This window comes from Odocoileus virginianus, chromosome 1 (assembly GCF_023699985.2).
Source record: "Odocoileus virginianus isolate 20LAN1187 ecotype Illinois chromosome 1, Ovbor_1.2, whole genome shotgun sequence".
In the NCBI taxonomy this organism is placed as follows: domain Eukaryota; kingdom Metazoa; phylum Chordata; class Mammalia; order Artiodactyla; family Cervidae; genus Odocoileus; species Odocoileus virginianus.
The window spans coordinates 104,954,707-105,026,795 of record NC_069674.1 but is presented as its reverse complement, the minus strand read 5'-3'; positions in this window follow the sequence as shown (position 1 = coordinate 105,026,795).

The window sequence follows — 72,089 nt, the reverse complement described above, 5'->3', positions numbered from 1 at the left end:
ATAGAATTGTTACTTTTTTAGTTGTGATAGTATTTAACTTATATTTAAAATAGATCTCTTGTCTTTAGGAGAAGCATTCTTAGGTCATCATCAGATGACCTGACAAACTCTCTGGGATTTACTTCAAAATAATATGTGCGTGTGTGTGTGTGTGTGTGTGTGTGTGTGTGTGTACAGAAATTGAGCAACAGGAGAGGTAAGCTGAAACAAGATTAATCAAGAGTAAATAATTATACATCTTTGTGGTGTATTTCAGTATTCTCTCTACATTTTTATACGATGGAAATTTTCTACATTAAAAAGTTTGAAAACATGTCTAAAGCAGGATTTTTAAAATTATCTTTCAATGCTAAAGTGTAGCATGGGTTTTCCAATGGTGCCTTTCACTACTAGAAATGATCACCTCATGAATTTGAACCCAAACAGACCAATATTTGCCTGCTGTCCTCAAGTTTGAGGGTCCCGTTGTCAAATCATAGTTCAGTGAATGTGCAGGAGCTCTGCTGTGAGCCCTCATACACTTATTGAGAAACCAGATACCTTATTTTTAGAGTATTGAAATTGTCCCTGGGATGTTTTTGTCTTGTAAATTTTATGACAAAGTTCTCTTTATCTTTGATTTCCTCATATAACCAAGAGGACAGTTTGCCTTGCTGTTGTTCGGTTGTTGCTCTGTGATTCATGGACTGCAGCACACCAGGCTTCCCTGTCCTTCACTATCACCCAGAGTTTGCTCAAACTCACATCCATTGAGTCAGTGATGCCATCCAACTATATCATCCTTTGTCACCGCGTTCTCCTTTTGCCCTCAACCTTTCCCAGCATCAGGGTCTTTTCCGGTGAGTTGGCTCTTTGCATCAGGTGACCAAAGTATTGGAGTTTCAGCTTCAGCATCAGTCCTTCCAATGACTATTCAGGGTTGATATCCTTTTGGAGCAACTGGCTTGATCTCCTTGCTGTCCAAGGGACTCTCAAGAGTCTTCTCCAGCACCGCAGTTGAAAAGCATCAGTTCTTCGGTGCTCCACCTTCTTTATGGTTCAACTCTCACATCTTTACATGACTACTGGAAAAACTATAGCTTTGACTGTATGGACCTTTGTTAGCAAAATGATGTCTCTGCTTTTTAATACACTGTTAGGTTTGTCATAGTTTCTTTTGCAAGGAGCAAGCATCTTTTAATTCTGTTGCTGCAGTCATTATCCACAGTGATTTTTAAGCCCAAGAAATTAAAATCTGTCACTGTTTCCACTTTTTCACCATCTATTTGCCATGAGGTGACGGAACCAGATGCCATTATCTTAGTTTTTTTAATGTTGAGTTTTAAGCCAACTTTTTCACCCTCTTCTTTCACCCTCATCAAAAGGTTCTGTAGCTCCTCTTTGCTTTCTGCCATTAGAGTGGTATTATGTGAATATATGAGGTTATTGATATCCTCCCAGTAATCTTGATTCCAGCTTGCAATTCATCCAGCCCAGAATTTGGCATGATGTACTCTGCACAGAATTTAAAATAAGCAGGGTGACAATATACAGCCTCGACCTTTCCCAATTTTGAACCAGTTCATTGTTCCATGTCCAGTTCTAACTGTTTCTCCTTGACCTGCATACAGGTTTCCCAGGAGACAGGTAAGGTGGCCTGGTATTCACATCTGTTTAAGAATTGTCCATAGTTATTGAGATCCACCCAGTGAAAGGTTTTAGCATAGTCAATGAAGTAGAGATAGATGTTTTCTGGAATTCCCTTGGTTGTCGACAATTTGATTTCTGGTTCCTCTGCCTTTTCTAAATCCAGCTTGTACATCTGTAAGTTCTCAATTCACATGTACTTGAAGCCTAGTTTGAAGGATTTGCCTTATGTGAACTCAAAAATTTCAAGCTATCAAATACAAAGCCTTTTTGGGAGGTAAAGTCTCTGATAACTTTTAAATGAAATAAAGTGAACTTTCCTGAACCAAAGCTAAATAATTCACTGGTGCTGACATTTCTGAGTTATTTTTTCTTCTTTTAGTTATGTGCACCCATGTAGAATGAAGTAAAAGTGAAAAATGACTGTACTCATATATTCCAGGACAGATCCATTGAGGTTTTTCTAGGTATTTCTTTCTTCCATCTATAGACATTTTAGTAAGTGGAACAGATCCTCCCCTTGTGAAACACTATGTGATCCCACCAAAGTCACTTTGATTTTCAACCCGGTTTCATATAAAAATTTCAAACTGAAAAATACAATGGAAGAAATTATGTGCTTTGATAGAAATTGTGATGATACTTAGGTAGGAGAATGCATTATTATTCTTATAAATTGTTTTAGTGGAACTTCATATGTTAGTTATCTCAGTTTTTCTTTTTAATTTCAGTGTATCTTTAGAAAAGTGTTAGATATTAATATCATTTGTCCATGGTAGTTACTCAGTCATGTCCGACTCCTTGCAACCCCATGGACTGTAGCCTGCCAGGCTCCTCTGTCCATGGGATTCTCCAGGCAAGAATATTGAAATGGGTAGCCATTCCCTTCTCCAGGGGATCTTCATGACCCAGGGATTGAACTCACATCTCTTACATTGCTGGTAGATTTTTTTACAGTCTGAACCACAAGGAAAGCCCATTAACATCTTAGAGAAGGGAAACAGGTTCAGAGAATTTAATGAGTCATGAAAGGTCACTAAGATAATAAGAGAAGAGATCATAAAATGGTCTCTACCTTCTAAACCTGATGGTCTTCCTATGGCAACAATCATAGTAAATGGAGTCAATAAGCAAACTTCCCCAAAGAAGTGTATTTATTATGTTTCACTCATATGATTTTGCTATAATTCATTATGATATTTGGTCCTGAGTTACCTTCTCCAACCCTGATTTCCTTGCAAGCCACAAGAAAATAAACTACTTAAAAATCACTGACAAAGTAGCATCAGGAAAATGAATGAAAATGTTGAAAAACAAGCAGAAACTATGAGAACCAATTTTGTTAGGAATCTAAAAAACTGTCAAAAGTTGATGACAAGCAAGCAAATGATGAATTTAGGACAAGGCAATACAAAATGTTAGGAAAGCTGTGTGGCATTTTTCATGTTGGTCATGACCAACCTTCCCTGGCTTGGCAGCATGCTTGAAGATTTCAGCCCACATTCCCAAACAGTGCCCTAGTTCCAGAGCAGAATTTATTAACAAATTATAGCTTAAGTCTGCTCTGTCTTTCTTGGAGGCCCCCTGAGCATTGATACAAGGTGCTGCCTCTATTTTACCTAACTCTGAACCTTCACCCTGTTTCCACACCTTGCCCTATGCCTCCCTTCCATCTGGTTGTTCTTGAGTTATACTCCTTTATTTAAAAATCCTGGAAATCTGGTATGCAAAATGGTTCTCTGTATTCTGTTAGTTGCTCTAGCAAATTAATCAAACCCAAGGGGGAGTCCGGGAAATCTCCCATCTATAGGTGGTTGGTCAGAGGTATGGAGGAGAACTTGGACATGCAGCTTGTATCTGAAGCAGGGATGGGAGTGAGCAGTCTTGGGGGGCTGAGCCCTTGATCTATGGGATCTGACACTGTCTCTTCCAGCTTCACTCTTCATCTCTTTTCCTTCTGATGCTGCCATTCTGATGATGCATGTTTCAGGTGTTGTCCCAAAAGGCCCCTGAGATTTTCTTTATATATTTTACCTCCACTGTTCAGATTGGGTAAATTCTCTTATTGTATTCAAGTTTGCTGATTCTATCTTGTGATCTCCATGCTAATATTAAGCCCATAGATTTTTAAAATTTCTGTTATTGTAATTTTCACTTTATAATTTTCATTTGGTTCTTTTTTTTATAACTGCTATTTCTTTGTTGATATTATTATATTCAACAAAAACATATTTGGAAAATTTCTGTTATTTTTTTTCAAATATTTGTACCCTTTCTCCACTGAGCACTCAAATTACAAATATATCGGCTTCATGAATCATCTTTCTATGATGCTTTGTTGATTTTTTCAATTTTTTTCTTAATACGCTGCGTTATTTGAGATAGTTTATATTGTTTCAAGTTCACTGATCTTGAAGTTTCCTGTCTCTAATAATAGCTTTGCTGTCTGTACATTCTAACATCAAGTCATTTGTGCGTTAGTTTCAATGTATTGCTTTTTATTTTCATCATAGTTTACAGTTTTCTGTATTTTTATAGGCCTGATAATTATTTACTTTTTGGCAGATTCTGTGAATATTACCTTGTTGGATAGAATTTTTTTAATTCTATAAATATTATTAAACAATATTTTAGGATTCAGTCAATTACTTGAGATGGTTTAATTGTTTTGATGCTTGCTTTTAGAATACATTAGGAAAAACCAGAGCAGCATTTAGTTTCGGACTAACCCACCATTGGAATAGTAACCTGAGTAGCCAACCTAAAGATGTTGATGAAAACATGAACTAAGCCTCCTCGGGTTTTTCACTGGGCATTTTTCTTTGTAATCCATTCCTTTGGGGTTTTTCCTGGCCTTGGGTAGTTTTTCACACATTCTCCCTATTGTGAATGCAAACAAAATCTAGTTGTGTGTGAGCTCTGCAGATTTCCTCCTTGGAGCTTTAGGTGCTTCATCCCCAGACCTCAGGTAACCTCTTCATGTGCAAGCACTGATTAGTGCTCAGATGGAGATTTGAAAAAATCTCTTCAGGTCTCTGAAGACTCTATTTGCAACTTTATTCTTCCCAATTTTCTACTTTGGTAACTCCATTCACCCTAATCTCACCAGACCCTCTCTGCTTTCTCAATCTGAAGTCTGCAGCAGTCCTGGTCTCCCCTAGCTTGGGGTGGCCTGGGAACTCTCCAGATAGTAAACAAAGCCTGTCATTCTGTTTCTTTATCTATCATAAATCACTTGTTTTGCCTGATGTTTAATGCCCGACTCTGTCTGCATAATTCTTATAAATATTATCATTTCTGGTGAGAGAGTGACATCAGTCAATTATCATCATTGACAGAAGAACTTTATTCTCACGGTGTTTTCATAAATTGCATTCATCATTTTTTAATGTTGATATTGTTCCATGTGTGCCCAAAGAAGCTTCTTCTCGTTGCCACCAACGTCATGTTGTTAGATTTCTTGTTTTACAGCACTATAAAATAGCCTAGATTATTTAGTACACTCCTTTTTTTCTTTTGGTTGTGCCGTGCACTTTGTGGGAGCTTAGTTCCTTGACCAGGGATCAAACTGGTGCCCCTGCAGTGGAAGTGTGGTCTTAACCCCTGGGCTACCAGGGGAGTCCAGGCTAGCAGACTAGAGGAATATCAGATATTCCTCAAGCGCCACAAGTTTTGACTCAGAACTTCACTAGTTGTAAATGAAATCTCTTATTTTAATAACTGCTATCTTGAGAAATTCACTTAATTTATCTGAGTCTATATTTCTTTTTTAGTTAAGCCAAAATAATACCACCTATCTTTTGTGGTGTTATTGTTAGAAATAAATGAACTACTAAATAAAATGAGTCCCAAGATAAATTCTGATATTTAATACATACTTAAAACCTCTTATAATATTTTAACCTCTCCCCTGTCTCAGAGATAAGAATATGTCCATTATTATAGGAATTAATGTGGATCTTTGCCACTAGAGTTTAACTGTTCTATTTCATTAGTAATTATTTATAAAAACATTATCTTTAACTTACTTAAAAAGAAATTCTCAAGGACCTACATTTTATTCTTCCTTTTTTTTGAATTTAGATAAGTAGGTACGTGAAGAATGGTGTCTGCATTCACTAAACATAATGTACCATTCATCTTGGTGCCTGCTGGGTTATTAGTGCTGTGTCAATATATCAAACTCTCCCATCCATCTGCCCATCAGAATGTATTACACACTTCACAGCACTTGAGACAGAAAACCAATATCAAGTGACAGGGCATCAGTGCATCTTTAATGTCTGACATAATTCTTTCTCTGCCACTTAATTATGTTATCTTTTTTACCCCTTCCTTGGGGCTTAATTAAATGCAAAATAATTAATTATTCATATATAACCTATCAATTTTTTATTTCTTTGAATCTCAAATAATATTGAGCAAAATTTCTTCACTAAAAACAATTTTATGAGTAGAAAATTATTACTCTTTATGTCTGTACCTAGATAATTTGAATTTCTGTTTAACGCTCCAAAGAATGCTTAGATGAAAGGTAAAAGAAAGAAAGAAAGGAAGGAAGAAACAAAGACAAAAAATACTTGAAAGTAAAAACTTCACTGGTTTTAATTGACTAGATTCCAGTTTAATTCTTGGTGTGCTCAGTTATGTGACTCTTTCAGGATAACAGGAGGAATGCAGTACAGACAACAAAACAACAGGCTAGGTTGTATAGATGCTTTATAAATTATAACAATGTAGAAAAGGGTAAATTTCCTCTTTATGTCTCCCTCTATACTTACCTTTTCATCCCTAACTAAATACCAAATTTGATAAAATTCCAAATAGGTGGATAGTTACAGAATACTTGCAACATGGTGCCAAATTATGGTTGCCAGGTGTGTAGCAGTTATGGTTTTGGGGGGAAAACTGGGAAAATGACAGGGGCAGGATAGAACAAGGAAATGAGATGAGAGGGGATGAGAAGGCAGTAGTGAACAGTGACTACATACTGAAGAAGCACCAGCTAATGCATTATTTCTATAACCCCATAAGGTATGTTTTGTTGTTATGCCCATTTTAGAAATGAGAAGACGAGCAGAGAATCTCAAAACTAGACAAGGTGGAATAGAACTGTTTCTGCCTATATCTCCTCACAAATAAAAGTAATGGAAACAATGCAAGAGGAACCAAGAACTTGAAAGATGTTAACATTAAGTGTGTTGGGACCCTATAATTGGAAAAACAAAACAATAGTGGAGCATCTTATGTCCAACCCAAGAAAGTGAGCAAAACTGAGCATATCCTGGCCTAAACACACAAAAGTAGGTGATCCAGGGAGCTTCATTCCTATCCTGGGTCAAACAGGAGGTCCACTGATACAGGCCAGTCTGGCTTAACGTTGGGAAGGAAGATAGATCACGCACCCTGCCAAGAGGTAGCAAAGTGGAAATTTCCTTTTTCCTCAGGTGCCCCAGGTCCCCAGCAGCAGAGCAGTACCAATATGAGGGAAGGGCCCACCATCCCAGAAGGACTGGAAAACATGGCAACAGAAACTACTCAGAGTGAAATACAGAGTGAAAAACAATCGCATCAAGTGAACAGAGCAATATCAAACACTGAGACAGTTTAAGAGGACAATTGAGTTTGTAACTAGAGTTCCTAAAGGCGGACTTCAGATATTAGAAGAAATAATGGATGAAAAATTTCCAGATTTGTTGATACAAAAACTATAATTTCCAGAGGGAGGAAGTATTAGAAAATGACACCAAGTCACATGATAATCAAAGTGCTAAAAACATTGATAAAGGCAAAATTTTAAAGCTATCAGAGAAAATAGGTCACATTATCCTCGGATGTACAAGAATGACAATAAGAGTAGACTTCTTTGCACAATTCATTCAAGTCAAAGACAGTGGAACAACAACCTTAAAGCACTAAAAAGAAAATATACTCATGCTAGAATTCTATACCCAGTCACACATCTTTAGAAAAGGAATGCAAATCAAAGATTTTTCCAGACCTACAAAAGCTTAGATTTCATTACCAGCCACCTGTGCTAAAATAAATGTTACAAGAAATCCTAAAGAAAGAACAAAAAATATATATCACATAGAAAGGTGGATTTAAACAACAGAATAAATAACAGTAGGAATAGTAATTGTATGGATAGATATAAAAATATTTATGATTTTTTAAATTTCCTTACAATATAATCAATTATTTCTGTAAAAGGATAAAATATGAATGTATTTTGAGGTATATAACATATATGGAACTAAATCCAATGAAAAAGGTAGAGTTTTGGGAAGAAGAAAATGAAAATGAAAGTCACTCAATTGTGTCTGACTCTTTGTGACCCCAGGGACTATACAGATCATGGAATTCTCTAAGCCAGAATACTGGAGTGGGTAGCCTTTCTCATCTCCAGGGATCTTCCCAACCCAGGGATTGAACCCAGGTCTCCCATATTGCAGGAGGATTCTTTACCAGTTGAGCCACAAGGGAAACACAAGAATATTGAAGTGGGTAGCCTATCTCTTCTCCAGGGGATCTTCCCGACCCAGGAATTGAACCAGGGTTTCCTGAATTGCAGGCAGATTCTTACCAACTGAGCTATTAGGGAAGCCCTTGGGAAGGAGAAGCAAGAATATATGAATACTGCAATCAAATACTCTTGGGAAAGAGAAGCAAGAATATTTAATTGCACTATTCATATACTTCCCCAGTATATACTTCAGCAGCTTCCCTGGTGACTTAGCTGGTAAAGAATTCCCTTGCAATGAGGGAGACCTGGGTTCAATCCCTGGGTTGGGAAGATACCCTGGAGAAGGGAATGGCTACCTACTCCAGTATTCTGGCCTGGAGAATTCCATGGACTGTATAGTTAATGGGGTGGCAAAGAGTCGGACACGACTGAGTGACTTTCACTTGGGAAGGAGAAGATTTGTTTGCAATAATCATATGCAGCATATAAGGTAGCATAATATTGCTTGAAAGTAGACTGTGGTAAGCTAGACATGCATACCATAAACCCTAAAGCAACAGCTGAAACAAGAAGTAGCAAAGTAACATCCAGTAAGTAAAAAAATAAAAGTAGCGGGGGGGATGAAAATACAATCATAAAAGAAAGAAAGAAAAAGTACAAAGGCATAGTGGGAACGGATGGGAGAAATTATTTTTTTTTTAAAAAGCACAAATCAATAATCATATTGGATATATATGGTCTAAACACCAGATTAATAATCACACACTTGCAAATAAGATGAAATGTAAGATTCAGTAACATACTGCTTGCAGAAAGCATCAGATATAAAGACACAAGTAAGTTAAAATTAGAAATATTGAAAAATAAGTACCATTCAAACATTAATCAAAATAAGTGCAAAATTCCTACATTGATATAAGAGAAAGTCATTTTCAGAGAAAAGAATATTACAAAAAATAATGTGGATTGTTTATGAAAAAGGAGACCTACACTTAAATGTGTGCTCACTTAACTTCAGAGTTCAAAATACTTGAAATAAAATATGATAAAAAGGGTAATAAGACAGATAAATCTCCAACTGCGGTTGCATATTTCAACACTTTATAAATAATTATTAAGAAAAAAAAAAGAATGCAAAAGACTTGAACAAAACTATCAATCATCCTGACCTAGTTGACACTCATGCAACAATGTTCTCAAAAACACAATATTAAGTATTCTGTTAAAGATCACATGGAACATTTTCCAAGATACCACAAACTCCAGACCATAAAATCAAAATCTGCATTAGGGTTCTAATAAGGAACAGAACCAATAAGTTGTGTGTGTGAATGCAGGTGTGTGCACGTGTGTGTGTGTATGTATGTATGTGTGTTTATGTGTGTAGACAGTGAGTTTGAGACTGAGACTATAAGGAATTGGCTCAGTGGGCTGCACAGCAGATCTTCAGGTTGTAAATCCTGAGAAAATTAACAAGGAAACACAAACTTTAAATGATACAATAGACCAGTTAGACTTAATTGATATATATAGGATATTTCACCCCAAAACAATGAATTTCACCTTTTTCTCAAGTGTACATGGAAGCTTCTCCAGGATAGATCACATCCTGGGCCAGAAATCTAGCCTTGGTAAATTCAAAAATAATGAAATCATTCCAAGCATCTTTTCTGACCACAATGCAGCAAGATTAGATGTCAATTACAGGAGAAAAACTATTAGAAATTCCAAAATATGGAGGCTGAACAACACGCTGCTCAATAACCAACAAATCACAAAAGAAATCAAAATATGGATAGAAACTCATGAAAATGAAAACACAACAACCCAAAACCTATGGGACACTGTAAAAGCAGTGCTAAGGGGAAGGTCCATAGCAACACAGGCTTACCTCAAGAAACAAGAAAAAAGTCAAACAAATAACCTAACTCTACACTTAAAGCAACTAGAAAAGGAAGAAATGAAGAACCCCAGGGTTAGTAGAAGGAAAGAAATCTTAAAAATTAGGCCAGAAATGAATGCAAAAGAAACAAAAGAGACCATAGCAAAAACCAACAAAGCTAAAAGCTGGTTCTTTGAGAAGATAAATAAAATAGACAAACCATTAGCAAGACTCATCAAGAAATAAAGGGAGAGGAATCAAATCAACAAAATTAGAAATGAAAATGGAGAGATCACAACAGACAACACAGAAATACAAAGAATAATAAGAGACTACTATCAGCAATTATGTGCCAATAAAATAGACAACTTGGAAGAAATGGGCAAATCCTTAGAAAAGTGCAACTTTCCAAAACTGAACCAGGAAGAAGCAGAAAATCTTAACAGACCCATCACAAGCATGGAAATTGAAACTGTAATCAGAAATCTTCCAGCAAACAAAAGCCCAGGACCAGACGGCTTCACAGCTGAAATCTACCAAAAATTTAGAGAAGAGCTAACACCTATCCCTCTCAAACTCTTCCAGAAAATTGCGGAGGAAGGTAAATTTCCAAACTCATTCTATGAGGCCACCATCACCCTAATACCAAAACCAGACAAAGATACCACAAAAAAAGAAAACTACAGGCCAATATCACTGATGAACACAGATGCAAAAATCCTTAACAAAATTCTAGCAAACAGAATCCAAGAAAATATTTTAAAAAATCCTGAGAAAATGATGTTGCATTTCAAGTTCAAAGGCAGGCTGGAGACAGAATCCACAATTGTAGTGAAATGCTTATTATGTTCTATGAAACTAAGAATTCAACAAGAGACAATCTGGACAACCCCCAATATTTGGAAACTAAATAAAACATCAGGCAAAAAAAATGAATAAAAAAGAAAATTAGAAAAAATTTTGAACTAAATTAAAATGAAAATACAATATATCAAAAAGTGTGGGACACTGCTAAACCAGTGATAAGAAAAAAAATTATAACATTGAATCCTGCACTCGAGAATTAACAATTTTCTCAGTTACCAACAAAAGAAAGTAGAAAAATTCAGCAAAATTAGGCATCAGGTGAATAGCAGATGGGAAATAATAAAGGTCAGAGAAGAAATCAAACAGTCAACAGGTGAACAATAAAGGTAAGTAGGGTGAAAAGTTGGTTCTTTCTAAAGTTAAATAAAATAGATTTTTAAAAAAAGCCTACCCAGACATAACAATAAAAAAAAGAAGAGAGAACTTAGCATGAATGAAAGAGTTGGCGTTACTACAGATTTTCCAGATATTAAAAGTATTATAAATGAATACTCAAAAAAACACTTAAGAAACTCAGCAACTTAGTTGAACAAATGCCTTTAAAATACAAACTGCTAAGGCTCATTCAAGAAGAAATTGAACTCTTAGGAAAGACTTTATATAACTCATTTTGCAGTTAAAATTTTCCCATAAATTAAACTTCACACAAACATGGCTTTACTAGCGAATTATACAAAATATTTCAAGAAGAAATAATAAAACCAAAACTTTTCTAAAACTTAAAAAAAAAATGAATACTTTCAACTGTATTCCACAAGGCCAGTGTTACCCTAGTACAAAAATTGAAGAGGAAAAATTATAAGAATGAACTACAAATTATTAAGTCTCATGAAATACAGATGCAAAAATTGTTAACAAATGTATTAGAAAATCAAATCCAACTGAGTGGAATTATTCCTAGAATGCTAGGTATATTTAACATGTTTAAATCAAAGTAATTCACCACGTGAGTAACCTAAAAAGAAAAAAAAAAAAATGAACATCTAAAGAGTTAGAGAAAGAATTCGAGAAAATCCAACATCTACTCCTTGTTTTCCAAAACTTACTGAATGTAGAAATATAAGCACATTTCCTAAAGCTGATCTGTGAAATATACGGTGCACATCTGGCTGACCTCACCCTCGGGGCCGACGCTGGTCTCTGGTTAACCAGAGGACCGCGGGGTGAGGCGGCATGGGTCTTCCGCCCAGTGCACGGGCATCCGGTGGAGGCTGGGATGAAGGGCCTCCTTGGTGGCCCAGTGGTTAAGAGCCCGCCTACCAATGCAGGAGACCTAAGAGACCGGGGTTTGATCCCTGGGCTGGGAAGATTCCCTGGGGAAGTAAATGGCAACCCACTCCGGTATTCTTGCCTAGAAAATCCCATGGACAGAGGAGCCTGGCGAGCTACAGTCCCTGGGGTCACAAAGAGTCAGTCATGACTTAGTGACCATGTAATAATAACATTTTATTAATGATAAAAGACAGTGCATCACCCTTAAAATCACAAACATGAAAAAGATGTCAAGCCTAAATTTTTTTCCTTTCAACTTTATTATAATATAAACGACATACAAAACTGTATATATTTAAGATGTACAGCATAAGGAATTGACATATAAATCATGAAATGATTACTACAATAAATGAAGTGAAAATCCATCATCTTGTATAGCTACAAAATAAAAGATTTAAAATTTTGTTCTTATAATGAGAAGTCAAGATTTGTTATTTTAAAAACTTTCATATATAATGTACAGCAGTTTTAATTATATTTATTATGTTGTGCATTATACCTCTAGTACATATTTTTCTTTTCACATTTCATTCATTTATTATTATTATTATTATTATTTATTCATTTATTATTTATTCATTTCACTTTTTACATTTATGCTTACTTCATCAAATACAATCTCCCCACAACCCTGCATCTGGTAACCACAAATCTGATCTTTTTCTATGAGTATACCTTTTTGTTTTTGAACAATATTGACCTTCAATACTATGTGAGCTTCTAGTGCAGAATATAGTGATCCAATATTTCCATACATTTCAAAATTATCATCATGATAAGTCTAGTTACCATATGCCAATGTACAAAGATATTATGTAATTATTGGCTATCTTCCCCACAGTGTGCATTTCATATTCCCTTGACTTATTTATTTTGTAACTGGAAGTTTGTACCTCTTAGTCTTCTTCACCTGATTCTCTCATTCTTCCACCTCTTCCACTTATACAGCCATCTGTTTATCTTCTGTATCTACCTCTGTTTCTTATGTTTGCTTGTTTATTTTCCTTTTGGATTCCATATATAAATGAAATGTATCCACTACTTGCCTTTCTCTATCTGACTTATTTCACTTAACATGATGCTCTCTTGGTCTTCTGTGTTGTCACAAATAGCAATATTTCATTCTTCTTATAGCTGAGTAATACTCCACTGTGTATGTACCACATCTTGTCCATAATCTGCTGATGGACTCTTAGCTTGCTTTCATATCCTGGCTGTTTGAACTAGTGCAGCTACAAACATCGGGGTGCATCTATCTTTCCAAATGAGTATTTCTGTTATTTTTGGATCAGTACTCACAAATGGAATTGCTGGATGGTATGGTAGTTCTATTTGTAGCTTTTTGAGGAACATCCATAATGTTTTTCATAATGGCTGCAACAATTTACATTCCCACCAACAGTGCGTGAAGGGTCCCTTTCCTCCAAAACTTTGCCAGCAGTTGCTATTTGTTGTCTTTTTTATAATATCCATCCTGACAAATGCAAGGCAAGGTCTCATTGTGATTTTGATGTGCATTTTCCTGATGATTGATGATGTTGAGCATCTTTTCACATGCCTATTGGCCATCTGGATATCTTCTTTGGAAAAAAGGTTTTTGTCATAATTGAATGTTGAGTTTTGTCAAAAAACTTTTTCTACATCTATTGAGATTTTCATGATTTATATTCTGTAATTGGTTAATGTGGTGTATCACACTCATTGATTTGTGGATATTGAGACATCCTCACATCCCTGGGATAAATCTCATTTGACCATATTACATAAATCCATTTAATGTAGTGTTGAATTTTGTTTGCAAATATTTTGTTGAGGATTTTTGCACTTCTGTTCATCAGTGTTATTGTTCTGTACATTTTTGTTGTTGCTGCTGTATCTGTGTCTTGTTTTGGTGTCAGGTTAATGTTAGCTTTGCAGAATGAGTTTAGAAATTTCCCTCTTCTGCAATTTTTTGAAGTCATCTGAGATGTGTGGGTGTTAACTTTTCCTTAAATATTTGGTAAAATTCATGTGTGAAGCTGTCTGGTCCTGAACTTCTGTTTGTTGGAAGTTTTAAAATTTATGATTCATTTCCAGATAATTGGTCGTTCGTATTCTCTTTTCTCCAGATTCAATCTTGGAAGACTGCACATTCTAGGGATTTATTTCTTCTAGATTGTCCATTTCATTGATGTATAATTGTTTGCAGTGGGATCTTTTTCCTTTGTGTTTCTGTGGGGTCAGTTTTAGCTTACATTTTTTTTCATTTCCAGTTTTATTGATTTGGGCCCTCTCTTTTTCTTGATGAGTGTGGCTAAAGGTTTATCAATTACTTTAAATCTTTTCAATGACTAGCTTTTATTTTCACTTATCTCCCTATTGTTTTTTCAATGTTTATTTCATTTATTTCTACTTTTATCTTTATATCTTTCCTTCTACTAATGTTGGATTTTATTTGTCCTTCTTTTTCTGGTTCCATTAGGTACTTATACCTTAGTTAGATCATTTATTTAAGATTTTTTCTTATTTCCTGAGATAGACTTGTATTGCTATAAATTTCCTTCTTAGAACTGCTTTTGCTGTGTCCCAAAGATTCTGGATCATTATGTGCTTTTTTTTTTTTTTTTGGTCTTCAGGTATTTCTTGATTTCCTCTTTTTTTTTTCTCTCTCTCTTAACTGATCTATTTATTGCTCAGTAGCTTATTGTTTGGAGAAAGCAATGGCAACCCACTTCAGTACTCTTGCCTGGAAAATTCCATGGACAGAGGAGCCTGGTAGGCTGCAGTCCATCGGGTCACTAAGAGTCCAACACGACTGAGCGACTTCACTTTCACTTTTCACTTTCATACACTAGAGAAGGAAATGGCAACCCACTTCAGTGTTCTTGCCTGGAAAATCCCAGGGACAGGGGAGTCTGGTGGACTGTCGTCTATGGGGTCTCACAGAGTCGGACACAACTGAAGCAACTTAGCAGCAGCAGCTTATTATTTAGCCTCCATGTATTTGTGTATTTTTGCAGTGTTTCCCTTATACTTGATTTCTAGTATTATAGTGTTGTGGATAGAAAACATGCTTGATATGATTTCATTCTTCTTAAATTTAATGAGACCTTATTTTGCAGCCTAGCATGTCATCTACCCTGGAAACTGTTCCTCTTTTCTCCTGAAGTCTGTTCAACTTTGTACTGTAGATTCTACACAGTGATACAAGGAAAATAAAATAGACTTAGATTGGAACAGAAAAGAAAAACTCTCTATTCACATAGACATGACCATCAATGGAGAAAATGCAGCTAAGTTAACAGAAACACAATCAAAACAAATAAATTATTTTAGCAAGTTCTAATTGTATGTTATGAATTTGAATACTGCAAAATATCACTGAATTAAGTTTAAACAGTCATAAATAAAATGAAAGATATATTGTGGTTATAGATTTAAAAACTAACTTTTATTATGATATCGGTTTTCTCAAAATTGGTATATAAATTCAATCAATTATAGTCAAGTCCCCAGCAAGCTTCTTTGTAAAAACTCACAAGATTATTTTTTAAATTATATGGAAATTTAAAACTAATTAGATCAATAGCAGTTTTTAAAACTTTTTAACAGTTAAAAAAGTTATCTTTTTGATTTTAAGATTTATTATAAAGCTAAAATGATGAAGAGAGTATGGCATTCACATAAAGAGAAGCAATAGTTTAATGGAACAAAGAAGAGGATCTAAAATATACCCATACATAAATGGTCAGTTGATTTTCTAGAAAGATGCTGTGTCAAATTAATAAGTATAAAAGAGTGGTCAATGAATGGTCCTGTAACAGTTGAAAAGTATGTGTATGTGCTTAGTCATTAAGTTGTGTCTGACCCTTTGCAACCTTATGGAGCCTGCCAGGCTCCTCTGCCCATGGATTTCCCAGGCAAGAATACTGGAGTGGGTTGCCATTCCTTTCTCCCAGGGATCAAACCAGCATGTCTTGCATTGGCAGGTAGATTCTTTAATGCTGAGTCAATAGTTGAAAAGACATGGGTTAAAAATAAACTTTGAACCTTCTTGCACAATATATGCAAACATTAACTTAAAATTGATTATAGATATATGCATTAAAACTACAAAATTTCTGTGAGAAAATTTAAGAGAAACTCTTAATTATTTTGAATTTGATATGTAACATCAAAAGCGTAATTCAAAAAGAAAAAAAGTGGTTAATTCATTTCTATAGGTATGTTTAAGACATTTTCCCTGCATTCATCTACCTGCATTATTCATGAGAACGTTTATGGCCACAGATAGAGAACAACTTACTACAGGTCATGGTTGACAGTCAAAGATTACTTGTTTCAAAAACTAACACTACTCTTTCTTTCTGGAGGCCCAAGATGAGTAAAAGTCTACATCATTCATGGAGGAAGCCACCTTTCTGCAGGATTCCATGTCCCTCTGAACTCAAGTCAAGTGAAATTCTCAATTCTTACATGAAATTCTCAGTTCTTAACAACCTTCATTTTACTACCTACTGATAATAGATGATAGTGTTACCTAATGATGACACTCAGACCAAATTCAACACACCCTTTATCTCAGTACATTTCAGTTAACAAAAGATTCCCTGGACTTATGAGTTATTCATTGGACCCACTCTCTATTGTATTGACTCTATAGCCTTTTTTTCCCCTTATATTTGGCCCCTCGGCAAGGCCTGTCGAACTCCCCCACACAGGAATCTAACCTGTGTGCCTGCAGTGGAAATGTGGAGTCTTAACTGCTGGATCACCATGGAAGTCCTGTAATCTTTTTGGATGTTTCCTCAATCTCTGCTCATGTAAAAATGTTCCACTGGCTACTCTGAAACTCAAAGTGAATAACCAAGGGAATTTCCTGCAGCCTCAAACTCTGCTTTAAGGTTTTCCTTCACTTCTAGATTCAAGTGAAACTTCTCCCTATGTTAAGCATTTATTTTTCTTATCATAAAATGATTCTTTCTTGATCCAGCCTCTCATCAGTCACTATTTTTCTCATTTGCTTTCTAGCAAAATGTGTTGACGAATTTGTCTGTATTTTCTCCTCAATTTTTCTCCTCAAATTTTTACTTGCTCCAACTCTAACAGCTTTTGTCTTCATCACTCCACAGGTTGTGCTTTTATCACACAATCAAATAATATACATATTTTTTATACAGTGTCAATTCTTGGTCATCAGCATTGGAAAGATGTGGCCACTCCTATTTCCTAGAAACATTTTATTCATTTTTGAGGAAAATCATCATTTTGTCTTCTTTCCTGTTCTACCTTTTGGAGAGGTCCATCCTAGACTCTTTATCTTTTTCTGTTTCTTTATCTTCTTTAATTTATATTAATAATATCAATGCCTCTGGAATCAGTCCTTGAATTTCTCTTTGATTCCATCTACACTCGTTCCTTAGATGACCTTGTCTATTTATATGCTAATCCATCTACAATTTATATTTTCTGTTCTGAACTCTATCTCAAACTCTAGCTTCCCTAATCTTACTATCAGATCAATAGCTCCAGTGAAAGTCTGATAAGTCTCAAATCTGATATTCAAAAGATGTGTTACTGATGTTACCCTTTAACTTTCTCTATTGATGACAACTCCATCTCTACAGTTATTCAGTACAAATATTAATCCTGCTTTTTCTTTCTAGCATCATATCCAGACCATTGGGAAATCTAGTTGATCTCAAAGATGTAAAGAATCTAACCATTTAGGATTACCCATACACTTATCTGATCCAAGACACCTTAAAATCCCCTCACCACTTTTCTCTCTCTATTTCTCCCTTATGTCTAGTCATACCAGCTATCTTGCTGACCCCAGCCCATTTGGGGCATACTCTTCATCAAAGTGCACACCAACATCTAGGTGGAAAGTTCTACGTAAAGCTACAATTTTATTTTCCCCAATAATTGGCAAATATGAATATTATATAAACACTGTGCATTTGAAATCTGACTAATTAAATCTAAATCAGAAAAGAAAATCATAAACATCCAAGTTGAAAGAAAATGCAATCTTCATGGAATTCTAATTGCCTTGGGTTCTTTGTGCCTTCTTTAAGTACCTGCAGCAGCTGAAATACTATTATGTTGAATCATTTTATAAAAACACCTCATTTATCAGAGAGTATGTTCATTTGAACAAAGGGACTGTGTTTTTTCTTTTATTATTTCCCCAGAGCCTAGCTGAGTAATTGATTCATAGAAAGCACACAGCAAATATTTGTTGAACTGAATTATGTTTAATAAATATTGCCAATCAAACAAATAGAAAATGTTCTGCCAAGTAGCTGCTTGGCTGTTTGAACAAGTTTCAATATGGAGGATTCTGAAAGTTTTGAAAAGTTAACTTTGCAAACCCAATTATTTTTGAAAAGACTTTTTAATATTTTTATTTTTTACAGAATATAAACTATCTCCTCTAACACACTACAAAAGTAAAAGTAAGAACTTTATTTATTTATTTTTCATTTATTTTTATTAGTTGGAGGCTAATTACTTTACAATATTGTAGTGGTCTTTGCCATACATTGACATGAATCAGCCATGGATTTACATGTATTCCCCATCCCGATCCCCCCTCCCACCTCCCTCTCCACCAGATCCCTCTGGGTCTTCCCAGTGCACCAGGCCGGAGCACTTGTCTCATGCATCCAACCTGGGCTGGTGATCTGTTTCACCCTAGATAATATACATGCTTCCATGCTGTTCTCTCTAAACATCCCACCCTTGCCTTCTCCCACAGAGTCCAAACTTCTGTACATCTGTGTCTCTTTTACTTTATAAGGGGGTTGATTCAATTATATAAAGCCCAACTCTAGGTATAAACTTCAGTCTTTACAAAAAAAAAGTGCCAGCTCTAATATGTCAAATAAAAAAGGAGGGGGGAGGGGTAAGGCTATTGAACAGCTTTTGAATGTAAAAAGGGATTTTTTAGTGACCAATATTTGAATTGACAGCCATGTTTAAAAGTCTAAAATAAACTTCAAAGATCCAGGATCATCCTTCTCATACAAAATTTCAACAGAAAAATAAATACGTAATGATGAAAAAAGAATAATGTAACTGTAAATAAATCCACACATATATAGTCAATTCATTTACAAGAAAGAAGCCAAGAATATACAGTGGGGAGAGGACAGTCTCTACAGTACGTAGTGTTGAGAAAATTGGAAAGTCACAGTAAAAAAAAAGAAAAAAATGAGACGTCTATCATACCTAACATGTAAATTGATTCAAAATTAATTAAAGACTTAAATGTAAGACTTGAAATCACGAAACTCCTAGAAGAAAATACTGGTAGTAAGCTCTTTGACATATAGGTCTTAATGATGATTTTTTATAAAATCCTGACTCCAAAACCAAAAGCAGCAGAAGCAAAAATAAACAAACTGGACCACATAAAACTAAAAAACCTCTGCACAGCAAAGGAAACCATCATCAAAATGAAAAACAACCTACTGAATGAGAGAAAATGTTTGCAAATCATATATTCAGTAATGGGTTAATATTCAAAATACATAAATAAGTAATACAACTGAGCAACAATAAAAAGACAAATCACCTGAGTAAAAAATTGTCAGAGAATCTGGACAGACATTTCCCCAAAGATATAAAGATGGTCAATAGGTACATAAAAAGACGTTCAGCAAAACTAATTGTTAGGGAAATGCAAATCAAAACCATAATGAGATGCCACTTATTAGTACACAAATGTATATAAAACTTTAAAATTTAACAATAAAGAGATAAACCCTTTCTACATGAAAAAGGTAGATACGCAGAGGTCTCCTGATTTCAGAATTTATGACCTTCTACCTGTGCTTGATGATTTAGTGTGAAAATACAGAAAGAGTTTGTTGGTAGTTGCATTAGATGTATGAATGGAAACATTTGAACTGGGGGTTGGAATTCTCCCTTATCTTTTACAGCCCCCAGACCAGAGCATGTGCACTTTTATACCAGTCCCTCCTTGAAAGCTTCTCCTGCCGTCAAGCTACCACTCATCCTGGCTCTTATCTTGCAGAAATAATGCTTCTGTATATGCTGCTGCTGCTAAGTCGCTTCAGTTGTGTTCGACTGTGCGACCCCACAGACTGCGGCCCACCAGGCTCTCCGGTCCCTGAGATTCTCCAGGCAAGAACACTGGAGTGGGTTGCATGAAAGTGAAAAGTGAAAGTGATGTTGCTCAGTTGTGTTGGACTCTTAGCGACCCCATGGACTGCAGCCTACCAGGCTCCTCTGTCCCTGGGATTTTCCAGGCAAGAGTACTGGAGCGGGTTGCCATTGCCTTCTCCGCTGTATATGCTAGAACAGCCTAAATGAAAAGTAAGCCTTTTCCAGGTATTATCTTTCTTTATACATAACTATGATTTACTCGGGACTTCCTAGAAGGCTCGGTGGTAAAGAATTCACCTGCCAACGGAAGAGATGATGATTTGATTCCTGGGTTGGAAAGATCCCATGAAGAAGGAATTGGCAACCTCTCCAGTATTCTTGCCTAGAAAATTCTACGGATGGGGGCTACAGTCCATGGGGTCAGAAAGAGTCAGACACAACTGAGCACACTTGCAAGAGTATAATTTACTTCAAAGGGTTTTCCCCTCTTCTACCAAACTTGTGTTTTGCAAGTATTAAATATAGACAAAAATAATTTAGACCACTATTGTGTGACAGCATATTGTCGTATATTCTATATAACGTACCATTCCATTGTTGAATGTTGGATGACTCTTATCACCTACTACATGCAGCCCCACATTCGTGGCATGACTTATTAGGCTTTCTGAGATACTAAATAGCCTACCATATCTTTCACTTCCTTTTTTCCCAAACAAGTGTTATTTAACCTTTCGTGTTTTTGTGTTGATGTAGAAATGCCTTCCCCATTGACATTTTTCAAGTTCTTGAAGAAAGGTATTTTGTCTTGTTCATTCTCTTAGCCTAAGTGTTAGTTCATTGTCCCCATATAAGATGCACTCAGAAACTACTTGCTATGTTATTCATTCATGTTTGGATAAGAGAATATTCATTAGATAAATTCTCTATGTCATGCACCTGGCTTAAAATTGACTATGCAAGAAGATGGATAGGATATGATCGTTGATTCAACAAACACGGTTTAATACTTTTTGTTTGTTTATTTATTGTAATTAGAAAAACAGGAGATCTGTGATATATTTAAGAAGAATATATACAGAGTTTTAAAAGTAGTAACGTTGGGTCTGTGATGAAGGTTTCTGGAGGGAGGTGATGTCTAACATGATTTATATTAGTGGATTTCTGGAGACTTCGTCACCATCCAGCAAGAGTCACTTGTGCCCCTCTCCTTCCAACTACAGTGATGTCACTGGTAGATTGAAACAGCCATATAGGAAATATTTACACTATTGATAAGGAAAAACACTGTATGACACTAACTCCCCAGTCTACCTCCTTGTGAGAGGTTATGTCTCATTTGTACCCAAGGAATTTAATTCATAGAGGTGACTAAGTTTTGACATGAAGTCTAATGCCTTTGAAAGAAGATTTTTATGTCTTACAGTACCCAAGAGATCATGCTAGTCCATGTAGGATCTCAGGAAAAGCATCAGGTTTTGGTCAGGAGGCAAAAGGGGAAATCGCACTCTGTAGCCTTATTGGGATTTCCTTGAAGTTTATGGGGAAAAGGTAGCACTTCAAGTTTATGGAGAAAAGGTAGGACTTTGTTTGGACATGTTGGAGTTTAAAATACACTGTAGAAATCCCCACGATGAATATACAGTTGTTAGTGTGTCATTGTCTCAGGGTAAATTTTCTGCATTTTAGATACACACTCGTATCAAAGATAACACATGCATTGTGTATTCCATGCTACTGAATGTATTTACATAGAAAACATTATTGAGCTTCTCTTCCATTTATGTGTTTGGCAATAGAGGAGTTAACCTTGCAAACCAAAATAGGAAAGTCAGAGAACCATTTAGGTCTGCAAAGCAAGAATCTGCAAAGCCAAAACTAAGGGAGTTTGGCCTTGAAAAAAAGCCAAATACCTCCTGTATGGTGACACTTCAAACTCACAAGATAATGTATCATCTCATAAACTCATGTAAGATATCTCAGAAACTATTTAGCATGGTCAAAAAATTAGATAACAGAGTTATGATTTATTTAAATCATGCTATATATATACATATATATGTATATATCTTAATCTAACATATTCTTGAAAGTTAATTCACATGGAAATAAGGTTGCCATTTAAAAGCACAGCAATAAATGATATCATTCAAGTTTGTTAGGAAATGTAAAAACATATACTTTTTTTTCTAAGTGATATAATGGACTAAAACTAAGATAAAGGCAAAATTAAACCAAGGATACAGGGACAGGAAGGGTGTTAGGGAATGCTACAGAGAGGAGGTGTTATTTAAATTGATCTTGACCCAGGAACTCAATAAGCAGTGGGGTACACGTCCCATTCCTTGATCTGTTTAAGCCTTTTTCTCCAGCTATGAAATGGGTCTAATGACTTGTTGACCTAAAGCAAGTATATACCAGTTATTTCTTTAGCAAAAAAGATTTATCTAGGACCAAAAAAGAATTGCAATTTGGGACCTGCAACCATGGTGAACTACCTAAAGTTCCCAAAGGGAGGAAAGGAGAGCTTTATCATAGAGGAAACTGGAGAGAAGTCTCTAATAAACAAGAGTTCATGCATTTTCATTCACTGAGTTGATGCCAGGAAATTATTTTTTTTCTTTAGGTGGGGCTCTGTTACTGTTATATGGAGAGAAAGACCTGTCTTCTAACCTCTAGTCTTTATTTTAATTGAGGTTTCTGTTTCCTAACCTTTACATTTCCCTATTTTGACCAAAAATTTTTGGTGAAATTACCATTGATCAAGAGTCAAGTTGTCCAATTTCTGTGACTTCTTGTCCCTCAGTACCAGTAAGGACCTCTTTTGGGTAGAGTGTTCCATGCCAAACACACGAAAACATGCTTAACAATCACTTATTACTAGAGAAATGCAAATCAAAACCACAGTGAGCGATGAGCTCACAGAGGTCAGAATGGCCATCATCAACAAATCTACAAGCAATGAATGCTGGAGAGGATTGAAATGTAAGTTGTTACAGCCACTGTGGAGAACAGCATAGAAATTTATTTTTTTAAAGCTAGGAATAAAATTACGCTGTGTGTGTACTTACTCATGCAGTTGTGGCTGACTCTTTGCGGCCCTTTGGGCTGCAGCCCTTCAGGCTCCTCTGTCCATGGGATTTTTTCAGGCAAGAATGCTAGAGCAGGTTGTCATTTCCTCCTCCAAGGAATTTTTCCAACCCAGGGATTAAATCCATGTCTCCTGAGTCTCCTGCATTGCAGGCAGATTCTTTACCACTGAGCCATCAAGGAAGCCTAATCCGCCATATGACCCAGCAACTCCACTACTGGGCATATTCCATGAGAAAACCATAATTGAAAAAGACATGTACCCCAGTGTTCTTTGCAGCACTACTTACAATTGTCAAGACATGGAAGCAACCTAAATGCCTGTCAACAGATGAATGGATAAAGAAGTTGTGGTACATATATGCAATGAAATATTACTCAACCATAAAAAAGAACAAATTTGAGTCAGTTCTAGTGAGGTAGATGGACCTTGAGCCTGTTATACAGAGTGAAGGAGGTTAGAAAGAGGACAAATATCATACGTTGATACATGTATGTGGAATCTAGAAAAAAATGGTACTGATGAACTTATTTGTAAGGCAGGAAAAGGGACTCAACATAGAGTACAGACTTATGGACACGAAAGGGAAAAGAGAGGGTGGGAAAACAGAGTAGCATGGAAATACATACATTACCATGTGCAAACTAGAGGGCTCATGAGAAGCTGCCGTACAGCATGGGAAGCTCAGCCTAGCTCTGTGACAACCTAGAGGAGGGGGATGCAGTGAAAGGTGGAGGGAGGTTCAAGACAGAGGGACATGTGTACACCTATGGCCGATTCACATTGATATATGGCAGAAACCAACAAAGCATTGTAAAACAATTGTCCTCCAATTAAAACTAAATAAGTTTTTAAAAAAAGAAAAAAAAAAGTGCACAGATTGGGAAACTATTGAGGTTGCATTTGAGTAATGAGGAGTAGGAGGAAGATTGAGGTCTTTTTTTTATCTAACATACATCATTGCATTGGTGGTCATCTAGAGCCAAGTTTTGACAGACAAACTTTCTGCAGGCCCAAGATACTTGGGCAGTCAGATGTCATCTGCTTTAATTCTGGGAAATTTTAACTTTCAGATCACCGGATGACTGTTGTGCAGGTCCGCTTGCCAGACCTCAGTTGGTCCATCCGGCAGTATAACATTCCTGGAAGCACTCTTCCCTGGGTTGTACTTCAGACAAATGAGACAAGTGAGGTAGGCACTTTTTGTAGCTGTTAATGTTTCCCTGCCAATATTCATTCATGAAGGCTATCATTTTGTTAAGTGGATCAATGCCTAGTAAGGACCAAGCATTTTACTGGCTCTGATATACCTGAGTCTTTATTTAGTCCAAGCCAAAGTTTCTCCTGTTATCAAACCAACGTTTGTTGAATTTTCCATCTTGGTTTTTTGTTTGTGTTTTTTCCTGAGGCCAATCATTGGGCTTCTCTAAATCAGATTTTCTAGGTTATCAATTGGGGAAATCTCCTATTGGACCATGACAGAGGTTTGCTGCTGTTGGTTCCTTTAAGGGCAGCATTCCTTGCAGAAAGGTCAACAAGGTGATTTCTTTTAGTTTCCAGAGAGTCAAGTTGGGAGTATCCTGGAATGTTTTAAAAGCTAAAGTGGTAGGTAAAAGTATTGCATCCAATAATTCCTGGACATAGGTGCCATTTTAAAGTTTATTTCTGCTGGAAGTAAGAAAGACAAGTTGCTTCAGAAACACTATGAAATTGTAAACCACTGAAAATTTTATCTAGTAACAGTATGAATATTGATAGTTTTGTATTTGTCTAAAGTGCAAGCCTGTGTAAGAGGATATAATTCAGTCTGTTGGACTGAAGTAGCTGTAGGTAAATATGCTGCCTCAAATACATCAGAAGAAACTGAAATAGCATACCAAGCACAATATCTACCATTGCCACATTTTAAATAACAGCCATCAGTGAACAGTGAGAAGTGGGCATTACCCAAAGGAATTTCCTGCAGTTCTTCATCGGGAGTGAGGATATGGTGTCTCAGGGCCAAGCAGTAATGAGAGACATTGTCAGTCACGGAAGGGAGAAGAGAAGCTGGGTCATGTAAGTTACATGAGGAGCAGTTAACAAAAGGATTTCATTGGAGGTGAGTGGCTGACTGAAAAATGTTGAATGTGATGAGAACTCAGGAGCACTTCTACTGCCTAAGGTGCAAACATTGGTAAAGAGGAAAGTGAAAGTGTGCCTCTCAGTCGTGCCCAACATTTTTGTGACCCCATGGATTATACCCCTCCAGTGTCCTCTGTTCATGGGATTTTCCAAGCAAGATTATGGGAGTGGGTAGCCATTCCCTTCTCCAGGGGATCTTCCCAAATCAGGACTCAAACCCGGTCTCCCACATTGTGGGCAGTCTTTACTGTCTGAGCCGCCAAGAAGGCCCCATTAAAAGGCATCTCACAACCATTTTCTTAGTTGCCTTAACTGAAAGGGCAGTGGCTGTATTGGCTGTAAGGCAAGGTGGCAGAGTATCCCCAAGCCACAGGGTGCAGCGGTTGGCTATTATACTCTGTGCGTTAATGGTGGTTCCCCTGTTTTAGGCCAGGACTCCAAAGGCATTTCCTTCACATTCATACACAAAAAGACAAGATACCCAAGGGCAATTAGGTTCATCAAACTCTCTTTTACCACCTCAAAAGTTATGTTGTCTGATCATTTCCTTAATGTTGAGTCAGAGTTGTTGTTCCTTAGTAAAATATACTAAGGAGGTTTGGTCACAAGAGAGAAATTTGAAATCCAATTATGGTAATAAGCAATTATTTCAGGAACTCCTTCCAGTTGGAGATTAGTTTGGGGTTTGGGGAATCTTAGAATGCCAAGAAGTACATTTAGATTTAGGTGTAGCTCTTGTTCTGATCCCGGCTTCCCCAGTGGCTCAGCACTAGAGAATCTGCCTGCAAAGCAGGAGCTGCGGGTTCGATCCCTGGTCAGGGAAGACACCCTGGAGGAGGGTATGGCAGCCTACTCTAGCACTCTAGAATCCCACGGGCAGAGAAGCCTGGCAGGCTACAGTCCGTGGAGTCCCAGACTCAGATACTACTGGAGCAACTGGGCACACACGCAGGAGTGGGTATTAGCAGCATATAAGGAACCGTGTGTGTGCACTGTATGATACACTGCATGTATGATAACAATGTTGGTTATTGCCCAGAGTTCTAGAACAATCCTCTGCCCTCAACCCTTAAGTTTTCTCATTGGTAAAATAATAATATTACAGGGACTAGTACAAAGGACAGTGAGTGTTTGAGACTTGCAATATTCAATTACCAGCTTTATGCCTTGAAGGGCTTCTTTACTCTAGGATATTAATTTTAGAGAGAGGTTTTCAGGGATGCATTAGAATCTTGATTGGAGGTATGCTATAAATGTGTCCATATCAGCTGGTAATTTTGCCCAGAAGTAGAGGGTTAGCTGGTTCAATAGGGCCAAATTATCAGTATTTCCAGAAGCAGCTCTAGCATTTTCAAAGATGGAGCAAGGAGTAGATGTCAAAGTGTCGCTTAATTCACCTGGTTGTCTGTTTTGATGAACTACTGTCAAATCCTAGATTTATTTTCCTCTTATGGGAGAAGAAAGTTCTGGCATGATTCTTCTCTAAGACATCTCAGCCAACTAAATTGATGGAATGGGAGAACATACAAGAAAAGGATATACATTTCTCAAAGGACATAAACCAAAGGGAACAGGTTGGGAAACAAGAACCTCTTGAGGTTCATTACAAACCCCAACTGTTTCAACTGTTTTAGTCCTTGATGCTTTACAGTAGTGTGGTTGAGCAGTGGGGCTGAGAGTGTGGTTTCAGTGCCAGTTAGGACTGGAAGAGATTCAGCCCTCAACTGGAGAAATGTTTCTCTAAGCCAGTTAAGACAGAGGATTGGGAAGATTCTCTGTAGGTCCTTGGAGCTCCGTCATTGAGAATTGGAAGGAAGTTGGATAGATTGGTTATAAAACTGAAGGTTCCTGAAACTCTTAATATGTAACGATCTCTGTAATAAATAACAGAAACCAGAAGGCATTTGTTTTTGTTTGTTTTGTTTTGTTTGTTTGTTTTGTTTATTTGCTGGAGTTGAAGATTAAACATCTTATCATTCTTCCTTTGAGGTGACTCTTTTAAAGTGTGAGAGAGCTAGTTTATCAGATTAAATAATATGAAGTGCACAGTTTTCCATTCCACCCTGGTCCTTTTTGCTAAAAGGTAAAGGTTCCATCTCAGCTCATAAATGTAAGGCATAGTACGGGCCGAGGCAGAAAAGAAGGAGAGATGACGTCAATGGAGGTAGGTTACCTTTATTCAGGCAAGGAGACCAACAGTTGGCCTAACGACCAGGCTGAGCATGAGAGGGATCAGAGAGGCTTCATATTTGAAGGGAGGTTTGTGGAAGCAAGAAGGGAAATGTTAGTCAGGCGGGACGTTTTGGGTAATCTTTAGTTGAGATGGCATTTGTAGTTGAACAGGGGGTGGGAGGTTTGGGGCAGAGGATGGTAAGTCTCCTGGGCAGAGGGTGATAAATCCCAGGTAGATAGAACCAGCCCAGAGCTGGGAGGGACTTAAAGTTCGGTTTTGTTTTCCCCGAAGTTAGATGATTCAGCAAGGACCTTTGAGACCGTTGTTTTCTTTTCTAGGCCCAAAGATTCCTTCAATAAATAGGCAGAGAGTTAAGAGGTATACTAGTGAAGTTAGTATCTGAAGGAAGATCAAAATATTCTTTAAAAACAATCTGGAGTTAACTGTAATAGTCATAAGCAAGTTCATCAGATTTTTGTACAAATTTTGTTTCAACCAAAAGTCTTTGGAAAAGTTGTAGGGATTGTCTAATGAAATTGCCTAAGGATTTCCTGAGTCTGATCATAAGATAAATTCATAGTCTGATCTCTTGTAATTCTACAAACCTTTCAGGAATTTTACAATTAGCAGTTTTCATCTGATGCTGGGCCTTAGTTCAGTTCAGTTCAGCTCAGTCGCTCAGTTGTGTCTGACTCTTTGTGACTCCAAGAATCAGAGCACGCCAGGCCTCCCTGTCCATCACTAACTCCCGGAGTTTACTCAAACTCAAGTCCATCGAGTTGGTGATGTCATCCAACCATCTCATCCTCTGTCATCTCCTTCTCCTCCTGCCCCTAATCCCTCCCAGCATCAGGGTCTTTTCCAATGAGTCAACTCTTTGCATGAGGTGGCCAAAGTATTGGAGTTTCAGCTTCAGCATCAGTCCTTCCAATGAACACCCAGGACTGATCTCCTTTAGGATGGACTAGTTAGATCTCCTTGCAGTCCAAGGGACTCTCAAGAGTCTTCTCCAACACCACAGTTCAAAAGCATCAATTTTTCGGTGCTCAGCTTTCTTCACAGTCCAACGCTCACATCCATATATGACCAGTGGAAAAACCATAGCCTTGACTAGATGGACCTTTGTTGGCAAAGTAATGTCTCTACTTTTTAATATGCTATCTAGATTGGTCATAACTTCCCTTCCAAAGAGTAAGTGCCTTTTAATTTCATGGCTGCAATCACCATCTGCAGTGATTTTGGAGCCCAAAAAAATAAACTCTGACACTGCTTCCACTTTTTCCCCATCTATTTCCCATGAAGTGATGGGACCAGATATCATGATCTTAGTTTTCTGAATGTTGAGCTTTAAGCCAACTTTCTCACTCTCCTCTTTCACTTTCATTAACAGGCTCTTTAGTTCCTCTTCACTTTCTGCCATAAGGGTTGTGTCATCTGCATATCTGAGGTTATTGATATTTCTCCCAGCAATCTTGATTCCAGCTTGTGCTTCATCCAGCCCACCATTTCTCATGATGGACTCTGCATATAAGTTAAATAAGTAGGCTGACAATATACAGCCTTGATGTACTCCTTTTCCTATTTGGAACCAATCTGCTGTTCCATGTCCAGTTCTAACTATTGCTTCCTGACCTGCATATAGGTTTCTCAAGAGGTGGGTCAGGTAGTCTGGTATTCCCATCTCTTTCAGAATTTTCCACAGTTTATTGTGATCCACACAGTCAAAGGGTTTGGCATAGTCAATAAAGCAGAAATAGATGTTTTTCTGGAACTCTGTTGCTTTTTCGATGATCCAGTGGATGTTGGCAGTTTGATCTCTGGTTCCTCTGCCTTTTCTAAAACCAGCTTGAACATCTGGAAATTCTCAGTTCACGTGTTGCTGAAGCCTGGCTTGGAGAATTTTGAGCATTACTCTACTAGCATGTGAGATGAAGGCAATTGTGCAGTAGTTTGAGCATTCTTTGGGATTGCGTTTCTTAGGGAATGGAATGAAAACAGACCTTTTCCAGCCCTGTGGCCACTGTTGAGTTTTCCAAATTTGCTGGCATACTGAGTGCAGCACTTTCACATCATCATCTTTCAGGATTTGAAATAGCTCAACTGGAATTCCAGCACATCCACTAGCTTTGTTAGTAGTGATGCTTTCTAAGGCCCACCTGACTTTACATTCCAGTATGTCTGGCTCTAGGTGAGTGATCACACCATCGTGATTATCTGGGTCATGAAGATCTTTTTTGTATGGTTCTTCTGTGTATTCTTGCCACCTCTTCTTAATATCTTCTGTTTCGGTTAGGTCCATACCATTTCTGTCATTTATCTAGCCCATCTTTGCATGAAATGTTCCCTTGGTATCTCTAATTTTCTTGAAGAGATCTCTAGTCTTTCCCATTCTGTTGTTTTCCTCTATTTCTTTGCACTGATCGCTGAGGAAGGCTTTCTTATCCCTCCTTGCTTCCTGGCATTCATTAAAAAGCATATGAACTAGCTGATTAAGTCAGATAAACCAGGTTGATAGTTTGAATGACTATGTTATATTTCTTGGTAAATTTGTGAAGATATTTGGTTACTTAGGGATTTTTTTTTTACTATACCTCACAGTTAACCCTTAGTCCAGGGAATATAAGAAATTAAAGTTTCAGCCTCTGGTTAAGAAGACAATTTTAAAGGGCCAGGCTCTGACAGTTTCAAAGGAAAATAGGTGGGGAGAGTTTCAGAGAAAATGGGAAGTTTAGCAAGAGATTTGGTATGGGAAACTGAGGGTATAGGGGGATGTAGGTAGTATGAAGAAAAAGAAGAAAGATGGTGCTCTAGGCAGATCCTGAGATCTTTGAGCTGGGAAAAAGAGCAGAGAGCTTCATATACCATCCTATTATAACCCTGCAGGACCCTATGGGGCTTTCAGCCCTGCCCCATATCCTCTGATGTAGCTGCTGTCTGAAGTACCTGGATAATAGTATGTTAGGCGCATTTCCTGAGTTGTTTTACAGATGTAAAAAAACCCTCACCAAATGGAAGACTTTAACTACCTGATGACTCATGAGCACACAGCCCCAGGCCTCCTGGAGCTTAGGGGCTGAGAACCTTAACCCCTGTGACAAGCCCCTGCTACCTCACCATCAACCAGTCAGGGAGCTGTGCAAGAACTGATCAGACACCCTGCAACTCCCTCCCTCACCTAGCGTTTAAAGAGACTTTGCGAAACCATTTGGGGAGCTGGGGTTTTTTAGAGCTGCTTCAGCCCAGCAGACTGAATTCTACCCTCTTACACAGGTTTTCACTTTAGTCGAAGGCAAAACTATCAATATTCATACCGATACTAGATAAAATTATTTCCAAAGAGCCTGAATGAGAGCAATCAGTCCAGCTTGTCCCATGCCTGTGCCGTCAGGCAAGTGGCTTTCATCTCTTCACGCAATGACTGAGGCACCATGAAGGGAAGGGTGCAGGAGCAGCAAATGGAGGTGTACGTCGGCGTGGGAGCTGAGGTCATCCCCTGCTATTTCCAAAAGAATTTTCAAAGAAGTGAAGGGAATATGAATCAAATAATGGTCAAGGTATCTGGCAGAGCACATTCAAAGATCAGCTAAATTTAAGACATTTGTAGCAATTCACGAGAGAAGCACAGGGCATTTTCTTTCCCAAGTCTCCGAGAACAATTCTGTGTACCTTCTCCGCACTGTATTTCCTAGAGTCTAAGTGGGCTTCTACCGCAAGTGCTGGGGTTTGCGATCTACAAAATCTGCATATCACCTCCCCCTTCTTTTGATCACCTCTAATTCCACCTAGATGTTTCAGCTGGACAAGTCGTATGCAGAAGAGGAGGGCATTTTTACACAGCTTAACTAGAGTTTAAGTTTAAAACTTTAAGCTCCACTTGTTCTATTGTCACTCACAGGGTATGACAACCAAGTTGTCTGGGCTTCTGTCTATTGGGGGAAAGAAGGGTATAACATAGCTGAGGATGGCTAGTGTGGAATCCCAAGTTTCAAAAGAAGTTTACAGATGTCTTTCACGCCCTTGCTGATAATGACTCAGGAAGCAGTCAGGAGGGTAAAATCCCTTTCTGGTGACGACCTTATTCAATGATCAGTGACCCAAGTGCCTTTCTCTGAGGTGAGTGGACTAGGAGATTGGAGGGGAAAGGAGTGTCTAAATTTTTTGAGTTGATATTTTAGTGGGTCCTCCCAACATTCAATGATACCAGAAGCCTGTGAATGGCAGGGGTCAGCAGATGCCTGACTATCAGCTCATTCTCAAGTGACTTTCACAATGCCTATCACACTAGCATCACACTGCAGATGACCTGGAAAACTGACAACATGACAGATCAGTCTCAAGAGCACATTGATGTGACTGGAGTTAGCTGTTCAGACTTGTCAGGGAAGAAGAGATTTTTCTCTACCCTTCTAGGCTCTTCTGGTTGATCTAAGAATTAAATTGATATGACACACATTAACAGGAGACCAAAGCTTAGTCACATGTATACATGGGAAAGTCCAGGAAAACTGTCTAACTCAGCAAAGAGGTTGACGCTTTCACTTTAAACACCATCCTTGGCTAAAGACAAAAGAGGATGTTGGGGTAGTGGCTTGGGACTTCAAAGGGGAGGAAAGCAATTCACACGGAGCTGGAAAAGCAAAGATTTGGTAAACCGATGTTTGCTGGGCCAGGCAGAGACAATAGGACCCAGAGAGGAATTCTACCAAACAGACTGTGCTGGGTTCCTTCCCGTTTATACTATTGCTAGCTCTAGTTATAGATGAAGTTCTCTTGCTGGAAAAAGTCTTCTGTTTACATACTTTCAGCAGTTAGGGAGAAGGTCAAAGTTTCTTCCTGAGTCTTTTGGGCCTTGATAATTTTCAGCTTGAAATAATCCACATGGCAAAGAGAGATTGGGGGTGTCAAGTTCTGCTCCCCTGCAGATTGGAACAATAACATGTTAACTTGAAAAAGTGTCCACAGAGATGAGGCAGCACCAAGAGCCCTGAGAGGGGGCAAGAGTTGAGTGTGGTCAACTAGTCAGCAGTGGGTAAAGACGTGCCCTCTGCCATTCACTCTCTTATTGCAGAGTGAAGCAGTGTCATTCTCATGACCCACAGTCTGGTATGAGTGAGTAAGCACTGTATGACAGTTTTACAGACCTTTCTTGCAGCCAGATCTATGATGGGGCATGGGTTGCCATGTCCAGTGCAATGAGTCCAGGCTATAAGGGCGGAACCTGCCCAGTGTAGCTTGATCAGCAGATTTAGTCTCTTCAGAGATGAGTCCCTTTCTGTGAATACATACATGAGACAATCTTTATCAAAATAGATTAGAAATTTTCAAAAGCTAATTTTAAATTTATATGGATATGTAAAGAATCAAAATAGCCAAAAAATTAAGAAAATCTTGGGGTTATAAGTTTTGATATTGAAAAACTACCTAATTTCAAAATTTAAGTCAACAAGACAATGTGTGGTTTACATAGCTATAGATATATATCTCAATGGAACAGAAATTCAGGTCCAGAAATAAATCTTTAAATTAATGATCAATTCATTTTTGACAAAAATGCTAAAATGATATTTATAAAATATATTTTCAAAAAAACTGTACTGGGACCATTGAATGCATCTATCAGTAAAAAAAAAAAAAAAAAAAACAATAAAACAACTGAACAAACAAAATTCTTAAATCTTTATTTCATATATATATATATATATATATATATACACATATATATATATACCAAAATCAAACCAAAACAAGTCTAAACCTAAGTGATGAAAATATGAAACTTCCCAGAGAACAAAACAAGAGAAAATATTCATGATACTGGGAAAGGCAAAATGTTCTTAGATACAGCATCATAAAACATGATCCATAAAAGAATAATTAGACAAACTGAACTTCATCAAAATTAAAACTCTTTGCACTTCAAAACACATGGTTATGAAATGAAAAGTCAAGCCAGACACTGAGATAAAATGTTTGCAAATCATAGTTTTGATAATAGATTTGTACATAGAACATATATAAGGAACAGTTATGCAATGACAAGAAACCAAGAAGAAATTCACTCTTATAATATTGGCAAATATTCGAGAAGTCATTTCAACAAGGAAAATAGGACTCTTTAGTTACTTGGTAAGACATTGTTTCATTTCCACTTATTTGTAATTTTCCAACTTTACTTCTGTTGTTAATGTTTAATTTCATTCCATGGTAGTTAGACCATTTACTTTGAATGATTTCAATCCTTTTAAATTTATTGCAACTTGTTTTATGGCGTAACATATGTTCTATCATAGAAAATGTTCCTTGCACACTTGAGAAGTTATTGAGTGAATTGTTAGGTTGACTGCTTGATGGTTTTGTTCAAGTCTTGGTTGATTTTCTGCCTACTTATGCCATATATTTCAGAAATAGAGAATTGAAGTTTCCAACTATTATGGTACAGATGTATTTCTCTCTTTGATTTTATCTTTATTCTCCTGTGTGCTGGCATTCTTTTGTTAAGTACATACACATAATCACTATGTCTCTTAAAATATTGAATTTTTAATCATAATTATCATCCCTTTTTATCACTAGTGACATTTTAAAACAAATCTGTTTTATGTGGTATTAGTATAACCACTCTAACTTTCTTGTGGTTTCTGTTTGCAAAATGTAACGTATATATTCTTTTACTTTCAATCTTTTTATATTATTACATCTGAAGTATATTTCTTGCAGAAAGTATATAGATGGATCTTATGTTTTTAATAGTTTGGCAATTTTTGTTTTTTGATTGATTTACTTATTCCACTGACACTGTGTTATTCTTGACACCCTCAGAAGTACACATGCCATTTTATTTATTATTTTCTGTAAGTCTTGTGTCTTGAGTTGAAAATGCTCTCAGATTGGTCTTTTGCCTTCTCTCTGGTGCCCAGTTCATTGTTCTCCATGGCCCCTGGTCCTGTCCTCTGGGGTAGATAGCATTGCTACATCACATTCCTTGGTCACTTCCAAAATACAATGGAAAACATGCCTTATATTTTATATCTAAAACATTTTTTCAATCTGTTTCATGCTTGTAATAAGTTAGTATCCCAAAAGTATCTTCACAGTTGAAATAGTCTTATTTTAATTTAATCTAGGCTGGCTACCAGATTGTGTGTGTGTGTGTGTGTGTTTGTGTGTGTGTGGTATGCAAGTAATTCAGTTTTATCCCAGGAATAAAAGGATGGCTAAATTTTGGCAAGTCTGTAATGTAGTAATTAATTATATTAATTGATTAATGGAGAGGTATATATGATCATCTACCTACATTCATAAAAGTGTTTAAGATTAATAAATATTAATAAAACATGAACTTCTTCTGGTAGGAGGACAGTGCATGTTAACAAAGTAGGAACAGGAACCATTTTCGTAACTCAGCAATATGCAATTATTCACTGCACAAGTATTACTGAGCATGTACTGCATGTGAATTATTTCTTAAGGTTATGGGGATTATAGGAGAAAACAAAAACAAATTCTTGCTTTCATGAAGTTTGTACATATTTGTGAGAGAGCAAAAAATAGAAAACAAAGCAACAAACTAAATAAAATAATACAAATAATAAAGGATAATAAAAAAGGAGGATTTTATTTTTTAATGAAGCTCAGGTTCTTGATGTCTCATCACAGAAAAAACTCGGTAAAAGACAAAGTGATAGGTAAGAAGTGGATTTCTTTGGAGAAGGACAGACTCCACAGACAGAGAGTGTTACCATCTCAGAAGTCAAGAGCAGCCCCAGGGTATGGGGTGGTCACTTTTATAGGACTGGATAATTTCATAGACTAATGAGTAGGAGGAGCATTCCAGCTATTTTGGTGAGGGGCTGGTGTCCCCAGGAACTGAGCTGCTGCCCGCTTTACGGCTTTTCTGGTGGTCTTGAAACTGTCGCAGTGCTGGTGGGTGTATCATCTGGATGCCGGTGTCTTACAGTGAGCATATTTGTGTGTGTGTTAGTCACTCAGTCGTGTCTGACTCTTTGCAAGCCCCTGGGCTGTAGCCTGCCAGGATCCTCTGTCCATGGAATTTTCTAGGCAAGAAAACTGGAGTGGGTTGCCATTACCTTCTCCAGGGGATCTTCCCAACCCAGGGATCAAACCTGGATTTTCTGCATTGCAGGCAGATTCTTTACCATCTCAGTCACCAGGGAAGCCAAGGTTCAATGCCTGGGGGAAATTGACTTGTCCACCATCTTGGATCTATTTGGCTCTAATCAGTTTATGTCATGTCCTTGGGCTATGTTATTCTTTTCAAGGTTGTGCCATTCTCCCTTCCCTCCAGTTTCAGAAATATTGGAGTAAAGTGTAACATTATAATTTTCAAAAGGATGGTTTGAAGAGTCCTTACATTGAGTGTTTCTAGCAAAATATACCTTTAAAAATAATCAATAGAGTCATCAAGAGTATTCAGTACATTTTTGGGGAAAATATGCTTAGAAGTTGACCACTTTCCTTCTGTATAGCTAGAAGAGTAAAAAAAGAAATTGAGAATGACTGAGACAGAGAGAGAGGGAGAAGGGTATAGAGAGAACATTGCAGATTTTTAGAACTAATGAAAGAGTTGAACAAGACTATTGGATTCAAAGTTAATGTATGAAGTTCTGTTACTTTCAGTATATTCAAATATATGTGGAACTACAAATACAATCCATTTTACATTTTCAACACCACAAAAATGAAGAAACATATGTTTTAGTTAACATTCTCTGGCCCCCTCAAGCCCTCAACAACCACAATCTACCCTCTGAGTCTATATATTCCTTTGTTCTGGACATTTCAAATGAAGAGAATTGTATACTATGTAGTCTTCATAATTGACTTATTTCACTTATCACAATGTCTTCAAGGTTCATCCATGTGACAGCATTTATTAGAACTATATTTTTTAATATTCTATTGTTAGAATATACTTCATTTTGTTTATCAGCTAATGGACACTTGGATAATTTCCACTCCTTAGCTGTTATGAATAGTGCTGATATGAACATGCTCATATGAGTTTTTTGTGGACATATGCTTTCATTTCCCATGTGCATGTACCTAAGAGTGGAATTGATTGTGTCTCTGTTTCATAATTTAAGATACTTCCAGAGTATTTTCAAGGGTAGCTTCATCATTTTATATTCTCAGCAGCTATATATGAGTGCTCTGATTTCTCCATCATTGGGCTCTTTTTGGTATTTTCTGGAGCCACAGTACCAGAGCCTTTAAAATCTTCTAGTGTTCTTGTTTTTCCTTCTCCTGTTATTTTGCATTTTCCTAAGAATGCCTCCTCAATTTTTTCTTCCTCTGCATCATTTTCTTCTGTAACCTATCTGCAACTGTAATTGATCCCTCTTGGTGTGAAGGTCAAGTGTGGGCAGAAGCAGTGATATATACTCTTATGACTAAATTTCTATCTTTTAGTAGGTCTGTATCTTTAGGTTGGGTTCCTTAACTTTCCCCTGCCCCACTAGGTAAGACAGAAATACCAGAATTCCTCCTCCAGAAATAGAGAGATGCCTCCTTGGCAGATGAGATAAGTTTTTTCCACTGGAGAACATGACTTTGCTACAGACAACCCTCTGGACATATTTCAGAATGGTTACTTCCTCCTTCTTCTGTCAGAGACAAGAGGGGATTTGTTACTGTTTTTCTGGGTTCTCTGGAGGGTCAGAGGTAAAGAATTTGCCTGCAATGCAGGAGACACAGAATCAGTTCCCGGGTCGGGAAGAGTCCCTGGAGAAGGAAACGGCAATCATCCAGTCCAGTATTCTTGCCAGGGAAATTCCATGGACAGAGGAGCCTGGCGAGCTACAGTCCATGGGGTTGCAAAGAGTCAGACACAACAATTCTCTCTTCTTCCCTCCCCATGAGAACTTAACAGGTTCCTGAAGGTGAAGCCCACGAATACGTGGGGACCCTAGGGGTCTCTCTCTTCACACTCCTCCTCCAGTTCTTCTTCAAAACGATCATTTAATGTTCCCCCTAGTTTACAGTTCTAGCAACTTCTCCAGGTGAGCTGCTTGCTCTTGTCTGTAATCTCTGGGCTCACCTGTCTCTTCAAATTTCAAGGCAGAAATTTGTCCAACAACTTTTGAGGAAAGTCATTGATTTTCAGTTTATTTATCTTTTTCGTGTCAGGATGGGAGTAACATTTTCCAAACATTTTACACATCAGAACTGAAACTGCAACATTTTGAACAGCAAATTGGTTACTCTTTTGAAAGTCAATGTAAGCATACCATTGACCCCATCATTTCATATAAAAACTCATATGTGTGTCCTCAAAGTTCATGTATAAGAATTTTCAGTGAAGTACTGTCTAAAAATATAGAAAAATCTTAATTGACCCTTGACATAGGGATGAATATTTGATTTTTATTTATAACAATGGAGAATGAAGATGAATAAACTTGCTTTACATATATCAACATGAAAAGTGAAAGTGACAGTGTTATATCCACATGAATACATCTCAAAACATAACACTGATAGAAGCAAGTTGCCCATGTTACATACAGAATTATTTATGTAAGTTCTGTGATCGGTCCCTCAGTCATGTCTGACTCTTTGTGACCCAATGTACTGTAACCAGACAGACTCCTTTTGAGCATAGAATTTTTCAGGCAAGAATGCTGGAGTGGGTTGCCATGCTCCCCTCCACAGGATCTTCCTGACCCAGGGATCAAACCCATGTCTTTTGTGTACCCTGCATTACAGGTATATTCTTTACCACTAGCACTGCCTGGGAAGCCTGTTATGTCATTTGGATGTGTACAAAAGGATGATATGTAGTTTATTGTAAACAGAATGAAAACATTCAAGGACAAAGTAGAAAATGATTTCCAAACGGGCCTGTCTCAGGGATGCAATAAGAAGAAGGGGTGGCCAGAGGATCTGGCATATCTGAAAAGATGATAAATTTTGGAGATCTGAATCAAAATTAGCAAAATGTGCTAAGTGAACTAAGCCCGACACAAGAAGACAAATATTGTGTGAACTCACTAGCATGTGTAATCTAGAACAGTTGCACTAGGTGACACAGAGAATAGAAGGATGGTTGCCAGGGGCTTGTGGATGAGGAGATTAAGGAGAAGTTAGTTCAGGGTACAAACTATAACTTCACTATAACACAAAGTTCCAGACACCTAATGTGCAGAATGGTAAATATAGTTAATGTTTTGTGTACTTGATATTTGCTGAGAGAGTTGATTACAACTATTCACATCAAACACACCCACAAAAGATACCTGTGAGGTGAGGGACATATTAATTAGCTTGATTGTGAGAATCATTTCACAAGTATACTTATATCAAAATACAATGGTGTATACTTATATGCAACTTTTAAGTTTGTCAATCACACCTCAATTTAGCTGAGAGAATATGAGTGGGAACAAACTGAAGAGGATAAAGAAGAAACAAGATTGGTCATGAAGCTGGGTGACAGGTTTATGGGTGTCCATTGCACCATTCTCTCTCCTCTGTATGTGCTTAAAAATCTCTAAAGTAAAAAGGTTTTTAAAAAGCTTCAAAACGTAAAAACAAAGAAATTTCTATTTAAAGTGTTTCATATTCTTTTCTGTGTTGGATATGCTTCAAAATCTTTAGATTAAGCACATTTTTTTACTAGACAGAAAAAAGCAGAAGAGCTGCAAGGAAATTGGGGAAAGCATGGGGATAGGCAGAATGACAGCATCAGAGACTAACATTTATTAAACTCTCATGTTGCAGAAATTAAAATACACTTGCTCCTTGGAAGGAAAGCTATGATAAACCTCAGTCAGTTCAGTTGCTCAGTCATGTCCAACTCTTTGTGACCCCGTAGACTACAGCATGCCAGGCTTCCCTGTCCATCACCAATTCCCAGAGCTTGCTCAAACTCATGTCCATTGAGTTGGTAATGCCAATCATCTCATCCTCTGTCTTTCCTTTCTCCTCCTGCCTTCACTATTTCCCAGCATCAGGGTCTTTTTCAATGAGTCAGTTCTTCACATCAGGTGACCAAAATATTAGAGCTTCAGCTTCAGAATCAGCCCTTCCCTTTCAGGGCTGATTTCCTCCAGGATTGACTGATTTGATCACCTTGAAGCCCAAGGGACTTTCAAAAGTCTTCTCCAACACCACAGTTCAGAAGCACGAGTTCTTTGGTGCTCAGCTTTCTTACATTGGTAAGTCAAGACCGTGTATGAAAAAGCAGAAACATCATTTTGTCAACAAAGGTCTGTCTAGTCAAAGCTATTAGCTTCCAGTAGTCATGTACAGATTTGAGAGTCTAACCATAAAGAAGGCTGAGCACCAAAGACCTGATTATTTCAAATGTGGCACTGGAGAAGAATTGAGAGTCCCTTGTAGAGCAAGGAGATAAAACCTGTCAATTCTAAAGGAAATCAACCCTGAATACTCATGGGAGGGACTGATGCTGAAGCTGAAGTTCAAATACTTTGGCCATCTGATGTAAAGAGGCAACTCATTGGAAAAGACTCTGATGCTGGGAAAGCCTGAGGGCAAAAGGAGAAGGGGACAGCAGAGGACGAGACAGTTGTGCCAGGGGAGCGTGTAATTTCCTCGATTCTGTCTCACTACAGCAAAAATTTGAAGCAACAAACGGACCAGTGTTACAGCTTGGTTACAGCTCAGTTTAAACTGCAGACCAGTGTTAGAGCTTGGTTACAGCTCAGTATTATTTGCAAGCAAAGGAAAATACACCCTCGAGATGTGAGGGTGGGTCAACCCAAAAGAAGAAGAGAAGAGAAGAGAAGAGAAGAGAAGAGAAGAGAGAGGCTCAGCTTTGGCTTATCTTTTTATTTTTCTCCTCCTTCTGAGCCTGCTGTATGTAATTTGGGCTAACCAGGAAGGCTTTTGTTTCATCTGAGATTCTCACTCTGGTCCTCAGACCTTCCTTTGTTCTATTTTCACCAGCATTTTCCTTTCTTTGTCTTTTAGCCACTGCTATTTTGGACTCCTTTTTCCTATACTAACTACCTAACATTCCCCCCTCAAGAGATGGGAGGCCCAATTCTTTGGGAATGGTGGCATCAAGGTCTCTCTGGCTACTTCCTTCTGAGGTGGGACGGCAAGGGGCATTGGGCATCCCCCTCTTGCTAGTCTCAAGCCTCGGAGTCCTTATAGCAGTGTCCATCCAGGGGTGAGTGATATCTTCCATGGTTGGGTGTAGTTTTATACATCCTTTTTAAACTGGCACTACATGTTATAGCTTCTTGATAGGTGTATTGAGTGTCCTCTTCTGTTTTCTTCCATGGCTTGACTCATGAGTAGTGAATCCAGGAGTTGTGTCTTGATACCTTTACTGTTGTGGGGATAGAAAGTATTACAGGGTAGGGGCCCTTCCATGTGGACTGGAGTTAAGCCTTTGGGGACCCATCCTTCCAGACTTTATTAGGACTTGAGTCCCTGGAGCATATAGTGGTGGTTCTTTAGAATCTTTTGGGTCCTAGTTGACATCTCACAAGCATACATCCTGTTGGAATTGCCCAACAGCCATGGTGTAAGACCAGAGGGTCTGAGCATCTGGATCTAGGAAGATCTCCCATATAACATCTCATAAGGACTAAGACCAACCTGTTCATAAGAAGCAATACAGGTGCAGAGGAGAGCTATTGGTAAAGTCTCCTTCCAACATAGGGAGTTCTGCTGGGTTATCTTTTTTATCGCTGACTTTAAGAATTGGTTGTCTCTTTCTACTTTTCCTGAAGACTGAGGCCTCCAGGCACAATGGAGGTAGTAAGTAATGCCCAGTGCTTTAGAGATTCCCTTAAGTGACCTTAGAAGTAAATGATATCCCATTGTCACTTTGTAATGACCTGGGCTGATCAACTCTCAGAATGATTTCATGGAGCAATGTCTTGTTTTTTTGTTTTTTTACCACCCCCTCAGCCTTCTCAGTCTGCGTGGGAAAGCCTTCAGTCCTGTGAATGTGTCTATCATGACTAACAGGTATTTATACCCTTAAGAAACTGGCATCAGGGTGAAGCCCACCAGCCAGTCCTCTTCTGGGTAAGTCCCACATCTTTGGAAGGGCTGGGCCAGCTGGGATCTTCAAGCTCCTTGGGGGTCGTTTAATTGGCAAGTGGGACAAGAGGAGACCACTTGCCTTATAGTCGTCTGGAGGCCCGTTCCTCTGAAGGACTTTTCTAGTCATCTTCAGAGGGCCTTCTCCCCTGAGTGGTGGCATGGTAGGAGTTAGCCAACTTCCATTGGAGGTTCCAGGCAGAAAAAGGAGTCCCTCCTTTTGGAACCATATGATCTTGAAAGCCCTCACTCTCAGCTTTAAGAGTCTCACCTTCAGTACATGAAGGAGTTTCTGGGAAATTAGTCTGTGGGACTAGGGTGGCAACCCCATTAGGTCATTGGTTTGTAGTGCTGCTCTCTTAGCTGCCTGATCGGCTGCTTGGTTCCCTCCCGCCACTTATGTGTTCCCTTTTGGAGTCCTTTACAGTGGGAGACTGAAACCTCAGTGGGCAGATGGACTGCCTCCAAGAGCCTAAAGATTTGATCACCACATCTGATTGGGGACACTTTTGTGGTCAAATGGCCTCTTTCTTTCCAAATAGCAGCATGTACATGTAGCACCAGAAAGGCATACTTGGAGTCAGTGTAAATGGCTACTCTTTTTCCTTTTCCCAGTTCTAAAGCTCAAGTCAGGGCTATGAGCTCAGCTAATTGGGCTGAAGTACCTTGTGGCAAAGGTGTAGTTTCTATGGTCTCAAGACTGGATACTACTGCATATCTGGCTCTTCTTTTTCCATCCAAGACAAAGCTGTACCAGATTTCCATCAATGTACCAGATTTCCTCAGGATTGGTCAGAGGATCTTATGACAATCTCTCTTGGGGTTTTGTACAGTGGTCCAAAGTTTCTAGGCAAGAGTGAAAGGGGAGAGAGCCCTTGGGGGTAGGCAGGAGTGTAGCTGGGTTAAGAACCTCAAGGGGATATAGTCAGGCCCGGATTTTCCATCAGCACTACTTGATATCTGAGGATCCTTTGATCATACATCCATAAATGGCCTCTCCCATTCAGGAGTTGTTTCACTTGGTGGCTGGTAAAAATAGTTAGTTTGCCCCCAAAAGAGAGTTTTAAAGCATCTTCTATCAGGACTGCAATAGCTGCAAGATTTCGAAGGCAGGGAAGCCAGCCTCAGGCAGTTGGGGTGAGCCTCTTGGATAAGTAAGCTACAGGCTGGGGCTCATATCCCAACCTTTGAGTTAACAGTCCCAAGGCTATTCCCTCTCTTTCATGGACATAAAGTTGGAATGCTTTTTCTGGGTCTGGCAACCTCAAGGTGGGTGCTTGAGTTAAGGCTTCTTTTAGTGTAGCCTCTGTCTTCTTTTGAGGAGTTCCCCACATCAATGGGATTGAATCATCCCATCGCTTTAAGCTTTCATATAAGGGCTGGGCAATTAGAACATAGTTGGATATCCAGATTTTACAATACCTAGTTAGCCCCAGGAAAGCTCACAATTGTTTTCGAGTTGTGGTGGAGGGCAACAGGAGGATTCCTTGTACCCGATCAAAGCCTCCTGGACCCATGTATAATCTGAACTCCCAGGGAAGTGACCTTTGTCTCAACCATCCGTGCCTTAACACAGGAGACTTTATATCCCCTTTCTGACAAAAAGTTTAGAACCTGAACTGCATGTTATTGGGCATTTTTCCTCATCTGGAGAGCAGATTAGTAGATCACCTACATATTACAACATTTTCCCATTAGGTCCCAGGTCCAGATCTTGGAGATCACAGCTAAGATCCTGCCCAAACAGGTAGATGCTATCTCTGAACCCCTGAGGTAATACTGTGCAAGTCATCAGTTGGTGTTTTTCTACTGGAGCCTCCCACTTGAAGGGAAAATGATATTAGGATTCTTTAGCCAGTGGTATGCAAAAGACTGTATCTTTGAGATCCAGGACTGTAAACCAGTTGGCACTGGCCAGGATTTCTCGTAAGATTACATAGGGATTGAATACTGTGGGACAGAGGGAAATACAGCTTCATTTATGAGGGGGACTACAGCTTGAACCATTTGCCAGGTCCTGTCCTTTTTCATTACAGGGAGGATCAGGGTGTCACACATTGAATCGATGGGGACCAATAACCCATAGGCAAGTAATTTATTTATTAGAGGTTATATCCTTCCCCAAATCAGATTGATTATATTCTTTGCAGCCAAAGATGGAGAAACTTTATACAGTCAGCAAAAATAAGACCAGGAGTTGACTGTGGCTCAGATCATGAACTCCTTATTGCCAAATTCAGACTTAAACTAAAGAAAGTAGGGAAAACCACTAGACCATTCAGGTATGACCTAAATCACATCCCTTATGACTATACAGTGGAAGTGAGAAATAGATTTAAGGGACTAGATCTGATAGACAGAGAGCCTGATGAACTATGGACAGAGGTTCATGACATTGTACAGGAGACAGGGATCAAGACCATCCCCATGGAAAAGGAATGCAAAAAGGCAAAATGGTTGTCTGAAGAGGCCTTACAAATAGCTGTGAAAAGAAGAGAAGCAAAAAGCAAAGGAGAAAAGGAAAGATATTCCCATTTGAATGCAGAGTTCCAAAGAATACCAAGGAGAGATAAGGAAGCCTTCCTCAGCGATCAGGGCAAAGAAATAGAGGAAAACAACAGAATGGGAAAGACGAGCGATCTCTTCAAGAAAATTAGAGATATCAAGGGAACATTTCAGGCAAAGATGGGCTCTATAAAGGACGGAAATGGTATGGACCTAACAGAAGAAAAAGATATTAAGAAGAGGTGGCAAGAATACACAGAAGAACTGTACAAAAAAGATCTTCACAACCCAGAAAATCACGATAGGGTGATCACTCACCTAGAGCCAGACATCCTGGAATGTGAAGTCAAGCGGGCCTTAGAAAGCATCACTACTAACAAAGCTAGTGGATGTGATGGAATTCCAGTTGAGCTATTTCAATTCCTGAAAGATGATGATGTGAAAGTGCTGCACTCAATATGCCAGCAAATTTGGAAAATTCGGCAGTGGCCATAGGACTGGAAAACGTCAGTTTTCATTACAATCCCTAAGAAAGGCAATCCCAAAGAATGCTCAAACTACTGCACAATTGCACTCAACTCACACGCTAGTAAAGTAATGCTCAAACTTTTCCAAGCCAGGCTTCAGCAGTATGTGAACCGAGAATTCCAGATGTTCAAGCTGGTTTTCGAAAAGGCAGAGGAATCAGAGATCAAACTGCCAACATCCACTGGATCATCGAAAAAGCAACAGAGTTCCAGGAAAACATCTCTTTCTGCTTTATTGACTATGCCAAAGCCTTTGACTGTGTGGATCACAATAAACTGTGGAAAATTCTGAAAGAGATGGGAATACCAGACCACCTGACCTGCCTGTTGAGAAACCTGTATGCAGGTCAGGAAGCAACAGTTAGAACTGGACATGGAACAACAGACTTGTTCCAAATAGGAAAAGGAGTATGTCAAGGCTGTATATTGTCACCCTGCTTATTTAACTTATATGCAGAGTACATCATGAGAAACACTGGGCTGGATGAAGCACAAGCTAGAATCAAGATTGCTGGGAGAAATATCAATAACCTCAGATATGCAGATGACATCACCCTTATGGCAGAGAGTAAAGAGGAACTAAAAAGCCTCTTGATGAAAGTGAAAGAGGAGAGTGAAAAAGCTGGCTTAAAGCTCAACATTCAGAAAACTAAGATCATGACATCTGGTCCCATCACTTCATGGGAAATAGATGGGGAAACATTGGAAACCATGTTATACTTTATTTTGGGTGGCTCCAAAATCACTGCAGATGGTGACTGCAGCCATGAAATTAAAAGACACTTATTCTTTGGAAGGAAAGTTATGACCGACCTAGATAGCATATTAAAAAGCAGAGACATTACTTTGCCAACAAAGATCCGTCTGGTCAAGGCTATGGTTTTTCCAGTGGTCATGTATAGATGTGAGAGTTGGACTGTGAAGAAAGCTGAGCACCGAAAAATTGATGCTTTTAACTGTGGTGTTGGAGAAGACTTTTGAGAGTCCCTTGGACTGCAAGGAGATCCAACCAGTCCATCTTAAAGGAGATCAGTCCTGGGTGTTCATTGGAAGGACTGATGCTGAAGCTGAAACTCCAATACTTTGGCCATCTCATGCGAAGAGTTGACTCATTGGAAAAGACCCTGATGCTGGGAAGGATTGGGGTAATTAGGAGAAGGGGATGACAGAGAATGAGATGGCTGGATGGCATCACCGAGTTGGCAGACATGAGTTTGAGTAGGCTCCAGGAGTCGGTGATGGACAGGGAGGCCTGGCGTGCTGCGGTTCATGGGGTCGCAAAGAGTCGGACACGACTGAGTGACTGAACTGAACTGAACTGATATCTTTCCCAAGATTCTCTTCTGAGGAGGTATTGCTTCCGGTTTGGAAACCGAGTGGGATCTTGGAGGACAATGATGACCAGTTAGCTTGTTGGACTTGTCCAGGGGTTGCCCAGTTCCACACCTGTGGATTAATTTTGTTATCCCATAGTTTTTGGCCCCTCCCTATTGTAGAGGGTGTAATGGGTTCCTCAGTAATAACCAGAAGCTGTAGAGCTCTAGGAGCTGAAAAAATTCCCATCACAAGGGTGGTTCCCAGTTTAGTGAGTATATCTCTTCCCAATAAGTGAGTAGGATACTCAAGGACTACCAAAAACTGGTGGGAAAATATTTGTCCATACCAGCAGCAAAGAAGTGCTTGGGTCAATCTTTTTGTAATTGTTTTTCCTGTTGCACCGAAAATGGTACAGGTTTGGGAGGAGAAGCCTGGAGTAGGAGGTCAAGTCAGAATAGGTAGCCTCTTTGTCAACCAAGAAATTCTCAGATTTACCTGCCACATCCAGTGTCACACTTGGCTCCAGCCCCATGAAGGTTATCTGTGACAGGTGGGCTGGCTGGAGTGGGCTGCTTCAGTTGCACTGAACCATCGTGAGGGAAGGCTTGACCTTGAGGCTCTTGTGTCCTGAGGACAGAGTGCCACCCAATAGTCCAACTGATGGCATTTGTAGCAAGCCATTTTAGGAGGCTTATCACAGTTTGGACACTCTTTGGCCCAATGTTCTGCCTGTCTACAGATTAAGCATTTGCCTCTTGCCTTGTCCTTAGGGACTCGGGGTTTGCCATAGGGCTTCCCTGAAGGGTGGCCAGCATCTGGACTTTCCTTGTCTCTTTCCTTTTCTCCCTTTCCTGGGCCTTGGCCTCCCTCTCCTTTTCTCTCTTATAAAGGTATTGATGGCTCTCTGGACCGTCTCATCTAAAGAGGCAGCAAGGTACTGCTGCTGAAGATGTTATAACTTTATCCTGATGTCTGATGCACATAGGGACAGGAATTTGTCTTTTTAAATCACTTGTTCCTCATAAGAGTCTAAGTCCAGACTGGTAAATGAGGGGGGTGGGGGGCTCTTTTAGCCTTTCCAGAAAGGCAATGTGGTTCTCATTGGGCTCCTGGGTAATTGCTGAGTCTCGGACATAGCTAATTTTTGCTGGGCTAATTTTAGTCCTACCTTTACACAGATCAGAAAATGATCCTTTTTCCAGGTGTGCTCAGGGTCATTATAATTCCAATTAGGATCTGAGGAGGGGACCGCAGTTTCCCCCACTGGTTATTCATCACCTGACATGTGAAGCCCTGTAGCATACTTTCGGGCTTACTGTAAGGCCCTAGCATACTGAGGGTTGGATAAAGTTTGACTAAATATGACCATGATGTCCTTCCACATCAAGTCAAAGGCCAAAGTAATGTGTTGGAATGTATCTATATATTTGCTTGGGTCATCTGTATAGCTTCCCGGGTCTTGTTTGACCTGTCTTAGTTCTAAGAGGGAGAAGGGCTTATGGACCCAAATTCCCTTTCAGTTTCAACTGAGGGACATACTTGAATTGGTTTTTGTGGAGGGGGTTCTCCCGGTTATGGAGGCATGTTTGGATACAAGGAAGGAGTACCAGGCAACTCAGGAGCCATGGGAGGTGAGCCTTCATGGTGGGGGAGGGGGTTCCTTCTCTTGGTTGTCTGCACCTAACAGCATTTGCCCAGTAGGCTCACTTTTAGGGCAACCCATGTGCATTCAGTCGCTAATGCCATCCAGTCATCTCATCCTCTGTCGTCCCCTTCTTCTTCTGCCCTCAATCTTTCCCAGCATCAGGATCTTTCCAAATGAGTCAGCTCTTCGCATCAGGTGGCCAAAGTATTGGAGTTTCAGCTTTAACATCAGTCCTTCCAATGAACACCGAGGACTGGTCTCCTAAGATTAAGGGGTTGTAATCTTAATTCATTACTGGTTTGTCCACCATAGATGGGAATAGATGTCATGATGTAAAGCGATCCAAGCCTGTGCCCTGAGACTGGGAACTTCTTGAAACAGCCATAAACCTTATCCTCTTGTTGCTCTGAGGTAATATAAGTCACTGATTTCCTCCCCTAGTCCTCCATAAGAGCAGTTTGGGGTGTTTCCAATGATAAACATTTAACTATCATAGACCCACTCTAGGTGAAAAGAAGTAGTGACAAAAGAGTGGGTTAGCTGGTCCTGTTAGGGGCATTAAGAGTATTTTAATAATAATCAGGGTGGAATGATGTTACCTACAAGGGGGCAGGGTCCTGGCTGTAGGAGTTAGTAAGTGGCTTAAGAACAACCTGATAAGAGGCAACAGACCAGATGTTCCATAAAAGTGGAGTGGAGATTTTATCCAGGTGTATGTTTGTAATTTTAGAAGGGTGGTAAGGGTTTGGGCCCAAATGGCCTGCAGGGCTAACTCCCAAAGTGGCAAACATTATCCCTGGAAGCCCAATTGCCCTTGAAGGGATGCCAGCAGATGGACTTCTAGCAGGCATTGTGTACCTGTCACTTTGCCTTGGCGGGTTCACTGAGAGATGCTGTTGTTGCACATGTTGTAGGAAACATGGAAGATAAAGGCCTGAATATCTAGAGAGGTCAGATATTATACAGTATTTCCCTCCCAAGGACCAGCTATTTTCTGGTTGTTCCTCCAGAAGATTGTAGTGGCAACATGGGGGGCCCAGACAGGGCTCAGGAAAAGAACATGAAACAGGAGGGAAGGGGGCACAACTTTTGAAAGAATGACATAACCCAAGGGTGTAACATAAACCAATTAAAATCAAATGGGTCCAAGATGACAAGTCAAATTCAACTAATCCTTGATCCTCAATCTGCAAGTTAAATGACACACCCAGAGGCACCAGGACAGTTCCAAGTCACTGTCAAAAGACCAAGGAACGAGTGGTTCCCCAATTGTTAGAATGACCCTCCCACTCATTACCATATGAAATCACCCAGCTCTAGAAAATAACCACACTACATTCCATGGCCACCACCCTTGCCCTCTGTGATGGCCCACACTCTTGGTGTTCCCTTCTCTCTGAATCTGAACCAATCTACCTCTTACTTATTGCTGTGTCTCTCACTGAATTTTTTTCAATGAGACAACAAGAACCTGAGCTTCATTAGGTCCTGAAATCAGGCACCGTGGGTTTTGGCCAGGTTCAAGTCCTGGTCGGACATGACCGAGTAACCAATCATAGCAGAGAGTCCCTGCCACATAGGTGGGAGTCTCAATCTTAGGTAAACAGTTTCAAACACAACTTTCAGAAATGGTAGGATGATGACCTGGCAAATACTTTGTAAGCAGTGGCATAGATGGAGAGAGGAGCTGAAGGGTGGGAGGAAAAAACAGTGGGAAAAATATACCGAGGAATCTCCTTCATAACCTGCTGGGAAATCTGCTAAATACCTGACCTGTGCTCACAGTTTTCATTGGCCTGATCCTTGGCACAAAGGAGATTGGGACAGAAGAACCCTCACCTGCTCTGGCAACAGCTACTGGAGCGCAGCGGACAGTGGAGCCCTCGGGACACAGCGGGGAGGAACCCCAGCCAGAGCCCCTCAGCTGCACCCACTGCTGCTCACCTGTTCACAGGGGGTTTGAGGAAACAAGAAACGAGAGATTGTAAAGGAATTAAGATTTTGTTAGCCATGTCCTTCCAACCACAGGGGCGAGGGCCTCCTCCTTAACCACAGATCTTCTGGAATCTGAGTCTGAGCTGTGTGAGCGTTCTGCTGATGTTTTTGTTGTCTTGGTTTCCAGCATGCCAGGCTTCTTGCTACTTCCCCTGCTCTGGGTTTTCATCTAGTTCAGCTTCCACAACCTGAGCTTTTGCCAAGTTGGGCTTCTGCTGTGCTTGGCCTCTGCCTCACAGGGATCGAGTCCATGTTGTTTCAGTCAGGTTAAATCCAAGAAATGGTACCAGAGATGTTGGGGGAGTGTGCAATTTCTTTAGTTCTGTCTCGCCACAGCAAAAATTTGAAGCGGTGGACAGACCAGTGTTACAGCTCAGTTTAAATGGCAGACCCATGTTCCAGCTGGGTTACGGCTCAGTCTAAACTGCAGACCAGGGTTACAGCTTGGTTACAGCTCAGTTTTATTTGGCAAGCAAAGGAAAATACATCCTCGAGGCATGAGGACAGGCCAACCCAAAAGAAGCAAAGAGAAAAGAAAAGAGAGGCTCAATTTTGGCTCCTCTTTTCATATGTTTTTTTCCTCCTCCCTCTGAGCCTGTCCGATGTAAATTGGGCTAGCCAGGAGTGTTGTTTGTTTCACCTGAGGTTCTCACTCCGGTCCTCAGACTACCCTTTGTTCTATTTTCACCGTCTTTTTCATTTATTTGTCTTTTAGTTATCACTATTTTGGATTCCTTTTTTCCTATTCTAACTACCTAACAGTTAGATAGCATCAGTGACTCAATGGACATGAGTTTGAGCAAACTCTAGGAGATGATGAAGGACAGGGAAGCCTGGTGAGCTGCAGTCCATGGGGTTGCAGAGAGTCAGACCTGACTTAGTGACTGAACAGCAACAAATGTAAAAACTTTCCACAACATTTGCACAAAATGTAATTTTATTCACAAAAATATTGTTGACATAAACTTCTGTCCCAACTTTACAAATAATAAATTACTGACTCTGAGAAGTTAAGTAACATTATTTTCAGATTACACAGCTAGAAATAATAGTGCTATCCGCTGAAAGTTTTCTCTAAAGTCCATATTCACTATTTACACATTTTCAAATGGCTAGCAACTCACTTTCTATGTATCCCTTGAATCCCTTTATGAAAGTCATTTAGTCATGTCCAATTCTTTGCAACCCCAAGGACTGACCAGTCCATGAAATTCCTCAGGCCAGAATACAGGAGTAGGTAGCCATTTCCTTCTCCAGGGGATCTTCCCAACCCAGGGATCCAACCCAGATCTCCTGCCTTGCAGACAGATTCTTTACCAGCTGAGCCACTGGGGAAGCATATGGATCCCAGTCATCTCTGCATAGCTCAGATCCAACATGCTGGAGTTTCGTTGTCATTATTCAGTCTCTGTCATGTCCCGCTCTTTGCAACCCCATGAACTGCAGCACGCCAGGCTTCCCTGTCCTTCACCCCCTCCCAGAGTTTGCTCAAACTCATGTCTATTGGGTTGGTGATGCCATCCAACCATCTCATCCTCTGTCACTCCCTTTTTTCCAGCACTCAGTCTTTCCCAGCATCAGGGTCTTTCCCAATGAGTCGACTCTTCACATCAGGTGACTAAATGGATGTCTAGCACCATCCAATTCTGTGTCTCTTGATGCAGATGTGGGTGGCTACCCCTGAGGCACAAACCAAATGGCTCCTGGTATTTGCATCTCAGGATCTGCATGACCCCCTGGTGCTGAGGGGAAGTAGAAATGTTTTCACCCCTGACCTTGTCTGGAGCCTCCCTACCCTGCCGAGCTCTCAGCTCTCAGCCTGTACCCTGGTGGTACAGGGTCCAAACCTTCGCTCTCATCTCTCTGGAACCATGTCAATTCTCCTTATCATTCTTCATGTACCAGGAAGCCCTCCTGGGAACACCAACTGCTTATCTGGTGCAAACGGAACTGTATAGAATTCTTATTTGTCACTGCTCCCTCTTTCCTCCCCTTGCTTCGTGTGACAGAACGCCTATGATTCCCCACAACTGCTCCCTTTCAGAAGCTGTCTTCCTTCTTCAGGATCCTCTCCCATCCATCCACCTGCTTTCCCCACAGTCCCATCAGCAGCTTTGACTCAAAGGCTCTGGATTCCCTTTGAAGCCTTTGTTAGGGAGATCAACAAAGAACTATAAAAATGCAAAGGGCGCAATTAATTCTGCATTAGGGGAACCAAGGAGGACATCAAGATGGAGGAGACTTTGGAGTTTGGTCTTGGGGCATGATTTAGGACTTTAAAAATCACCAAGAATTCAACCAGAAAGAAAATCCAGTCTTTTGCTGTCTCAATTGACTGTCCCAGATGAATGCAGGGATAAGGAATATTTTTTAACTTGCTGGGTTTCTAAGCCATTAAGTCCAGGCTGCACAGAGTCGGTGGGGCTTGGGATGATTCTGGGGAAGGGTGAGAAGGCAGTCAAGCACTGAGTCCCTTTCATGTTTCCCTCAAGGTAAACTCTGCCTTAAATACTGCCAAATCAAGTAAAATATAGTTGTGCTCTAGACCGCTGCCTTACTAGGTCAGCTGTCACCCAGCTGAAACTGTTAGGAAAACGCACAATACATGCTTTTATACAAGGAGCTGGTTGTCTTCACTCTTCACTTTTATGTCATTTATCTCCAGCTTAACCTTGATGCCCTCCAATCTAGATATCGAAATAAAAACTGGTTGAATAGAAAGACATTCTGAACAACACATTGAAAACAAGGCATGGGTGTTAACATCAGCTTGATTTGAAAATAAATAGTGGAGTGTATGCTGGAAAGAAAGTTGGCTTTAGGTTTCAATAAACCAGAATTGGAATCCCCCTTCTGTCACTTGAAGGGGCTCCTAAGGGAAATCACTTTAGCTGTCTGTGGTCTCATTTGCTCGTGTTTAAAATGAGGATAAAGATGTCTAGTTCAATGTCTTGTTTAAGATTTAGAAACTGAAGGCAAATCTGTTCTCTGAACCCTGACAGTGAATTAAATGTTAGACTTTTGGGTGAAGTAGGAAAGAATAGCTTTATTGCTTTTCCAGTCAAACAGGGCCACAGTGGACTAATTCCCTCAAAACTGTGTGACCCCTGTGGAGGGAAGAGTGAGGAGTCTTATAGTGTTCAAGGAGCAGAGCATGGTCACCTCATGGGCTTTCTTCTGCCTGGTTGGTGATGAGGTGACTGGGAGTTGGCATCATCCACCTGCTTCCAACCAGTCTGGGGTCTGTGTGCTTGTGGTCAGCATACAGTTTCCTTCTCCCAGCTGGGGGAGGTTTCAGCATCTGCAAAACAGCTCAAAGGTATTTCTGTATGTATCCCTTGAATGGGAGGTCTTCCCCAATAGCTCAGTTGGTAAAGAATCTGCCTGCAATGAGGGAGACCCTGGCTCAATTTCTGGGTAGTGAAGATCCGCTGGAGAAACGATAGGCTTCCCACTCCAATATTCTGGCCTGGAGAACTCCGTATATATAGCATGCGTACATATGTATATGTATATATACATATACGTGCATATACGTATACATATACGTATACATATACATATACGTGCATATACATATATGTATGCATATATAGGTATACTTATATACACTAACATATGTATATATGTATAGTCCCTGGGGTCACAAAGAGTCGGACAAGACTGAGCCACTTTCACTGTCACCCGAATGGAAAGCAGGACTCTCCCCCAGGGCTGCACTGTGGTCTCTTGGCTCCTCTTCTCTTGTCTCAGCAACTCCTCTCTTCCTTCATTAGCGAATGTTTGAGCCTGCCCTGCCCATTGGAACCCAGGGAAGGTTATGCAGGCTGAATGAAGCCTATTTCCTGTCATCAAGAAATGGGGGACACAGAAGCCCTACCTTGTCCTACTCGGTATCAAAACTACATATGATGTATGGTACAGAGGCAATGACAGGATTATAGCACATGAAATTAGAAACTGGCTCCTCTAGACTTAAATCTAGTCATCAATTTCTCTGTTTTTATTTTCTAATATGTAAAATGTAGTTAGTTTGACATGCATGTGAACTGAAAAAATGCACAACTGACAAGTGGAGAACTATGCTTTATTCAGTCTTTACTGAGTACTATGACCTGGAAAAGACCTCTCAGATAGCTCTGAGGTACTGTCCCAAAGAGACAGAGGAGGAGCCAGGATATACTCACAGGGAAGTTTTTGGTTGAAGAAAACAAAACAAAACAAACTTGCGGTAGAACATCAGGAAACACACATCTCAAGTGAATGATTTTAGTGTTTTGAGAAGATGCAAGAGCCTGGGCTCACTGAAATCATTCTTTGATATGCATCTTAACTACTTAGGATCAACCATATGAGGATATTTAGTCACTCAGTCATATCCCACTCTTTATGACCCCATGGACTGCAGCCTGCCAGGCTCCATTGTCCACAGGATTATCCATAAGAATATTGGAGCGGGTTGCCGCTTCTTCCTCCAAAGGATCTTCCCAGCTCACCTCCGGCATTGGCAGGCAGATTCTTTACCATGAGCCACCTGGGAAGCCCATGTAGGATCAGTACCCTGCTTTTTTCATCCCGAATCCCCCCAGAGTGCACTGCTGGGGATGGCTGTGATGGTTGCTGACGTTATGGACTTGATATCCTTTGTTTACTGAAATGTCGGGTGACATTTTTTGCAAAAATTGAAATTAGGTGAGGAAAAACATTTTGTAGACTCAAAAAAGTTACATAAAAGTAGATAATTGTAATTTATTCTATCAATGATATTACACTAACTAGTTTTTTGACTCTCTAGCCATTTGGTTGCCTTTTGATAACTGTTTAACAATCTGAAAATCTTCTAAAGCTAAGTTGTGTAGTTAACTAGAATTGAAGATTTACCTAGGTCTCAGATATATATGTCTTGTCATTTGTTCTAAAATTTAAAGACAAGCAGAGATCAAGTGATACATTACAATGTCTTTTAAAAATATCCACTTTCTTTGGATTATTATTTCATCTGAGCCTAGATAATGCAGACTCTAGAGTGAGATTATCTTTATTTAGACTGTATTTTCTTAGCTGACTTAATCTCTTTGTCACTTTCATCATAAAATGGCTGTGTGTGTGAACTGTGGATTGGCACTTGCCAGCTACCTCTACAAGGTTTTCATCATGTACTGTTGCAGCTGCTGATTTTCACCTCTCCCTGAAAGGAATTCAGGGTGGAGAGCAGAAATGAGGCACTTTGTGCTCTGGGCAGGTGGTGGGGTGGGGGGATTGGTGGGACAGGTCTTCAGATAGTTGGATATTTTCAAAAGCAGATTTTATGAGCCCAATTCTTATATTTCCTCATATCTAGAAAAACACTAAAATCCTTCATAATGATGACTGTTCCTTGTGACTAGCAGAACCCCTTCTGCAAAAAATATGTGCTTGATTGCACGAACTCCCCCTTCGCCAAAATTACACATATAGTTACCTTCCCCCTTGCCTCTCTGGAGCATCTCTCAGAGCTATCTGAGCTGCTGCCTCCTGGGCTCCAGTCCTCATTTTGCCTCAAATAAAACTTCACTTGAAACACTCACATTCTGCATTTTTTTAAGTTGACAGTTGTTTTAAAAACAAGTTTAAATTCACTTTAGAACATTGATTTTGTAAGGTATCCTCCCATGTGAAACAGGTATAAACCACCTTCTGGCTTAAGTCTCCCCCCCACCCCCGACACCCTCACGCTTTGGAATCCTCCCCACCCTCAAGCTGTCTCTGCAGACACTTCATGAAATCTCTGGAGTTCATAGAATTGTGTTTATAAGATTGAGCAACATGATTCATTTACCTTGAAAAATTAAATGTAAAAAAATAAAAGGCCCATATGTTACCTTCTCTCTGAAATTTTCTCATTTCTCTTAGCTGAATAAAATTATTGTTTTTTCCCCTGTCATCCCAGAGTGACTTAAAAGGTCTTCTCCTCACACAGTAACTGTTAGGAGACAGACAGCAGGCTTCAATCCCTACTATGACACATGCTTGACCTATGTATGGCCAGGGCTTCCCCATCTCTTTGCTTCAGCTTCTCCATCTGTAAAATGTACAGAGTAACAGTTCTTAGAGTGCTTTATAAAATACTGCACAACAACTATAGAACTATTCATAGATGGGGGGAAAAGATGTAGTTGTCAGTGCCTGGAAATAAGGTTTTCTGAAATCATAATGTAAGTGTCTAACAATAAGCTTCTGATTGCCGAGACATCCATTTCAAATACACCCCTCTGAAAACAAGGCGTTGCCAGCTGCCTGACCTAGCTGCTTAGCAAATAGCTGGATAAAGAGCCACACTGTTCAAACCATGAAGGTCCCCTCATAGGAAGCCCTGGGTAACCCGGACAACTTATTCTTTTAGTGCCCAGCATCCTGATCTTATGCTTAAAATTCACCAGTAAGGAATGACCCTATGAAACTCTGAGCACCCCACCCTCCACTCCAATGAAAGCAGAGCCTCTCCACCCCCACTCCCTTCCAAAGCTTGCTGTGTGGCCCCAGCATGCAATGTGGCCTCCAGATCGTTATTTGACTCAGCGTAATGTCTATGACATCCATTCACATTATTGTGTGTATCAGTATATGCTTTTTTTTTTTTTTAAAGCAATGTTTAACAGACTTCAACCATTTTATTCCTTCTTCACATTTGGTCTTTTGAAGTTTCGGGTGTTATGGGAAAAGCTGTTACGAATATTCCTGTACAAATATTTTGTGGACAGATGCTTTCATTTCTCTTGGATAAACACCTACAAGTAGAATTGCTTAGTCATTGGATAAGCTTATACTTAAAGCTGGTTTAAAACTCAGCATTCAAAAAACAAAGATCATGGCATCTGGGCCCATCACTTTTATTGACTATGCCAAAGCCTTTGACTGTGTGGATCACTGCCGGGGTCCAGCCTCGGCAGGATCCAGGGGTACCCTCAGGATGAACAGCGTTGGCGAGAGAGATAGATAGATAGAGAGAGAGAGAGAGAGAGAGAGAGAGAGAGAGACCAGACAGGGGATGCAGCAGGGTCTGGCAAATCTTTATTTTTTTACTGCAGTTTTATATTCTAAGTTAGTACATTTTTTAAGGGGAAGATAGTTTAATATTACATGGGCTTATCCTTCAGGAAACCAGGGTGTTTCCTGCAACTTCTTTGTGAGAGTCTTATACATTATCTTCTGGTCTCGGGGCCTATTGACATTTTATGACCTAGGTGAATGCAAAGCTGTTTTCTGTAATCTATTCTTTAATGAACACAAAGGTCAGAACTTTTGCAGAAGTTATCAGTTAAATTTATCTAAAAGGTTTACAACACAAAGACTCTGCAGCTCCGGTGAGGCAGTCCCTGTTTAGCGTTCCTGGTTAAAATGAACAATTATCTTTATAGTTTATCTTTATAGTTTAACTTTAACTATAACCACTTTTAGAATAATATTTTTTTGTTCTCTAATAGGGCTTCCTCACCCCCTGAAGAGCTCTGTGCCTATTAGGGCCTTTCGTGTGATCAGGTTCTTTATGCTGTTCATGATTAAGGTGTTGTGAGCAGTCATGTGCATTAGTACGCATTTGCCAAGCAGGCTAGAAGGCCAGCAAAGGGGTCTAAATTGAAACATTCCTTTCATCCTGGATAATCTTATAGGATACCGCCGTCTGGGGGACATATTGATTAACGTTCTAAGGTGATTCTGTTTGGAGAGAGATTGGGGAAGGCTGTCTACCTGTGTCACAGAAATTAGGGAGTAGTCTAATATAGCAAGTATCAGAAAAACAGAGATCATCTTTAAGGTGAGTGCTGGGGCAGCTTTTCGAAATCCCTGAGGTCCTGATTTGCCCTGCTTGTCAGGTCTTCTCCTCATGACCTCGTCACGGGTGGGATCTCGTGTGCTGGCTCCCAGCAGATCACAATAAACTGAAAATTCTGAAAGAGATGGGAATACCAGACCACCTGACGTGCCTCTTGAGAAACCTGTATGCAGGTCAGAAAGCAACTGGACATGGAACAACAGACTGGTTCCAAATAGGAAAAGTAGTACGTCAAGGCTGTATATTGTCACCCTGTTTATTTAACTTATATGCAGAGTACATCATGAGAAACCCTGGGCTGGAGGAAGCACAAGCTGGAATTAGGATTGCCAGGAGAAATATCAATAACCTCAGATATGCAAATGACACCACCCTTATGGAAGAAAGTGAAGAACTAAAGAGCATCTTGATGAAAGTGAAAGAGGAGAGTGAAAAAGTTGGCTTAAAGCTCAACATTCAGGAAAGATCATGGCATCCGGTCCCATCACTTCTTGGCAAACAGATGGGGAAACAGAGGAAACAGTGTCAGACTTTATTTTTCTGGGCTCCAAAAATCACTGCATATAGTGATTTGAGCCATGAAATTAAAAGACGGTTACTCCTTAGAAGGAAAGTTATGACCAACCTATACAGCATATTAAGAAGCAGAGACATTACTGTGTCAACAAAGGTCCGTCTAGTCAAGGCTATGGTTTTTCCAGTGGTCATGTATGGATGTGAGAGTTGGACTATAAAGAAAGCTGAGCACCAAAGAATTGATGCTTTTGAAATGTGGTTCAAAGCTGGGAGTCCCTTGGACTGCAAGAAGATCCAACCAGTCCATCCTAAAAGAGATCAGTCATGGATGTTCATTGGAAGGACTGATGTTGAAGCTGAAACTCCAATATTTGGCCACCTGATGCAAAGAGCTGACTCATTTGCAAAGACCCTGATGCTGGGAAAGATTGAGGGCAGGAAGAGAAGGGGATGACAGAGGATGAGATGGTTGGATGGCATCACTGACTCAATGGACATGTGGGTGGACTCTGGGAGTTTGTGATAGACAGGGAAGCCTGGCGTGCTGCGGTTTATAGGGTCACAAAGAGTCGGACACGACTGAGAGACTGAACTGAACTGAACAGTGAGAGACTTTATTCTCTTGGGCTCCAAAATCACTGAAGATGGTGACTGCAGCCATGAAATTAAAAGACAGTTTCTCCTTGGAAGGAAAGCTATGACAACCTAGGCAACGTATAAGAAAGCAGAGACATCACTTTTCTGACAAAGTCCCATATAGTCAAAGTAGTGGCTTAGCCAGTAGTCATGTATGGATGTGAAAGTTGGACCATAAAGAAGTTTGAGTGCCAGAGAAAATGATGCTTTTGAACTGTGGTGCTGGAGAAGACTCTTGAGAGTCCTTTGGACTGCAAAGAGATCAAACCAGTCAATCCTCAAGGAAATCAGTCCTGAATATTCATTGGAAGGATTGACGCTGAAGCTGAAGTTCCAATACTTTGGCCACCTTAAGCGAAGAGCTGACTCATTGGAAAAAACTCTGATGCTGGGAAAGATTGAGGGCGTAAGGAGAAGGGGACAAAAGAGGATGAGATGTTTGGATAGCATCACTGACTTGATGGACATGAGTTTGAGCAAGTTCTGGGAGATAGCGAAGGACAGGAAAGCCTGGCATGCTGCAACCCATGGGGTCACAAAGAGTTTGACACAAGTTAGCAACTGAACAACAACGTTAATAAGAAAATTATAGTTACATCCAAAAGCATTGCAGATGGTGACTGAAGCTGTGAAATTAAAAGACGCTTGCTCCTTGGAAGAAAAGTTATGACCAACCTAGACAGAATATTAAAAAGCAGAGACATTACTTTGCCAACGAAGTTCTGTCTAGTCAAAGCTATGGTTTTTCCAGTAGTCATGTATGGATATGAGAGTTGGACTATAAAGAAAGCTGAGCAGTGAAGAATTGATGCTTTTGAACTGTGGTGTTGGAGAAGACTCTTGAAAGTCCCTTGGACTGCAAGGAGATCCAACCAGTCCATCGTCATGGAAATCAATCCTGAATATTTATTGGAAGGACTGATGCTGAAGCTGAAACTCCAATACTTTGGTTACCTGATGCAAAGAACTGACTCATTTGAAAAGACCCTGATGCTGGGAAAGATTGAGAGCAGGAGGAGAAGCGGACGACAGAGGATGAGATGGTTGGATGGCATCACTGACTCAATGGACATGAGTCTGAGTAAAGTCTGGGAGTTGGTGATGGTCAGGGAAGCCTGGCGTTGCAAACAGTCGGCGTGACTGAGCAACTGAACTGAACTGAAATAATCATTAGCTTTCTTCTGTTTTCTCTTATTGCCCTCTCTCTGGCATCCCTGACATATACCACTTGCACCGATATCCCTGTCTCAGCATTGATTCTTTGAGTATTTTTTGTTTTTTTACAATTTTCTGGTATACTCATCCTTTGAAATTTTATGTATTTGCATCTTAAAGTTTATATCTAATTATATTTTGCGTCCCTTCTGTTTATGTATTTTGAACTTTGCCCTTTCAATTTGATTTTCTATATATTTGGAACATTTTGTAGCATTATACTTTTTAACTTTTTATTTTATATTGGAGTATAGTTGGTTAACAAGGTTGTGTTAGTTTCAAATGTACAGCAAAGTGATTCAGTTCTACATACACATATATCTATTTTTTTTTTCAAATTCTTCTCCCATTAAGGTTGTTACATAGTGTTGCATGGAATTCCAGCTTGAAATTGACATGCACACACTATAATTGCTTTTAAATGCTTGAGATACTTCTATTTTTGCCCACCCTAGCTCTCAGCTTTTGTGGGTGTCCTTTTTCCATTACTGATGATTTCTGGTGGAGTTGTTGACCCTGTTTGCAAGCTCACTAATTTTATTTCAGCTAAGTCATGTTTGCTACTCAACCCACACTTTGAGCTCTTTTTAAAATATTTATGTTTATCAAAGATCTCTATCTCTAATTGGTTCTTCTATATAACTCCTTGTTTCCAAGTTTCTCTGTGAATATTATTTAAAATTACTATAATGTTTGCTTGCCTGTTCCATTAGTTCATTATCTTCCAGCTGATTTTCTTTTTCACTCTATTTTTTTTTAAATTCCTGAGACATACACTTTGTCTTCCTTGAGGGTTTTAAACATTTCTTTGTCCTCCTGACTGTGCCAGCCCATCCCATCACCCATGGTAGTATTGCAGGAGGCAGTCAGTTGCCGGTGGTAACTTCCCATCTGCTATTTATTAACCATAGTATGCTGTGCTTAGTCTCTTCAGTCACGTCCGACTCCGCCAACCCACAGACCGTACCCCACCAGGCTCCTCTGTCCATGGGGATTCTCCAGGCAAGAATACTGCAGTGGGTAAGCCTATCTTTTCTCCAGGGGGAGTCTTCCCCACCCAGGAATCAAACCAGCATCTCCTGCACTAATTCTTTACCAGCTGAACTACCAGGAGAGCCCATTAACCATATTACTAGAACACTTTCTTCAATACAGTAAGCCTGGGTTAGTGACTCTGTAAAATGGGAGGAATACTAGAACCTACCTTATGAGCTTGTTTGAAGTGTTAAATGAGATAATACGTGTAAAATAATATCTAAGTATCCAATCTAAATAAATATTATTAAAATGTGACTGCAATTTCAGTGCCATATATGATTTTGATTCTTGAGTTTCTGAACTATTTGAAAAGACTTCAATACAGAGTATCTTTCTAGATGATCCTCAGTAGGTGATAAAGGTCTTAGTTTAAAATTATTATGTTCATTCTAATTTTCTTGGTCATCTTGATGGCCTAGAAATGATGAGTTAATCACTGAAGAAGAGATAGAATTGGTTGAGCATGTTGAAAAAATTCAAAGCATGTATTATAATTGATAAAGATTATGTTGAGTATAAATGTAGGAACTGAGAACTTTTTCATGTGCTGAAAAATGAAGCAAGGTGAGAATCCAGTGCAGATGATACAGGGAAGAGTAGTGAAGGATGCATAGGAAAAATCAACTAGATATTGGAAAAAGAGAAATTTGATTTGATAAACCAGAAAATATTCCCCTAGACACAGTCCTGATAGACCCACCAGCTGCTTACTGAGAAAGAATTACAACATTTCCCTAATTGACTTTTAAGAAAAGAATTTTGGTCATATCACCTGCTTCATGAAAAATATGGGTTTACAAAGTGCAAATTCTGCAGACAATATTTCAATCTTGGAGTCTGGCTTTTGCACATCAGCACATCACATTTCTCCTAGGCTTTGAATAAAATATTAGAAATACCTTGAACTTCTTTAGCTTGGAATTTCTCAAACCAGTTTGGTTTTGTGTATGTGTGCTAAGTTTCTTCAGTTGTGTCCAACTCTTTGTGACACTATGAACTCTAGCCTACTGTCCATGGGATTCTCCAGGCATGAATACTGGAGTGGGTTTGTCATTTCCATCTCCAGGGGATTTCATGACCTGGGGATAGAACTTCAGTCTCTCATATTTCCTGCCTTAGCAGGTGGTTTCTTTACCACTAGTACCACCTGGGAAGCACCCTGTTTGGTTTCTAACACATTTATTAAAGATTTAAGCTATGTTAATATACCAAAATACATATGTCCCCAGGAGGACCCTTTTGAAAAATCCTATTGTTGCAAGGATAGGTGAGATGCCCAGGAACACAGTTTTCCCTTCTTGAGGGCATAGAGGGATGATGATTCTAGTCTCTTAGTTTAGCTGAGTCATTGGAATACACTCTGGATGATGGCTTGTGTGTGAAAATGATGTTGCCCAATGTATCCATCAAGGCATAAATGCATCTCAGACATTCAACTGAAGATAATCAAATGTAGTGGACACTTACAGAAATGTGGGCAAAGATAAGATAGCAACAGGTGATGGAGAAACATCTGAGGGATAGATAAACAGGGAGCTGTCATCACGCAGCCCTAAGGAGGGAAGAGAACAGTGAGATTGGAACCTGGTGTTAATGAAGCCATCGGACCAGAGCTGCCACTTATAGATCACCCCTTCCTGCTTGGAGGAATACTAGGAATAGGCTACTAGGAATACATGCATATATAATCAAATGTCTCTTCTGCTCCTGCCCTCTGACATCCCATCACTGCCTCCCACTGGCTGAACACAGCTGGAAGCCAGAGGTGAGTGGGGTTCTGCAGAAGAACCCCATGGAGCTCTGGGTGGAAGGTGGCTTCCACCCCTCTCCTCCCCTGTTTTCAAGATGGCATCAGACAAGAGTGGAAGGAATCTTCACTCATCGTCACCCATGGGAGCTGCCTACGCACATGCATGTAAGTTAAATGAGACATTAATGTTGCTGTAATAAAGTCCTGATGCTTCATTTTCACATCAGCTCGTGATAATTGGCCTGATTAATAAACTAATCAGAAAGTTTATAATGGATCATTGACAGCCTTTGTAATTACTGTATATATGCATTTATTAATCAGATCTATAATAATATGTGTACTAATTTCATTCAGCTGTATAGGTTTATTCACATCACAAAACTGCTTTTGTCATCTTCCTAATGCTTCTGGGAGTTGTGATAAACATCTGCCTAAATACATGCCCATCAGAATTTCAGGGCAGAAAGTGAGAAAACCAATGGAGCAATATTCTTTCAAGAATGTTACCTCAAACAGATAGATTTCTGCCTAGATGTTTCACATGTTACAAGTGGAATTTTGAAAGAATGAATGCAGAATTAATGAAAACAATGCTGGATAGAAGGCCTACTATCAGATATGTCTCCTAAGAAGTTATAGTTAGTAGAAAAATGCAGTAATCTACTAGCTATTGCCAGCCACAATTTTAGACTGTTCTAAATGAACACCATCCTGATGTCATTTAATGAATAAGTAGCATAGACAGAACTGCACTTAAATGGAAATTAGTAAAATTTTTAAAGTCTCAGCATTTTCTGACCACACACTGTTAACCAGATCTAACGCTCACATGGGCTTCCCCGGTGGCTCGGACGGTAAAGCACCTGCTTGCCATGCAGGAGACTCAGGTTCAGTCCCTGGGCCAGGGGGATCCCAGAGAGGAGGGGATGGCAACCCCTCTAGTGTTCTCACTTGGAGAATCCCACGGACACAGAAGTCACAGTCCATGGGGTTGCAAAGAGTCGGACATTACTGATCGACTAACACACACACACATGCTTACACAAAATTTAAAGGTGTTCACAAATTGCCAACCCTGAGGTTAAAATAGGAAAATGATTTACTTGTAGGCAAACTGAAGGATAAAGATGCACCTCCATCTAACTGAGAGCTGACACTTTCTGCTCTACGGCACACGGCCCACCACCACAACTGCCTTGATATATTACTCTTGTCCAGCCAACACTGGCTTATCCTGTGCAATATTTTCCTGCATAGTATTTCTTGTTTGATTTTATTATACATTCAGAATGCTTCCTCCCTGAGTGTTGTTCAATGAAATATTTATAACATTGCAGACCATTAAATAAACAAGGAATCCAATTCTGAGTTTGTCTGCCCTCAGGAAACCTTTTAGTTCTACAGAGTTCATTCTCTGGAAGACCTCTCAGGACCCAGAGAACAGAGGGTGCCCTTTCGTTGCTGTGCATTCTTTATTTACATCGTGCAATCCAGTATTGAAAGCTGAATACAAGTGAATGACAAGCAGGCCAGCTGAATATGTAGTCACATTTTGCCATAATTGATATAGATTATCCTTAAGAAGCAAAACCATAGCTATATTTCAAGTTTCATCCAAACTAAGCCTCAAACTCAACTCAGCCTTAATTTTGTGAAGAAATCACAAAATCAAAATTGCTAAATGGCATATTTATACTCTTAAAGCACTATATATTATTAAAGTGTGTTTTTAAAATTGTGTACACTGTAGCATATTGTACAAATCATTCTGCGTTTTTAAAACCCAAATAATTCATTTACATGTTGTACATATTGATGCCTCTTGATCTAATTCATTCGGTTTTAATTACTGCTTACAATTCCATAATCTGAAACCTGAGAACATTCCTAGAGATTCTGTCCTGTGTTCATGGATGAATAATGCTGCTCTTTATGATAAGGGAAAGCTACGGAGGAGAGACAGGAGCTTGGAGGTGGAGATCAGGAGTTGATCTGGACATGTTTTATACCCTTGTTAGACACACAGATGGACAGCAGAGGATACGGAAGGATTTGCCTTTCTGCAGGCCCGAGACCAACCAGCAGGACTGGAGTCAGAAGAGAGAAAAGGAATCTAAATGAGGGAATGGCCAGAGAAATTCTAGATAGGAAACAAAAGATGGCTAGTTTCCTGAGGACTAGAATATCCAATATTTAGAGATCAAGAAGAATTCAAGATGGGAGAGAGGCTGTCAGGTGGGAGGAAAAACCATCTATGCCACTTACATATATGCATGCCAGTGTGTGTCTGTAGTGTGTGTGGTATATGTGGTATGTGTGTGCATGCTCCTGTGTGTGTATATGTGTGTGGTGTCTGTGGTGTGTGCATGTGTTCTTGTGCATGTGTGTGGTGTACGTGGTGTGTGTGGTGTGTGTGTGTGCATGCTCACATGTGTGCATGTGTGGTGTGTGTGTGGTGTACGTGGTATGTGTGATCTGTGTGTGTGCATGCTCACATGTGTGCATGTGGTGTATGTGTGTGTGTGGTGTGCATGTCCATGTCTGTGTGTCTATGTGCGTCTGTGGTACATGTGGCATGTGACCACATGTGTGTGTGTGTGTGTGTGTGCATGTATTTGTGACCTTGGTTTTCCTCTGTCCATCTGGCCATCCCGGTGACTGTTCCACGCAGCTTTAATTACTGTAGCTTCAGGTCAGTCCAGAGATCCTTCTCGTTTGTAGCCAAATCCCTCTTCTTTACTTTGTTTCACAGTTATCTAAACCATTCTTTGAAATTTCTATTAAATCTGATTGGCTTTGATTTAATTTTGCTGTGTCTTTCCTTACATTTTCCAAAACTTTATTTCACTGCTCTGTATTACTGTGACTTTCTTGCCCCTTACAGGTTATTTTATAGCTCAGCACACTGCCAGATCATGCTTGTGCCTCTGAGGGCAAATGACCATAATGTTATCATGCTTTAGGTACCACTCTACCTTGCACCATGGCATATAGATGGTAATAAGAGGCCTAAATACAAGTTCATGGTATTAGTAACCATTAGAAAGATAATATAATCACTTGTAATACTGCATCATTTGGATGCCAAGAAATTAGTTTACTGTTCTCTTCTTGGTTATAAAATAATATTTTTTTTCTGTATCTTGTGCCTATTAAATATTAAACAAATGAAGACAAGCCATCTCATTATTTATTTATTTTCATTTGTGCTTCTCTCTCTTTTAATCTATTATCTCTTTGGTTGTGTCGGGTCTCAGTTGCAGCATGCAGGATCTTTGCTGAGTCCTGCAGGATTTTTATTGCTGTGCTCAGACTCTCTCATTGTGGTGCTGCTCTTGGGATCTTAATTCCCCTACCAGGGAATGAGCCTGCATCTCCTGCATTGGAAGGTGAATTCTTAACCACTAGATTACCAGGTGAGTATTCATCTGGTCATTTAAATCTGGCATAAATATATGAAATGAAATGAAAAAGCATAATATATGCTTTCTGTGCATGTACAAGCCACTTTTTTGTTATTTTTTTCTTACATAACTATATATTTCCAGTATATATACTTACTACTTCAATTTTCAGTGTTTTTTAGTGAAGCAGTAATATATTGACAGCAAAAATTACTAAGTGAGATGGCTGGGTCATAATTTTCGTAACCTCCACTGGTTTTATTTTTAGTATTTCTATTTTGAAAGTAAATACTAGATCGTAAACAAAAAATGATATCTTAGAACACCATCACCATATAAATATAAAGAATCATGTGGTATTGTGAAAAAAAAAAAGACTCTTAAGTCAATTGCCTAAAAATTCCTTAAAAGGTTCAAAACAGATTCACAAAATATAAAATAAACACCTTTCACAAAGGGCACACAAATATTTTGAAGGGTTAGATTTTAAAATGATTAGTCATTAGGCATATAATTTTAGTTAGACTCAGTTTGAGAAAAAACGCTTCTAGATGCATTACTTTGAATGAGAGCATGAATTGCCACTGGAATTGAGAATGGAAAAAGTTTGGTACAATGTTTGGTTTGGTCAACTGCATGGCTTCCCTCAACGATGTTTCCCTTTCAGCTTCTAAAAGTGATGAGCACTAGAGTCGCTCTAAGTCTCAAATTCCTGCCTTCAAAGAGGACTGAAATGTCTGAATTGAAAACCACAGTAATCTGTGGCACACACCATCTCTTCTATGATATTGGGCAAAAATAAAACTACTTCATTAAGAACAGAAAATCAGAGACAGACCAGTAGTATGAAAAATGAAGCAAATCAAAGGAAGAACCCTGCTGGGTGATCCAGGTCAATTTCATAACTGATGACATCAGATACAAGAAAGCTGAAATGTTATCTTCTTATCAACAAAAGCTTTACTAAAGGTTTTGTCTGGAAATGGCCAAAGGGCCCCCAGATTGCAGACCTCCTGGCTGACAGTCTGGTCTGTATAGCTAAGAAAGTGTTTCTGCTTTCACGGATTCTCCAAAAGGTCAGCATTTCAACCCTGAATCCAGGTAATCTTCCAAATTGGGGGAAAAAAAAAACGAAAAAAAAAAAAAAAGAAAAAAAGAAACTTAGTAAGGACTTTGCTAATGGCTGGGGGAAATCTCTCTGGAGCACTGGTTCTTAACAGGGATGATTCTGCTCCACTCCACACTCCACCAGAGGACAGAGAGTAACATTTGGAGGTGTTTCTGGTTGTCACAATTTGGGGATCATTACTCTGGTCTAGTGGGTAAAAGGCAGGGATGCATGCATCTTTGCACTAGTTGTCACAAATACCATCAGCATGGCAGATGGCTTACTGATGCTTGCCCAGTGACCAGGGTGTTGGGTGTTGAAAAGACCTGTGGATGCTTCAGGTAGAAAGTTACTGAGGCTCTGACTTCGCACTTTACCCCAAAGTCAATGATATTCCATCGAATTATTGTGATTCTGGGAATGACAGAATTATTTCACTACTTTTGAAAAATTGCTTTGGCAGCAGAATTGAAAATGGAAAATCCAGGCTTAAGGAAGACTAATTGAGAGGCTTTTAGGAAAACAAGAAAACTGCTTATAAGGTCTTTCACCAAGTCAATGTAGGGGAAATGGAGAGCAGGGTAGAAATGTGAGCTATTTCACAAGTGTGATCATAAGACAAGTAAGGTGGCAGCTGGGAACAAGACTGGCTTTATATTTTTAAGGTTATAGAGTATTTTTAGGTGAAAAATTAATACAAGTGTGGTGTCTGAAGAAACAAAATTATGTCTTCAACTAGAACATTGTAGAATGATTTTTACTTTGTATTAATTACTAAGTGCTTAGTAAATTTGCACAATGAACATTTAGTGTATTCAGTTCTGAGCTCGGTGCTGGGGATGGAGATGCATAATCACAGTCCTCTCCACACTTAAAGTATGTATAAGGAAGTGGAGGAGACATACAGGTGCATAGGAGCATTTTATATGTGCACAGCTAGGCGCTGGATCCTAGGGAAGGGGAAAGTGGTGAGTATGTCCAGGGCAGTGTGAAGGTTACCTGGAGATGACATCTTTATTTCTTTTACCCCAGAAGTGTTTTGTTGGCATGATGTTGAAGATGATGCTAAGGATGATCATGGTGTTTCTCCATGGTGACAGTAGCAATGAAAATGAATTCTTATTGAGTATCCCTGAATACTTCCCCGGTGGTTAAGATTCTGTGCTCCCAATGCACAGGGCCTGAAGTCAATCCCTAGTCAGGGAACTAGATTACACATGCTGCAATTAAGAGCCAGTGCAGCCAAAATAAGTTTTTCTTAAAAAGTCACTGTTCTTAACCTCTAATCCAACTCTTAAAAGCACAAGTTGAACTATTTCTTATCACAAAGATGATTTAATTACTATTGACTCCACCCTGATAAATAAAATGCAGATTATTAGTTTTCAGTTAAAATTTCTTTGCCGGCTTCCCCCTTCACTACCAGTTTTCCAAACAGTAGAATTTAGCAGCATATACCGAAATTCTTCCTAACTGAAAATATTGGCTGCTTTCTTAAAATCTTTTATTATGAAGTTTAAAGCTAGTAAATTAGTGGACATTTCATAACATAAGTATATTTCTTTAGTTACTCTAAAAGGCTTCCAGGAATATTATGATTACTTTTTCTTAGAATTACTGTCATCATATTTCTTTTTCTAAGTGTTTTTGTTGTTGTTGTTGTTTTAGCATTTTACAGTCTTTATTGAATTTTTCACAATACTGCTTCTGCTTTGTGTTTTGGTTTTTTGGCTGTGAGGCATGTGGAATCTTAGCTCCTAAACCACGGATTGAACCCATACCTTCTGCATTGGAAGGTGAAGGCTTAACCACTGGACCACCAGGGAAGTCCCTATATTTCTTTATTTCAAATCTGACAATACAGTCACTAGATCTAAAAGTTTAAGATTAGTTTTTTCCCCTTTTTTATAGTTTTCATGTGGAAATTTTAAATTACGCCATTATTTTAGGCAACCTCAGCCACAGAGCCTTTTGAAAACTTTTTATTAGATGTCCATCTCCAGATTTGTTCCTTGCTCAGTCTCCTGTGTCTTATGACCACTGAGGTGGACCATTCACAAGATTGACTTTGGATATTTGCCCTCAGCAATATTTTATTTCCTACTTTAAATCAACCTAATGTGGTGAGGAAAGAATATCATGAAATTAATGCCTATCCTACCTGGAGGTATAGCTACACTTTTATTCTGAAGAACTGCCTTAAGGTCAGCTGTGATTATCTCAAAGATTTTAACAGACATCTTCCAACACAGGTTCAATGCAAGGCAGTCTAGGAGGCATATGGCATAAATCACAAATAGGAGTCTATTCTCTCAGTGTCTATAAAAGAAAACCCTTATTATTATTTTTAATATCTAGAGATTCTTTACACTGGCCATGTTTTATTTTTACTTCTTCAACTTCAACTTAGTGTTACAGACAAAATGCATGTATGGCTGACCTCCAGATTCCAAGGTTGACACCACAAGGTGATAGTCCTGGAAGGTGTGGTCTTTGGGAAGTGACGAGATATGTAGGGTTGAGCCCCCAGGAAGGGATGAGAGTCCTTATAACAGAGACCCCAGGGAGCTTCCCCACTCCTTCTGCCATGTGAAACACACCGAGAAGACGGTCACCTACCAACCAATAATCGAGTTTTCCTCCAACACTGAATCTGCCAGTGACTTGTTCTTGGACTTTCCCAACCCCAGAATTGTGAGAAATAAATTTCTACTGTTGACAACCCACCAAGTCTATGATACTCTGTTATATTTTGTCCTAAAATCACTAAGATACCCAAAATTAGACTAAAAGTATAGATCATGATTATGGAATAAGTGTGTGCGCACTCACAAATGACACGCATCTCTGTTAAGAGCTTTTTTAAAAGAGAATTATCATGTCACCAGATAATAAATCTCTGTTGTGATCACCTCTCTGAGGTTTGGGATTTATTTATTTTTTTAATGCAACAAACCCTAGTGTATCCTAACTAATACCCTCACCACAAGGGGTCGTTTGACATGATTCATCAGTTTAAATGGAGAGTGCCAGAGAAGGGTCTGGCTGTGCTGAGTAAATGTCAGTTCTTGTTACTATTAATTTTAGTACAGAGTTTGAGATACAGTCCTTTGTTGAGAAATACGTTTTGTCAGTTAATAGACTAATGAGGGACTGGCAATTAAATTCATCATGACAGATGCGCGGTCCTCACGGGAAGGTGAAGCACACTCACAGAAGTAACCGAAAGGGCTTTAATGAAGGGACTATTTGCCAGGGAAGGGAGGGTCATGGGAAACCCACAGGACACGTCTGAGTTTCCAGAGATAAACTACAGGGGAAAGCTTTATAAGCCTCAGGGCTGAAGGGACAAGGAAGGCAATGATATGGAAGAGTCGTAGTTAAAGCAAGAGATACCTCGTGGAGCTGAGGCCTTTGGGGGAGAAAGGAAGGTCCCTTTAATCTCTCAGAAGGGAGGCTGCCAGGGGAGTAAACACCACTTCTTTCCTCCTACTCCAGTCTCCTGCTGGAGCCCACAGTTCAGGGACGCTCAGCTGACACAGCCCAGGGACGTTGGGACACAGAGCAAAGTGTGGTGTCGAAGGGCAAAGAAGCTAATGCAAGCCACAGGGACTGGGACGGAGGCTCACACACCACGTGCAGCCATCCAACAGAGCTCTGATTCTCTCCACAGTGGATATCGGAATTCTGATTTTTATTCCCCCAGGCTCGTAATATGTTCTGTATTAGTTGGAGGGAAGAGATGAGCAAAGATGACATCAAAGTCCATCAAAGGAGAGGCACTGTCTTTCCTGAGGGTTTAGGACCTTCACCTCATCTACCAGCTCTCCCCTTTTCACCGTGTCACAAGAAAGAAGCAACTTTAAAAGGGGACTGGTCAGAGCGAACAAAGTAAACGGCTTGTAATTATGATTGCTTTGAACTTAAACTCCTGAGCCTAATAACTCTACCCATTGATATTCTTTCCTTCCACCCATTGTCCTCCACACCCCATCCCAACTCTTCACCACACATCCTAATACACAACACACCAATTGCTCTGCATCCTAAGTAGACAGCATGAGGATAATCCTGAGGTTTTACATCAGACAACGTAGGTTCTGATTTAAATTACACAAATTGCTATGTAGCTTCTCTCACAGATGATTGTTAGTTAAAATGGTAGATTGTTGTGAGGATTATGCTCAGTACACGATATGATTATTTCCAGTTTACATTTTTTTTTTTATTACTTCAGTCTCTCTTTAAGGGATATTACAGAAGAATGAATGAGGAGGCAGAACAGAAAAATTTTAATAAAAAGTAGAAATCCATAGGTTATTCCTCCTTTGGAATTAGTCTGCTCTGTAGAAAAGTATCATTTTTATCACTTTTGGTCTTCTTTTATCCAAGTGTTTGATGGGGCTGCTCTGGGGTAGTCATGTAACAGATGAGAATCCATGAATCTGTTCTTTTGCAGAACTAGCAGCACACAGAGAGTAGGTCTAGAAGCTTCCTTTTCGCGCCTGGAGTCTTCACAGATGATGGCAAGGTGACTAACCCCGCCCACTGAGGGTTATCACTCACTGTCTCCTGAATGAGGCGCCTCAGGTCTGATCCATCACCCACCTACAGGACAAAAACTCTGGGGTCTTCATGCTCCTGGTCTTGGGGGCTGACCCCAGAAGCAGTCAGGCTGTGCCAAGTCTCCCCTGACTCGGGACTGTGAGCAAGATCAGTGTATCAGTGGATATAGTCCACACTGACCTTAACTGATTACATCTTTTAAATTTATTTTCTAAAGAGAAGGTTATTTGGAGGCAAATGCAGAATAATTATGCTGACTCAACCTCAACTGCCAACATTCAAGAAAAGTAGTTTAATCTACTCTAGCAAGAGAAGTTTGCTAGCATAGGGCCCGGATACAGGAAATTGGCAGAAATATTCTGAGTTTTCTATTTATAGGAGGCATGGCAGGAGCA